This window comes from Salmo salar, chromosome 20, assembly GCF_965601325.2.
Source record: "Salmo salar chromosome 20, fSalSal1, whole genome shotgun sequence".
Lineage (NCBI taxonomy): Eukaryota > Metazoa > Chordata > Actinopteri > Salmoniformes > Salmonidae > Salmo > Salmo salar.
The window spans coordinates 3,299,867-3,371,955 of record NC_138310.1 but is presented as its reverse complement, the minus strand read 5'-3'; the positions used below and the strand labels follow the sequence as shown (position 1 = coordinate 3,371,955).

At 43.8% G+C, this 72,089-nt stretch overlaps 4 protein-coding genes across 5 annotated transcripts in view; 3 read left to right on the top strand and 1 right to left on the bottom strand.

Annotated features, from left to right (window-relative positions):
* The first annotated feature begins 11,935 nt into the window (after window positions 1-11,935).
* On the top strand, window positions 11,936-37,383 carry nipsnap1 (nipsnap homolog 1 (C. elegans)). Its single transcript, XM_014159993.3, has 10 exons — window positions 11,936-12,088; window positions 13,482-13,600; window positions 14,242-14,287; window positions 14,475-14,569; window positions 14,809-14,879; window positions 16,673-16,813; window positions 35,914-35,945; window positions 36,144-36,238; window positions 36,482-36,565; window positions 37,038-37,383. Exons 1-10 carry the CDS (start codon window positions 12,015-12,017, stop codon window positions 37,100-37,102), a joined length of 822 nt encoding a protein of 273 aa, XP_014015468.1. The 5' UTR covers window positions 11,936-12,014; the 3' UTR covers window positions 37,103-37,383.
* Window positions 37,384-38,153: 770 nt separating this feature from the next.
* Window positions 38,154-62,027, top strand: gats (opposite strand transcription unit to Stag3). 2 transcript variants are annotated; one of them, XM_014159990.3, is made up of 9 exons: window positions 38,154-38,447; window positions 42,852-42,922; window positions 44,913-45,106; window positions 46,326-46,461; window positions 46,741-46,864; window positions 47,080-47,190; window positions 53,480-53,604; window positions 53,710-53,804; window positions 60,793-61,008. In XM_014159990.3, exons 1-9 carry the CDS (start codon window positions 38,335-38,337, stop codon window positions 60,859-60,861), a joined length of 1,038 nt encoding a protein of 345 aa, XP_014015465.1. In that variant the 5' UTR covers window positions 38,154-38,334; the 3' UTR covers window positions 60,862-61,008.
* Window positions 62,028-67,964: 5,937 nt separating this feature from the next.
* Window positions 67,965-70,890, top strand: LOC123729312 (uncharacterized). Its single transcript, XM_045704191.2, has 2 exons — window positions 67,965-68,104; window positions 69,441-70,890. The coding sequence occupies exons 1-2, from the start codon at window positions 67,988-67,990 to the stop codon at window positions 69,852-69,854; spliced, it is 531 nt and encodes a 176-aa protein (XP_045560147.2). The 5' UTR covers window positions 67,965-67,987; the 3' UTR covers window positions 69,855-70,890.
* Window positions 70,891-71,032: 142 nt separating this feature from the next.
* Window positions 71,033-72,089, bottom strand: part of spring1 (SREBF pathway regulator in golgi 1) — a 3,576-nt gene continuing 2,519 nt past the window's right edge. The window contains exon 5 of the mRNA XM_014159995.3: window positions 71,033-72,089. This exon is cut by the window's right edge and continues 253 nt beyond it. The gene's annotated coding sequence lies outside the window, so the exon portion shown is untranslated.

Below are 72,089 nucleotides of genomic sequence, written 5' to 3'. Positions count from 1 at the left end.
AGGGAGACATAAGACTCCAGCTTCAAACATTTTTGCAATTCGTTCCAGTCATTGGCAGCAGAGAACTGGAAGGAAAGGCGGTCAAAGGAAGAGTTGGCTTTGGGGATGACCAGTGCAATATACCTGCTGGAGCGCGTGCTATGGGTGGGTGTTGCTATGGTGACCAGTGAGCTGAGATAAGGGGGAACTTTACCTAGCAAAGACTTATAGATGGCCTGGAGCCAGTGGGTTTGGCGATGGATATGTAGTGAGGGCCAGCCAACGAGAGCAAACAGGTCGCAGCGATGGGTAGTATATGTGGCTTTGGTGATAAGACGGATGGCACTGTGATAGACTACATCCAGTTTGCTGAATAGAGTGTTGGGGGCTATTTTGTAAATGACATCGCCGAAGTCAAGGATCGGTAGGATAGTCAGTTTTATGAGGGTATGTTTGGCAGCATGAGTGAAGGAGGCTTTGTTGTGAAATAGGAAGCCAATTCTAGATTTAATTTTGGATTGGAGATGCTTAATGTGAGTCTGGAAGGAGGGTTTACAGTCTAACCAGACACCTAGGTATTTGTAGTTGTCCACATATTCTAGCTCAAAACCGTCCAGAGTAGTGATGCTAGTCGGACAGGAGGGTGCGGGCAGCAATCGGTTGAAGAGCACGCACTAAGTTTTACTAGCATTTAAAAACAGTTGGAGGCCACGAAAGGAGTGTTGTATGGCGTTGAAGCTCATTTGGAGGTTTGTTAGCAGTGTCCAAAGAAGGGCCAGATGTATACAGAATGGTGTCGTCTGCGTAGAGGTGGATCAGAGAACCACCAGCAGCAAGAGCGAAATCATTGATATATACAGAGAAAAGAGTCGGCCCAAGAATTGAACCCTGTGGCATCCCCATAGAGACTGCCAGAGGTACGGACAACAGGCCCTCCGATTTGACACACTGAACTCTATCTGAGAAGTAGTTGGTGAACCAGTCAAGGCAGTCATTTGAGAAGCCAAGGCTATTGAGTCTGCCGATAAGAATGCGGTGATTGACAGAGTCGAAAGCCTTGGCCAGGTCGATGAAGACGGCTGCACAGTAATGTCTTTTATCAATGACGATTATGATATCGTTTAGGACCTTGAGCGTGGCTGAGGTGCACCCATGACCATCTCGGAAACCAGATTGCATAGTGGAGAAGGTATGGTAGGATTCAAAATGGTCGGTGGTCTGTTTGTTAACTTGGCTATCGAAGATTTTAGAAAGGCAGGGCAGGATGGATATAGGTCTATAACAGTTTGGGTCTAGAGTGTCTCCCCCTTTGAAGAGGGGGATGACCGCGGCAGCTTTCCAATCTTTAGGGATCTCAGACGATACGAAAGAGAGGTTGAATAGGCTAGTAATTGGTTGCAACAATTTCGGCTGATAATTTTCGTAAGAGAGGGTCCAGATTGTCTAGCCCAGCTGATTTGTAGGGATCCAGATTTTGCAGTTCTTTCAGAACATCAGCTGTCTGGATTTGGGTGAAGGAGAAGCGGGAGGGGGGGGATGGGGGCAAGTTGCTGCAGGGGATGCTGAGATGTTGGCCAGCGTAGGGTTAGCCAGGTGGACAGCATGGCCAGTCGTGGAAAAATGCTTATTGAAATGATCGATTATCGTAGATTTATCGGTGGTGACAGTGTTTCCTATCCTCAGTGTAGTGGGCAGCTGGGAGGAGGTGCTCTTATTCTCCATGGACTTTCAGTGTCCCAAAACGTTTGGAAATTAGTGCTACAGGAAGCAAATTTCTGTTTTAAAAAGCTAGCCTTAGCTTTCCTAACTGACTGAGTATATTGGTTCCTGACTTCCCTGAAAAGTTGCATTCGATGCTAATGCAGAACGGGCAGTCAAGGCTGGGGTGAACCAAGGTCTATATCTGTTCTTAGTTCTACATTTTTTTGAATGGGGCATGCATATTTAAGATGGAGAGGAAAGCACTTTTGAAGAGCAACCAGGCATCCTCTACTGATGGGATGAGGTCAATATCCTTCCAGGATACCCAGGCCAGGTCGATTAGAAAGGCCTGCTCGCTGAAGTGTTTTCGGGAGCGATTGACAGTGATGAGAGGTGGTTGTTTGACCGCGGACCCAGTACGCACACCGGCAATGATCACTGAGATCCTAGTTGAAGACAGCAGAGGTTTATTTAGAGGGCAGGTTGGTCAGAATTATATCTATGAGGGTTCCCATGGTTACGGATTTAGGGTTGTACCTTGTAGGTTTCTTGATGATTTGTGTGAGATTGAGGGCATCTAGCTTAGATTGTGTTAAGCATGTCCCAGTTTAGGTCACCTAACAGTACAAACTCTGGAGATAGATGGGGGGCGATCAATTCACATATGGTGTCCAGGGCACAACTGGGGGCCGAGGGGGGTCTATAACAAGTGGCAATGGTGAGAGACTTGTTTCTGTAAAGGTGGATTTTTAAAAGAAGAAGCTCGAAGTGTTTGGGCACAGACCTAGATCGTATGACAGAACTCTGCAGGCTATCTCTGCAGTAGATTGCAACTTCACCCCCTTTGGCAGTTCTATCTTGTCGGAAAATGTTATAGTTAGAGATTGAAATTTCAGGATATTTGGTGGCCTTCCTAAGCCATGATTCAGACACGGCTAGGACATCCGGGTTGGCGGAGTGTGCTAGGGCAGTGAATAAAACAACTTAGGCTTCTAATGTTAACATGCATGAAACCAATGCTTTTACGGTTACAGAAGTCAACAGATGAAAGCGCCTGGGGAATGGGAGTGATGCTGGGGGCTGCAGGGCCTGGGTTAACCTCCACATCACCAGAGGAACAGAGGAGGAGTAGGATAAGGGTACGGCTAAAGGCTAAAAGAACTGGTCGTCTCGTGCATAGTGTCAAGGCATAATGTACAGACAAGGGTATGGTAGGATGTGAGTACAGTGGAGGTAAGCCTAGGCATTCAGTGACAATGAGAGAGGTGTTGCCTCTAGAGGCACCATTTAAGCGAGGTGCGGTCACCGCATGTGTGGGGGTGAAACGTAAGGGCTAGCTAAGGCATATTGAGCAGGGCTGGAGGCTCTACAGTGAAATAAGACAAAAATTACTAACCAAAACAGCAATAGACAAGGCATATTGACATTAGGGAGAGGCATGTGTAGCCAAGTAATCATAGGGTCCATTGAGTGGCTAGGCGAGCTGGAGGCACGGCGGATCAGACAGCTAGCAGGCCGCGGCTAGCAGCAGGCTAGCAGATGGGCCTCAGGGGAACGTCACAATGGAGAGTCTGTTGAAACCCCCTCGGACGGTTACGTCGGCAGACCAGTTGTGATGGATCGGCGAGGCTCCGTGTCGGCAGCAAAGGGTCCAGGCCAATTGGTAGAAGAGGTATTGAAGCCCAGGAATTATCTGATGGAATTCTTCGGCTAGGCGGGAGAAGGGCCTAGCACAAGGCTAGTTCTAGGCTAACTGGTGCTTGCTTTAGGACAGAAACCCCCTCGGACATTTACATTGGTAGACCAGTCATGATGGATCGGCGGGGCTCCGTGTCGGCAGCAAAGGGTCCAGGCCAATTGGTAAAATAGGTAATTGAAGCCCAGGGATTGCTTGATGGAATCTATTCGGCTAGCTGGGAGATGGGCCTATTTTGAGGTTAGCTCCAGGCTAACTGGTGCTTGCTTTGGGACAGAGACGTTAGACAGGAATAGCCACTCGGATAGCAGCTAACTAGCTGCGATGATCCGGAGTGAAGGTTCAGAGCTAGCGGTAGGAATACGGAGATGTGGTAGAGAAAAGCAGTCCGATATGCTCTGGGTAGATATCGCGCTGTGCAGGCTGGCAGGAGTTGCCTGGGCTGAGGCTGGCAGTCCGGCTTAATGGTGATGTCCGCTAGCAGTGGCTAACTGACTACTAGCTAGTAAGCTGGCTAGCTTCTGAAGGGGGTTCCGGTTCAAAAGTGTAAAAATATCAGATCCATACCACATTGAGTGAAGCGGGTTGCAGGGAAGTATGTTCAGTCTGTAGATGGAAAATTAGATTTCAAAAAATAATACAAATATATACAAAATATACTGCTCAAAAAAATAAAGGGAACACTTAAACAACACATCCTAGATCTGAATGAAAGAAATAATCTTATTAAATACTTTTTTCTTTACATAGTTGAATGTGCTGACAACAAAATCACACAAAAATAATCAATGGAAATCCAATTTATCAACCCATGGAGGTCTGGATTTGGAGTCACACTCAAAATTAAAGTGGAAAACCACACTACAGGCTGATCCAACTTTGATGTAATGTCCTTAAAACAAGTCAAAATGAGGCTCAGTAGTGTGTGTGGCCTCCACGTGCCTGTATGACCTCCCTACAACGCCTGGGCATGCTCCTGATGAGGTGGCGGATGGTCTCCTGAGGGATCTCCTCCCAGACCTGGACTAAAGCATCCGCCAACTCCTGGACAGTCTGTGGTGCAACGTGGCGTTGGTGGATGGAGCGAGACATGATGTCCCAGATGTGCTCAATTGGATTCAGGTCTGGGGAACGGGCGGGCCAGTCCATAGCATCAATGCCTTCCTCTTGCAGGAACTGCTGACACACTCCAGCCACATGAGGTCTAGCATTGTCTTGCATTAGGAGGAACCCAGGGCCAACCGCACCAGCATATGGTCTCACAAGGGGTCTGAGGATCTCATCTCGTTGCCTAATGGCAGTCAGGCTACCTCTGGCGAGCACATGGAGGGCTGTGTAGCCCCCCAAAGAAATGCCACCCCACACCATGACTGACCCACCGCCAAACCGGTCATGCTGGAGGATGTTGCAGGCAGCAGAACGTTCTCCACGGCGTCTACAGACTCTGTCACGTCTGTCGCATGTGCTCAGCGTGAACCTGCTTTCATCTGTGAAGAGCACAGGGCGCCAGTGGCGAATTTGCCAATCTTGGTGTTCTCTGGCAAATGCCAAACGTCCTGCACGGTGTTGGGCTGTAAGCACAACCCCCACCTGTGGACGTCGGGCCCTCATACCACCCTCATGGAGTCTGTTTCTGACCGTTTGAGCAGACACATGCACATTTGTGGCCTGCTGGAGTTCATTTTGCAGGGCTCTGGCAGTGCTCCTTCTGCTCCTCCTTGCACAAAGGCAGAGGTAGCAGTCCTGCTGCTGGGTTGTTGCCCTCCTACGGCCTCCTCCACGTCTCCTGATGTACTGGCCTGTCTCCTGGTAGCGCCTCCATGCTCTGGATACTACGCTGACAAACACAGCAAACCTTCTTGCCACAGCTCGCATTGATGTGCCATCCTGGATGAGCTGCACTACCTGAGCCACTTGTGTGGGTTGTAGACTCCGTCTCATGCTACCACTAGAGTGAAAGCACCGCCAGCATTCAAAAGTGACCAAAACATCAGCCAGGAAGCATAGGAACTGAGAAGTGGTCTGTGGTCCCCACCTGCAGAACCACTCCTTTATTGGGGGTGTCTTGCTAATTGCCTATAATTTCCACCTGTTGTCTATTCCATTTGCACAACAGCATGTGACATTAATTGTCAATCAGTGTTGCTTCCTAAGTGGACAGTTTGATTTCACAGAAGTGTGATTGACTTGGAGTTACATTGTGTTGTTTAAGTGTTCCCTTTATTTTTTTGAGCAGTGTACAAGGGACGGGACAAGACAATCAAAACAGACATCCCCACTGCTACGCCATCTTGGTGTATTCTCAGTCATGTGAAATCCATAGATTAGGAACTAAGGAATTTCTTTCAATTGACTGATCTCCTTATATGAACTGTACCTCAGTAAAATCTTTGAAATTGTTGAATATTGCATTCATATTTTTGTTCAGTGTACTTACAGTCTTTGCCTGCCCGTGAACGGTCTAGGTGTTTAGAAAGTTGATTCTTGTTGGCTGGCCTATATGTCCTTTCAACCTGCCGGAGAGACAACCCTACCAAATGGTCCAAGTAGCCTATGGCAATATCTACACCTACAGTTGAAGTCAGACGTTTACATACACCTTAGCCAAATACATTTAAACTCAGTTTCACATTTCCTGACATTTAATCCTAGTAAAAATTCCCTGTCTTAGGTCAGTTAGGATCACCACTTTATTTTAAGAATGTGAAATGTCAGAATAATAGTAGAGAGAATTATTTATTTCAGCTTTTATTTCTTTCATCACATTCCCAGTGGGTCAGAAGTTTACATACACTCAATTAGTATTTGGTAGCATTGCCTTTAAATTGCTTAACTTGGGTCAAACATTTCGGGTAGCCTTCAACAAGCTTCCCACAATAAGCTGGATGAATTTTGGCCCATTCCTCCTAACAGAGCTGGTGTAACTGAGTCAGGTTTGTAGGCCTCCTTGCTCGCACACGCTTTTTCAGTTCTGCCCACAAATGTTCCATAGGATTGAGTCAGGGCTTTGTGATGGCCACTCCAATATCTTGACTTTGTTGTCCTTAAGCCATTTTGCCACAACTTTGGAAGCATGCTTGGGGTCATTGTCCATTTGGAAGACCCATTTGCGCTCAAGCTTTAACTTCTTGACTGATGTCTTGAGATGTTGCTTCAATATATCCACATAATTGTCCTTCCTCATGATGCCATCTATTTTGTGAAGTGCACCAGTCACTCCTGCAGCAAAGCAACCCCACAACATGATGCTGCCACCCCCGTGCTTCACGGTTGGGATGGTGTTCTTCAGCTTGCAAGCCTCCCCCTTTTTCCTCCAAACATAACAATGGTCATTATGGCCAAACAGTTCAATTTGTGTTTCATCAGACCAGAGGACATTTCTCCAAAAAGTACGATCTTTGTCCCCAAGTGCAGTTGCAAACCGTAGTCTGGCTTTTTTATGGCGGTTTTGGAGCAGTGGCTTCTTCCTTGCTGAGCGGCCTTTCAGGTTATGTCGATATAGGACTCGTTGTACTGTGAATATAGATACTTCTGTACCTGTTTCCTCCAGCATCTTCACAAGGTCCTTTGCTGTTGTTCTGAGATTGATTTCCACTTTTCGCAACAATGTACGTTCATCTCTAGGAGACATGCGTCTCCTTCCTGAGCGGTATGACTGCTGCGTGGTCCCATGGTGTTTATACTTGCATACTATTGTTTGTACAGATGAACATGGTACCTTCAGGCATTTGTAAATTGCTCTCAAGGATGAACCAGACTTGTGGAGGTCTACCATTTTTTTCTGAGGTCTTGGCTGATTTCTTTAGATTTTCCCATGATGTCAAGCAAAGAGGCAGAGTTTGAAGGTAGGCCTTGAAATACATCCACAGGTACACCTCAAATTGACTCAAATGATGTCAATTAGCCTATCAGAAGCTTCTAAAGCCATGACATCATTTTCTGGAATTTTCCAAGCTGTTTAAAAGCACAGTCAACTTAGTGTACGTAAACTTCTGACCCACTGGAATATTCATACAGTGAATTATAAGTGAAATAATCTGTCTGTAAACAATTTTGGGAAAAATGACTTGTGTCATGCACAAAGTAGATGTCCTAACCGACTTGCCTAAACTATAGTTTGTTAACAAGAAATTTGTGGAGTTGTTGAAAACAAGTTTTAATGATTCCAACCTAAGTGTATGTAAACTTCTGACTTCAACTGTACTTTGAGGAATCTCCAGGTTTGCATGAATATCCAAATGCAGAAGAATATTACAGCTGTTATTTGGACAGATACAGCTCACTAGTCCTAACTACAAGCTAACTAGCAAGTTTTATGAAATACACATAGCTAGTTAGATACAAACAAGACTTAGCGACATACTGGTGATGAAGTGCTTCGAACACAGATAAATGTATCAAGCAACTGGAGCCCACAGCTTTCCATCATCGCGGCGTAATAGCCTGAAACCATGAGGTTCTTCTAACCTGGTTCCTGGGCGTTGATGAAACTTAATTTGCTGTTCTTTTTCTCCTACTATTGTTCAGAGAAAACGGTACCCAACAGCTTTTCGGCATCTTAAAAACAGGGTTACCTCGTTGGCAGATAATTGTGATGTACAGTGCATTCTGAAAGTATTCAGACCCTTTCCCTTTTTCCACATTTTGTTACGTTACAGCCTTATTCTAAAATGTGTTAAATAAAACATGTTCCTCATCAATCTACATACAATACCCCATAATGACAAAGTGTAAACAAGATTTTATAAATCACATTCAGATAAGTCTTCAGTCCGATTGCTATGAGACTCGAAATTGAGCTCAGGTGCATCCTTTTTCCATTCATCATGCTTGAGATGTTTCTACAACTTGGAGTACACCTGTGGTAAATTCAATTGAATGGACATGATTTGGAAAGGCACACACCTGTCTCTATAAGGTCCCACAGTTGACAGTGCATGTCAAAGCAAAAACCAAGCCATGAGGTCGAAGGAATTGTCCGTTGAGCTCCGAGACAGGATTGTGTCGAGGCACAGATCTAGGGGAGGGTAACAAAAAATGTCACCCGTCCAAACGGAGCAATCGGGGGAGAAGGGCTTTGGTCAGGGAGGTGACCAAGAACCCAAAGGTCCCTCTGACAGAGCTCCAGAGTTCCTCTATGGAGATGGGAGAAACTTCCAGAAGGATAACCATCTCTGCAGCACTCCACCTGCCACCATCACTTCGGTGAAGCATGGTGGTGGCGGCATCATGCTGTGAGGATGTTTTTCAGCGGCAGGGACTGGGAGACTAGTCAGGATCGAGGGGAAGATGAACGGAGCAAAGTACAGAGAGATCCTTGATGAAAACCTGTTCCAGAGCGGGGCTAGAGCGAAGTTTCAAAAAGTGAATGGATCTTGTAACGGAAAGCAAGTCGGAAAGCAAGTGCAGGTGGTGAGTTTGAAAATAAACGGAACGTCAAACAATATAACAAACACGAGTAGCATATAGACATGAAACACATAAACAATACTGACTGGGGAAAGAACCTAAGGGAGTGCCAGTTATAGAGGAGGTAATAAGTGATGTAATGGAGTCCAGGTGTGTCTGATGATGACGTGCAGGTGAGCGTAATGATTGATGCCAGGACCGGTGGTTAGTTTACCGGTGACATCGAACGCTGGAGGAGAGGAGCAGGAGTAGACATGACAGGTATGATTACTATCCAAATGCACTGTAAATTCCACAAAACAGCCTATCTGTTCATGCTAAAAAAATCTTTTGGATTTTTTCTTTTCTTTTAGGTATGTTGTAGTTTGTTGATTCAGACGACGTGGAAGTATGTTAAAAACGACCTACCAAGCATATACAAAATGTTTATAGAATGATACAACATTTTATTTTAATACTAATACAGCCATTGTTGGGTTATGAGTAAAGTAGACAATTTAACATAGAAGTAACAAGAGTACCCTACGGCTGTACCCTACTCGGGGGCGTGATCACGTTAAGCCCTGCCTCGCCGTGTGTATCTATAAGGCAAAACAGACGGGGTTGGCATAGATTGTTGACAACATGTAAACTATATTTTGTCTCCAATGTTTATTGAAAACATAAAAACATTTTCACATTGGGTACTAGTCTCTCAAATCCATTGTTACAGTTGTTGGTTAGTGTTAAAGTTGCGACAGTTCGTTTCTGGTATCAGAACAAAATAGTCAGCACATAGTAACTTCTGATTTAGCTGTATTTTAATTAATGCAAACACGTGTATGGTAAATATGCCGTTCGTATACGGTCTCTCTGTGACACCTCGCAGGGCAGACAGAAGAAGAGGGCGTCACATTCTATTGTTCTCTCTTTTATACTCTGACAGAGATAGTTCCCGCTCAATGCTGGCCTGTCAGAGAGAGGAGGAGCGTGGTTTAAACTTGCTCCTCCTATCGTCGGCGTGCAGGCTGGTCCCAGCGTCGTGATGCACTTCCTGTTGCTGGTTGTAGTTCTTCTTGTCTTCAACAGTTGATTTACCCGTATTTTATATACTTAATATTGTAGCATAGCTTCCCCGGTATATTATAAAGGTTATGCATACAAATAGCCAGTTCAACCCTAACATTAGCAAGCTAGCGAATTTGAGACATATTAACATTGACATGATATCAGTCAAAACACCTAAAAAAAAAAAAATGAAACCTTTATTTAACTAGGCAAGTCAGTTAAGAACACATTATTATTTACAATGACGGCCTACCCTGGCCAAACCCTAAACCGGACGACGCTGGGCCAATTGTGTGCCGCCTTATTGGACTCCCAATCACAGCCGGTTGACTATTGTCCAAAATAATGAAAAAACTGAGCAAAGTAGTGTACAGTGCTGAGAATGTTCTTTCTTATCTTGTAGGAGTATGGTTTGTTAATAAAGAGCAGCTGATTGGATTACCAATTTTGAAGAATCCATTTGAGATATCCAAACTGGTGGAGAGAGAACTGGGTAAAGTGAAGGCTGTGAGGATCAAGAGAGGAGGGCTTGTTTAGATTTTTTTGTACTTCTGAGGATCAGCAGGAATGTGTGTTGCGTCTTATCCGATTTGAGAAGTTTGACGTGTCGTGTGTGTCTCTTTGGAACAGGACACCCCTCAAGGGGGTAATATCTGGTGTCTCGTGGGAAGTGGATGTTACAGAGATGAAAAATATGAATGGAGTGTTTGATGCACATCGGATTAATTGTGTTGTGAATGAAGAAAAAGTGAAGGGTATATGTTCTTTCGTTTTTGATATGGAGTCTCCCTACTCAAGTGCAGTTGGGGTATATTAACTACAGAGTCAGAGCATTTATCCCAAGACCAATGCAGTGTGATCACTGTAAAGCTTTTGGACATGTTTCAAGTGTTTGCAGAAAGTTGAAGCCAAGTTGTGGAAAATATAATTTCATGTGTTAAAAGTGATGAATATGTGACATGTTGTAATTGTGGTGGGAACCATGAAGACACGTCTTTGGAATGCCCGACAAGGCTGAAAGAGAATGAGGTGGCCAAAGTCAGGGTTGTCCAGAGCATTTCATATGCAGCGGCTGTTAAAACGGTTGAGGGTTTGAATGGTGCTTCTGAAGAGTCCATGTGGTGGATAGGCCTTCACTGCAGGCTGCAGGGGTTGCCTTTCACCAGCAGGACCCAGATATGTTATAAAGGTTAAATAAAAATAAATACATAAAATATAGGTTAAAGGTTAAGAAGGTGAACTTTGTGGCCTTTATAGCTATGGTGATTAATGGCACTGCCAAGGTGGAGGAAGTTCAGGAAAATAGATATTGTGTATGCGCCTCCTGGCTGAGCGGTTCCTGGCTGGGACTGAAAGACTTCTCGGCAGAGGAGTTGCATGGAGTATTGTCAAAAGCCTTACCACCCTCTCAGACTCTTGATATGGAGATTTGAAAGAAGACATTAGTGGGAGTTTTGTTTTTGTCAATGTGCTATTTTCATTTGGGTGGATTAAGTTTGTTTTCCCTATCACATATGAATTGTATTTTTACCTTGTTTTTTTTAACCCTGTCCAGTTGGTGGGGGCAATACAGATTTTTGGTTTGTAGTCCGCCATAAATCCCACACAAGAACAGGATGAAACGAGTCACTTACGATTCCCCACATGGCAGTTTATTGTCATTGTTGGTAGCTATCTGGCCAGCCAGAATCATAACTCACAGACTTCTGCCCCATTGAAGTGTGCGCATCGTTTTTGTGAAGTTGTCAGCTAACTTATGACAACAGGCAGAACTCTGATATAAAGTAGTTTTTTTCCCAAACTGTCGCTATTCCACGTATCTCCACATATATCATTCGATTCGTAACAACCCAACCATTACGAAACTTATATTCTATCAAATAAACCTCACGTAGCAAACTAACAATACATTCTTGTTGTTGACCAAATTCGATACTCATTGACTTCCATACAAAAAAAATCCTCACTTCGTGGGTTTATTTTCGTGGACAGATTTTGGGCAGAGTAAAATCTCTCGCTGCGCCTTTTCCTCTCTGACTACAGCTAACAGTCAGATACGTATCCTTAGTTAAATATTAAACTGTTGATTCTGTTTAGCTCTCGTCATAACGTCACTACATAGGCCGTATATATAAAGCTTCACACAAACGAGGCAAAGGTTTCCATTCAGTGTCTGTGGAAGATGGCGGCGACGTGTTCAATATTGCCCAAGGGCCAACTACTGTACAGGAATGCTGTCAAGCTGCAGGTCGCAAGGTAAAGTGAAACCGTTGGAGGTTTTAAATGCTAACATTTACTCGCATCTTTGTTCAACAGAGAATGTACTTATCCTAATCTTACAAAGCGCAATTAAATACTTTGAGAATGTGAACCCTAATTATGTGAACTAGGTCGCTTTGAAACGTAGACTAATTACAATAGGGACGATATATCCAACAATAACTGCCTGCTAAATGTGTACGTTATGTGCAATTGTTGGTCACAAAAGGAGGGAGGATACATCCTGATTAATGATGAAAATGTTGCACTAACTGAGTCTACTAGCCTACTTTAATAATTTGCTGGGCACCTGAACTTTGACCCATTTCAAATGGGATCACCTTTGTGGTGTTATCTCTTTTCCAATGCTGACACAATGTAACTAAACCCTTTGACAACATGGCAACAAACAACAACTACTCTATCCTTTCCTTGACTGCAAATTCAAGTCAGCATGCAATTTTCCATATTCTATATTTTAAGCAATAAGACCCGATAAAGTGTGGTATATGGCCAATATACCATGGCTAAGGGCTGTTCTTTCCACGACGAAACGTGGAGTGCCTGGATACAGCCCTTAGCCGTGGTATATTGGCCATATATCACAACCTCCCGAGGTGCCTTATTGCAATTATAAACTGTTTACCAACGTAATTAGAGCAGTAAAATTGTTTTGTCATACCCGTGGGATATGGTCTGATATATCACAGTTGTCAGCCAATCAGCATTCAGGGCTTGAACCACCCAGTTTATAATGTCTGTTATAATGTCTGTTATAAATGCTATATTGGCCATATACCACACCACCTCTGGCTTAATTGCTTAAATATACCACGGCTGTCAGCCAATCAGCATTCAGTGCTTGAACCACCCAGTTTATAATCCCACTTTTAAGTGATCCACTGCTAGCCTACACTCAGCCTTTAACTGCTTTGCCAGCTTTTGCATTTCCATTCAATCCATCTGATTTGAGTCAGTGACACCAGAGCAGATGATCTGTAGGCCTGTCAGATTGCTTGGTCAATAACTTGATTCAACCAAGTTCTTCTGAGCCACTACTAATGGACAAATCCATGACACTCTTGGATTTAAAATGGTAACACATCTTCACAAGTCATATTGGAAATCTTCTATGCAATATCCAAGGTCCTTGTAAATAACACATGAGTAATGCTGTTCTCATTCAACTGACCAGACTAACATAAATGGCTATTGATCACACTCATCATAGCGTGATAACTGCAGTGCCACCAGTGGACTCATTTAGATTTCATGGCCTATACTGATCAGACATGTTTCTATTGTATATCAATGCCAAGTTGCCTGATCCTGCAAAAACTCTAAATTCTTTTGATTTTTTAAATTCTCAACAACAACAAAAATGGTGTAGGAGGTTTTCAGACAAAGGATGGTTCCAGTCTATGTTTGTGCACGAGGTGGAGGCCAGGAAAGATGCCCACTCCAACCTGCTGTCGAAGAGTGAGACCAGCGACCTCTACAAAATACAGTGTATGTAATAATATATTATATCCTAGCTGCATCAACACATCTATATACTCTTCTGCAGCAGTGCTTGAGGTTCAATAATAAACTAAATGTGAGACAAATATAGAAAATGATGTTGAATTGGATTCATTTGCTTTGTACACGGCATAGCCTCTGTGTGACATTTTATCGATCCGTCTCTTTGGAAAACAGTGAAAGGATCATCAGAATTTAAGGCATATTATTGCACCAAGGGACCTACAGGAAGATGCATGCAGATCTGGGGCTAAATAAAGTGAGAATGTGTAATTACATGGTATCATTACAATGCTATCATGTGTTTTGTTGTGACAAAAATGTCATTAGAAATGTCTAGTTCTCATCACATAATTTAACTTTGGATAGTTTGTCCTTTGACTTGTCTATAACTTTAGCCTGACCATTATAACCAGCAGGGAAATTGGGTTAGAAAGACCATTACAACCAGCAGGGAAATTGGGTAGGAAGACGATGATCCAAAAATAGTTTATTTGCAGAAGGAATAACGCATTAGTCTAATAATATAACTGATGCTGCTGAGTATGTTATATGATATTTTCCTTTTTTTAGCCTAATGTCCACCCACCAATATTCAGACTAGCTTATTCTGTCCCCTTCTCTCTCAGTTCACAATGTCAAGCCAGAGTGTCTGGAGGCATACAACAATCTAGAGTGAGTTCATCTTTCATTTTTAGTTTTGCTCATATGTGCTGTAAATACTAACTGACAGACTCCTCTTTTGGTCATTCACAGTAGATGTTTACTAGATATCTGTGAGTAGGACTGCACAATCGATGAAAATGCAGACATATACAGTATCTGTGATATTGTGTCTTTATACTTTTCCCCATGAATTCAGGGCTGAGGTGCAGAGCAAACTCCACTTAGACCAGGACTATCCCTGTGATGTTGTGGGGAGCTGGAATACTTGGTATGGGGACCAAGACCAAGCTGGTAAGTGGCAGAGACGTTGGTGCATAACAACATTGTCACGAAACCCTAATCGACTGTTATCTAATATGATCTGTTGATGTAATCTAATGTTCTCTGTTAACCCTGATCTAATGTTATCACAAACCTTTTCCTGAAGATAGGCCTCTTGTACAATGATGTCACTCACCAGAAGCATCTAGCTGACGGAGGTAAACAGTTTGGCCAATACATCACTGACCTCTGCTGTCTGTTTGTTGCAGTGCACATTTGGCGGTATACAGGAGGCTACCCAGCATTGACTGAATGCTTGACCAAATTGAACAACAATAAGGTAAGGTAAACTACATGTTTTTAGCATTTTAAAAGCAATTAGAAATGATGTTCTGGACAAATCAGTACTACAACAGATCATTCAAAATGTATATCAAGTTATGTCAAATATTTGTAAATCTGATATTGTTATATACAGTTGAAGTCGGAAGTTTACATACACTTAGGTTGGAGTCATTAAAACTCGTTTTTCAACCACTCCACACATTTATTGTTAACAAACTATTGTTTTGGCAAGTCGGTTAGGACATCTACTTTGTGCATGACACAAGTCATTTTTCCAACAATTGTTTACAGACAGATTATTTCACTTATAATTAACTGTATCATAATTCCAGTGGGTCAGAAGTTTACATACACTAAGTTGACTGTGCCTTTAAACAGCTTGGAAAATTCCAGAAAATGATGTCATGGCTTTAGAAGCTTTTGATAGGCTAAGTGACATCATTTGAGTCAATTTGAGGTGTACCTGTGGATGTATTTCAAGGCCTACTTTCAAACTCACTGCCTCTTTGCTTAACATCATGGGAAAATCTAAAGAAATCAGCCAAGACCTCAGAAAAGAAATTGTAGACCTCCACAAGTCTAGTTCATCCTTGGGAGCAATTTCCAAATGCCTGAAGATACCACATTCATCTGTACAAACAATAGAACGCAAGTATAAACACCATGGGACCACGCAGCCATCATACCGCTCGGGAAGGAAAGACGTTCTGTCTCCTAGAAATAAACGTACTTTGGTGCGAAAAGTGCAAATCCATCCCAGTACAACAGCAAAGGACCTTGTGAAGATGCTGGAGGAAACAGGTACCAAAGTATCTATAAAACGATTCCTATATCGACATGACCTGAAAGGCCGCTCAGCAAGGAAGAAGCCACTGCTCCAAAACCGCCATAAAAAAAGCCAGACTACAGTTTGCAACTGCACATGGTGACAAAGATTGTACTTTTTGGAGAAATATCCTCTGGTCTGATGAAACAAAAATGGAACTGTTCAGCCATAATGTCCATTGTTATGTTTGGAGGAAAAAGTGGAGTCTTGCAAGCCGAAGAACACCATCCCAACCGTGAAGCACGGGGGTGGCAGCATCATGTTGTGGGGGTGCTTTTGTTGCAGGAGGGACTGGTGCACTTCACAAAAAGGATGACATCATGAGGAAGGACAATTATGTGGATATATTGAACCAACATCTCAAGACATCAGTCAAGAAGTTAAAGCTTATTCGCAAATGGGTCTTCCAAATGGACAATGACCCCAAGCATACTTCCAAAGTTGTGGCAAAATGGCTTAAGGACAACAAAGTCAAGATATTGGAGTGGCCATCACAAAGCCCTGGCCTCAATCCTATAGAAAATTTGTTGGCAGAACGGAAAAAGCGTGTGCGAGCAAGGAGGCCTACACACCTGACTCGTTACACCAGCTCTGTCAGGAGCAATTCACCCAACTTATTGTGGGAAGCTTGTGGAAGGCTACCCGAAACGTTTGACCCAAGTTAAACAATTTAAAGGCAATGCTACCAAATATGAATTGAGAGTATGTCAACTTTTTGGTGATCCTAACTGAACTGAGACAGGGAATTTTTACTAGGATTAAATGTCAGGAATTGTGAAAAACTGAGTTGAAATGTATTTGGCTAAGGTGTATGTAAACTTCCGACTTCAACTGTATAAATATCAGAGTTTCCTCATTGTTTTGGGGGGAAAGCATGGCTCTACTACTCGCTGACGTGAAACAACTATTCTTCTTTAGTTTACTAATTCATGAATTTCAAACAACATGAAACTCTTTTAAAGGAGTATCTGCACTTCAGGAAGGAGAGGAGTAAAATGCTGGTCTCACGGCGGAACCAGCTTCTTCTAGAGTTCAGTTTCTGGAACGAGCCAACACCCAGAAATGGACCCAACATATACGAGATGCGCTCATACAAACTCAAGGTAAGACACTGATTGGGACGAGAAACATGCAAACTTAAAGGGATACTTCAGGATTTTAGCAATGAGGCCTGTTATCTACTTCCCCAGAGTCCAATGAACTTGTGGATACCATTTTTATATATCTGCATTCAGTTTTAAGGAAGTCGCTAACTTACGTTAGCGCAATTGCCAACTAGCGGTAACGCAATGACTGGACGTCTATGGGAACAGCTAGCATGCAGACTTCCAGTCATTGCTCTAATGCTAGTTAGCATTGGTTTGCAAAACTACCTCTTAACTTCCTTCGTACTAGACGCAGATACATAAAATAGGTTCCCACAAGCTAATCTGACACTGGGGAGGTAGATACAGGGCTTCATTGCCAAAATCCTGAACTATCCCTTTAAGATAAGTCTTGCGATGACCTAGACATACGAATTGCACTCATAGAAACTCAAGGTAAGATACTGCTGTGAGGACACCCAGAGATATACAAACAGTGGACCTACAGAACACAATGGACATCATGTACCTAAGATAAGATAAAAGTCTACTCTCAAACACAACCAACATGTCTGGCTTGACTGTATCTAATGAGTATGTAGGCCTAGTGTTAAAGTTGCGTCAATTCGATTCTGGTATCAACAAAATAGTCAGCACATAGTAACTTCTGATTTATTTGTACTTTAATTAATGCAAACACGTGTATGGTAAATGAGTTGTTCGTATATATACGGTCTCGCTGTTACACCTCGCAGGGCAGACAGAGAAGAGAGCATCACATCCTATTGTTCTCTCTTATATACTCTGACAGTGATAGTTCCCGCTCAATGCTGGCCTGTCAGAGGGAGGAGGAGCGTGGTTTAAACTTGCTCCTCCTATCGTCGCCGTGCAGGCTGGTCCCAGCCTCGTGACGCACTTCCTGTCGCCGGTTGTAGTTCTTGTCTTCAGCAGTTGACTTATCCGTAGTTTATATACTTAACCTCTATGGGCTAGGTGGGACGCTAGCGTGCCACCCGTGGTGCACTCCATCAACAGCAGGTGCATTTCAAGAGCGGCAAATTTGAATCCAAATAAATGTCAAAATTCAAATTTTTCAAACATACAACTATTTTACACCCTTTGAAAGATAAACATCTCCTTAATCTAACCACGTTTTACGATTTCAAAAAGGTTTTACGGCGAAAGCATACATTTAGAGTATGTTAGGACAGTACATTTACAAGAGTTGTGTGTAATGTTTTGTCAATTCAAAGACCGGGTCACCAAAACCATAAAACCAGCTAAAATGATGCACTAACCTTTTACAATCTCCATCAGATGACACTCCTAGGACATTATGTTAGACAATGCATGCATTTTTAGTTCTATCAAGTTCATATTTATATCCAAAAACAGCGTTTTACTATGGCATTGATGTTGAGGAAATCGTTTCCCTCCAATAACCGGCAGTCAAGTCAGCGTCACAAATTAAATAATTAAAATTAGAAAACATTGGTAAAATATTATATTGTCATTTAAAGAATTATAGATTTACATCTCTTGAACGCAATCAACTTGCCAGATTTAAAAATAACCTTACTGGGAAATCACACTTTGCAATAATCTGAGCACTGCGCCCAGAAAAATACGCGTTGCGATACAGACTAGACGTCATGTTGGGGAGATCTAAAATCGAAAATACTATGTAAATAATCCATTACCTTTGATTCTCTTCATCAGATGTCACTTCCAGGTATCACAGGTCCATAACGAATGTAGTTTTGTTCAAAAAAGCTCATCATTTATGTCCAAAAATCTCCGTCTTGTTAGCACATGATCTAAGCCAGCCGGACTTCTCGTCATGAACGAGGGGAAAAAATATATTTCCGTTCGTTCAAACATGTCAAACGTTGTATAGCATAAATCATTAGGGCCTTTTTTAACCAGAACGTGAATAATATTCAAGGTGGACGAATGCATACTCTTTTATAACGTATTGGAACGAGGGTACCCAACATGAACTCGCGCGCCAGGTGTCTAATGGGACATCATCGTTCCATGGCTCTTGTTCGGTCAGATCTCCCTCCAGAAGACTCAAAACACTTTGTAAAGGCTGGTGACATCTAGTGGAAGCAATAGGAAGTGCCAAAATATTCCTCAGCCCCTGTGTTTTTCAATGGGATAGGTTTAAAGGTAATACAACACATCAGGTATCCACTTCCTGTCAGAAAATGTCTCAGGGTTTCGCCTGCCAAATGAGTTCTGTTATACTCACAGACACCATTCAAACAGTTTTAGAAACTTTAGAGTGTTGTCTATCCATATATAATAAGTATATGCATATTCTAGTTACTGGGTAGGATTAGTAACCAGATTAAATCGGGTACATTTTTTTTATCCAGACGTGCAAATGCTGCCCCCTAGCCCTAACAGGTTAATAATGTAGCATAGCTTCCCCGGTTGTCATAGTCCGTGTATGTAGGTGGCAGGGAAGTCAGGCGCAGGAGAAAACAGAGTGGTTTAAAAATGGAATATTTATTTCCAAAACCAACGTAGAAAAGAATCCGGGTAAAACAATAACCCGTCGCACACCGATTATAGAAACAACACGTACATAACAAACAAACAATCACCGACAGAGAAATGAGGGGAATCAGAGGGTTAAATACACAACATATAATTACTGGGATATGAAACAGGTGTGTAAAGAGACCAGACAAAACCAATGGAAAATGAAAAACTGATCAATGGTGGCTAGAAGGCCGGTGACGTCGACCGCCGAACACCACCCGAACAAGGAGGGGCATCAACTTCAGTAGAAGTCGTGACAGTACCCCCTCCCTGACGCGCGGCTCCAGCAGTGCGTCGACACCGGCCTCGGGGACGACCCGGAGGGCGAGGCGCCGGGCGATCCGGATGGAGACGATGGAACTCGCTCAGCATGGAAGGATCTAACACGTCCTCCACCGGAACCCAGCACCTCCGGACCGTACCCCTCCCAGTCCACGAGGTACTGAAGACCCCTCGCCCGACGTCTCGAATCCAGGATGGATCGAACGGAGTACGCCGGGGCCCCCTCAATGTCCAGAGGGGGCGGAGGAACCTCCCGCACCTCGGCCTCCTGGAGCGGGCCAGCCACCACCGGCCTGAGGAGAGACACATGGAACGAGGGGTTAATGCAGTAATTGGGGGGAAGCTTTAACCTATAACATACCTCGTTCAATCTCCTCAGGACTTTAAACGGCCCCACAAACCGCGGACTCAACTTCCGGCAGGGCAGGCGGAGGGGCAGGTTTCGGGTCGAGAGCCAGACCCTGTCCCCCGGTGCAAACACCGGGGCCTCACTGCGGCGACGGTCTGCACCAGCTTTTTGACATCGTACGGCGCGCTGAAGGCGGACGTGAGCTGCGTCCCAGGTCTCCTCCGCGCGCCGGAACCAGTGGTCCACCGCAGGAGCCTCGGTCTGGCTCTGATGCCAAGGGGCCAGAACCGGCTGATAACCTAACACACACTGAAACGGAGTGAGGTTAGTGGAGGAGTGGCGGAGCGAGTTCTGAGCCATTTCTGCCCAGGGCACAAACTCCGCCCACTCCCCCGGCCGATCCTGGCAATAAGACCTCAGAAACCTACCCACATCCTGATTAACTCTCTCCACCTGCCCGTTACTTTCGGGGTGAAAACCCGAGGTAAGGCTAACCGAGACCCCCAGACGTTCCATGAACGCCTTCCAAACCCTTGACGTGAACTGGGGGCGCTCGATCAGACACTATATCCTCAGGCACCCCGTAGTGCCGAAAGACGTGTGTAAACAGAGCCTCCGCCGTCTGTAGGGCCGTAGGGAGACCGGGCAAAGGGAGGAGACGACAGGACTTAGAAAAGCGATCCACAACGACCAGGATCGTGGTGTTACCTTGTGATGGTGGAAGATCGGTTATAAAATCCACCGACAAGTGCGACCACGGCCGCTGTGGAACGGGTAAGGGTTGTAACTTACCCCTGGGTAGGTGTCTAGGAGCCTTGCACTGGGCGCACACCGAGCAGGAGGAAACATAAACCCTCACGTCCTTAGCTAAGGTGGGCCACCAGTATTTCCCACTAAGACAGCGCATTGTCCGACCAATCCCAGGATGACCAGAGGAGGGTGACGTGTGAGCCCAATAGATCAATCGGTCGCGGACAGCGGACGGAACGTACAGACGCCCAGCTGGACACTGAGGGGGAACGGGCTCTGCACGTGATGCCCGCTCAATGTCCGCGTCCAGCTCCCAGACCACTGGTGCCACCAAACAAGAGGCTGGGATGATGGGAGTGGGATCCATGGACCGCTCCTCTGAGTCATACAGCTGGGACAGTGCGTCTGCCTTGACGTTCTGGGAACCTGGTCTATAAGAGAGGGTAAACACAAAACGGGTGAAAAACATGGCCCACCTTGCCTGGCAAGGATTCAGTCTCCTCGCCTCCCGGATGTACTCCAGATTGCGGTGGTCAGTCCAGATGAGAAAAGGGTGTTTAGCCCCCTCAAGCCAGTGTCTCCACATCGTCAGAGCCTTGACGACAGCCAACAGCTCCCTGTCCCCCACATCATAGTTTTGCTCCGCCGGGCTGAGCTTCTTCGAGAAGAAGGCACAGGGGCGGAGCTTAGGTGGCGTACCTGAACGCTGAGAGAGCACAGCTCCTATCCCAGCCTCAGATGCGTCCACCTCCACTATGAATTGCAGAGAGGGATCCGGATGAGCCAACACAGGAGCTGAGGTAAACAGAGCCTTCAGTTTCCTAAACGCCCTATCCGCCCCAGCTGACCACTGCAAGCGCACCGGACCCCCCTTCAGCAGTGATGTAATGGGAGCAGCTATCTGACCAAAACCCCGGATAAATCTCCGGTAGTAATTGGCAAACCCTAAAAATCGCTGCACCTTCTTTACCGTGGTGGGAGTCGGCCAATTACGCACGGCTGTAATACGGTCACTCTCCATCTCCACTCCTGACATAGATAGGCGATATCCTAAGAAAGAGACGGACTGTTTAAAGAACAAGCATTTCTCAGCCTTGACATACAGGTCATGCTGCAACAGGCGACCAAGCACTTTGCGCACCAGGGACACATGCTCGGCGCGTGTAGCGGAGTAAATCAGAATGTCATCGATATACACCACTACATCCTGCCCGTGCAGGTCCCTGAAAATCTCATCGACAAAAGATTGGAAGACTGATGGAGCTTTTTTTAACCCATACGGCATGACAAGGTACTCATAATGCCCTGAGGTGGTACTAAATGCTGTCTTCCACTCATCTCCATCTCGGATACGCACCAGGTTATACGCACTCCTGAGATCCAGTTTTGTGAAGAAGCACGCGCCGTACATTAATTCAATCACCGGGGCGATCAGAGGTAGCGGGTAACTGTACCCCACTGTAATTTTATTAAGACCTCGATAATCAATGCACGGTCGCAGACCCCCATCCTTCTTCTTCACAAAAAAGAAACTCGAGGAGACGGGTGAGATGGAGGGCCTAATGTATCCCTGACGCAGGGATTCGGAAACATATGTCTCCATAGCCACCGTCTCCGCTTGCGACAGGGGATACACGTGACTCTTGGGAAGTGCAGCGTCTGCCATGAGATTTATCGCACAATCCCCCTGTCGATGAGGTGGTAATTGAGTCGCCTTCTTTTTACAGAAGGCGAGAGCCAAATCGGCATATTCAGGGGGAAATGTGCACGGTGGAGACGTGGTCTGGACTTTCCACCGTAGTAGCACCAACGGAAACCCCTACACACCTACCTGAGCACTCTCGCGACCACCCCGTAAGAGCCCTCTGTGGCCAAGAAAAAGTGGGGTTATGACTAGTTAACCAGGGAAGACCCAGCACCACCGGATACGCAGGAGTGTCGATAAGGAAAATACTAATTTTCTCCTTGTGACCCCCCTGCGTAACCATAGTCAATGGAGCCGTGGCCTCCCTAATCAACCCTGACCCTAATGGTCGACTATCTAAGGTGTGAATGGGAAAAGGTACTTTCACCGGTACAATAGGGATCCCTAAACTATGAGCCAACGTTTGATCAATAAAGTTCCCAGCCGCACCTGAATCTACTAGTGCCTTATGCTGGGAATGAGGGGAAAAAAAATCAGGAAAAGTGACAGACACAAATATATGAGCAACAGAGGGCTCTGGATGAGAATGGTGCCTACTCACCTGGGGTGGTGCCAGAGCGCCCTGCCTGTTACCTCGATTCCCAGAAGAACCTGCCCGGCACCGACCAGCAGTGTGTCCTCTGCGGTCACTGACGGTATGCGAGCGGGAACTCCCTCCGGTCTCCCTGTCCACCCTCTCTCCTGGCTCCATGGTTATAGGAGAGGGGGTGCAGGAGGATGAAACCACCAGACCCCGATCTGGACGTCCACGAGCAGCCAGCCCGTTGTCCAACTGGATGGACAGATCCACCAGCTGGTCGAAGGTTTGGGTGGTGTCTCTACAGGCCAGCTCCCGACGGACGTCCTCCCGCAGACTGCAGCGATAATGATCTATCAGGGCCCCGTGATTCCATCCTGCACCGGCTGCCAGGGTCCTGAACTCCAATGCAAAATCCTGGGCGCTCCTCGTCTCCTGCCTCAGATGGTAGAGGCGCTCACCCGCCGCTCTGCCCTCAGGTGGATGGTCGAAGACTGCCCGGAAACGGCGGATGAACTCCTCATATCGGTCCAACGCCGTATCTCCTCCTTCAACCATAGCGCTGGCCCATTCCAGGGCTCTCCCGGTGAGGCACGAGACGAGGGCGAAAATCTTCTCTCGGTCTGATGGGACTGGGTGGACCGTGGCCAGAGAAAGTTCTAATTGGAGCAGGAAACCCCGGCAGTTGGCAGTACTTCCGTCGTAACCCCGAGGCATGGCTAGACGGATACCACCCGGTTCAGGTTGACAAGGGGTGTTTTGGATCGACCCCGGTTGGGCTGGTGGAGGCGCTGGCTGAATCTCCCGTCTCTCTAAGCGGTCCATCAGCTGAACAGCGCGATCCATAGCAGCGCATAGATGTAATAGTCTTTCTGCATTCTTCTGGATGCGCTCCTCCACCTCCCTGTCCGGGATCTCTTCTCCTGCTGACTTAAAAAAATTGGTCGGTGATTCTGTCATAGTCCGTGTATGTAGGTGGCAGGGAAGTCAGGCGCAGGAGAAAACAGAGTGGTTTAAAAATGGAATATTTATTTCCAAAACCAACGTAGAAAAGAATCCGGGTAAAACAATAACCCGTCGCACACCGATTATAGAAACAACACGTACATAACAAACAAACAATCACCGACAGAGAAATGAGGGGAATCAGAGGGTTAAATACACAACATATAATTACTGGGATATGAAACAGGTGTGTAAAGAGACCAGACAAAACCAATGGAAAATGAAAAACTGATCAATGGTGGCTAGAAGGCCGGTGACGTCGACCGCCGAACACCACCCGAACAGGGAGGGGCATCAACTTCAGTAGAAGTCGTGACACCGGTATCTTATATAGGTTATGCAAACAAATATCCAGTTTAACCCTAACACTAGGTCACACTGCATTGTGTACAGAACTGTATGTTTTGATTGCAGCACCTGCATGTCTAGGAGTATGGTATGTAAATGGGATGCTGTTGCATTCTGTTGGTGAAGGACACGGGTGGTTATGAAGTTAAATGTTTCCTGTGTTCATTCTTCAGTGTAATTATCTCCAGTAGCTAGCTTTCCATCTAATTGGCGAAAGATTTTCATGCGAATATTCTAGAATCCGCATAAAGAAAATATGTGCATTTTTCCACCAGTGGCATGTTTCCAGCAAATGGACTTGTTGAAGGTAACAATCATTATGTGATGATGTAGTGCACACAAAATGTACTTTTTCGCTTAAATGTTCATGTTTTTATTTTGTTTTATTTTACCTTTATTTAACTAGGCAAGTCAGTTAAGAACAAATTCTTATTTTCAGTGATGGCCTAGGAACAGTGGGTTAATTGCCTTGTTCAGGGGCAGAACGTCAGATTTTTACCTTGTCAGCTCGGGGATTCGATCTTGCAACCTTTCGGTTACTAGTCCAATGCTCTAACCACTGTACCGAATAAAAATCTATGTGTTCAATGTGTTTCCATTGCATTTTCAACTCTACCGATTAGTTTTATCACAGAAGCGGTTGCATTAAATAGCAAATGTGCCTACTCTGGTCTTGCAACCTGCGCAATAGCTAACAGCTCGCCGATATAGTGCATGTAGGCTGTGTGAGTTGTCTAGTCTACATCAGTGGAGGCAGCAGAGGGGCGGAAGGCTCATAATAATGGCTGGAATGGAGAAAATAGTGTTATTTGTCACATGTGCCGAATACAACAGGTGTAGACCTTACAGTGAAATGCTTACTTACATAACCAACAGTGCAGTTTTAAGAAAGAAAAAAAAATGAAAAATACAGATAAAGACTACAAATATATGTTATAATTATATAAGAAAAAAATGGAAATAAGACATTTTTTTTCAATATCAATATTACAAATAATTGACTAGCAACAGTAGCGAGGCTATACACATGGGATTCCGGTACAGAGTCAATGTGCGGGGGCACTGGTTAGCCGAGGTAATTGAGGTAACTCGCATAGCCTACCCGCACTGAACTAAAGGGTAGAGCTGCCGCTTTCAAGGAGCGGGACTCTAACGGAGAATAAGAGCACCTCCTCCCAGCTGCCCACTGCACTGAGGATAGGAAACTCTGTCACCACCGACAAATCCACTATAATTGACAATGGCTGGCCATGCTTTCCACCTGGCTACCCCTACCCCGGTCAATAGCACTGCACCCCCCAAGCCTTCCCCATTTCTCCTTCTCCCAAATCCAGTCAGCTGATGTTCTGAAAGAGCTGCAAAATCTGGACCCCTACAAATCAGCCGGGCTAGACAATCTGGACCCTTTCTTTCTAAAATTATCTGCAGAAATTGTTGCAACCCCTATTACTAGCCTGTTCAACCTCTCTTTTGTGTCGTCTGAGATTCCCAAAGATTGGAAAGCAGCTGCGGTCATCCACCTCTTCAAAGGGGGGGACACTCTTGACACAAACTGCAACAGACCTATATCTATCCTACCCTGCCTTTCTAAAGTCTTCAAAAGCCAAGTCAACAAACAGATTACCGACCATTTCGAATCCCACCGCACCTTCTCCGCTATGCAATCTGGTTTCAGAGCTAGTCATGGGTGCACCTCAGCCACACTCAAGGTCCTAAACGATATCTTGACTGCCATCGATAAGAAACAATACTGTGCAGCCGTATTCATTGACCTGGCCAAGGCTTTCGACTCTGTCAATCACCACATCCTCATCGGCAGACTCAATAGCCTTGGTTTCTCAAATGATTGCCTCGCCTGGTTCACCAACTACTTCTCCGATAGAGTTCAGTGTGTCAAATCGGAGGGCGTGTTGTCCGGGCCTCTGGCAGTTTCTATGGGGGTACCACAGGGTTCAATTCTTGGGCTGACTCTTTTCTCTGTATACATCAATGATGTCGCTCTTGCTGCTGGTGAGTCTCTGATCCACCTCTACGCAGATGACACCATTCTGTATACTTCTGGCCCTTCTTTGGACACTGTGTTAACTACCCTCCAGACGAGCTTCAATGCCATACAACTCTCCTTCCGTGGCCTCCAACTGCTCTTAAATACAAGTAAAACTAAATGCATGCTCTTCAACCGATCGCTGCCTGCACCTGCCCGTCCAGCATCACTACTCTGGACAGTTCTGACTTAGAATATGTGGACAACTACAAATATCTAGGTGTCTGGTTAGACTGTAAACTCTCCTTCCAGACTCACATCTAACATCTCCAATCCAAAGTTAAATCTAGAATAGGCTTCCTATTTCGCAACAAAGCATCTTTCACTCATGCTGCCAAACATACCCTCGTAAAACTGACCATCCTACCGATCCTCGACTTCGGCGATGTCATTTACAAAATAGCCTCCAATACCCTACTCAATAAATTGGATGCAGTCTATCACAGTGCCATCCGTTTTGTCACCATAGCCCCATATACTACCCACCACTGCGACCTGTATGCTCTCGTTGGCTGGCCCTCGCTTCATACTCGTCGCCATACCCACTGGCTCCAGGTCATCTACAAGACCCTGCTAGGTAAAGTTCCCCCTTATCTCAGCTCGCTGGTCACCATAGCAGCACCCACCTGTAGCACGCGCTCCAGCAGGTATATCTCGCCAATTCCTCCTTCGGCCACCTCCCCTTCCAGTTCTCTGCTGCCAATGACTGGAACGAACTACAAAAATCTCTAAAACTGGAAACACTTATCTCCCTCATTAGCTTTAAGCACCAGCTGTCAGAGCAGCTCACAGATTACCGCACCTGTACATAGCCCATCTATAATTTAGCACAAACAACTACCTCTTCCCCTACTGTATTTATTTATTTTGCTCCTTTGCACCCCATTATTTCTATTGTAACAGCTGTCTATGGAAAGAGTAGACCAAGGTGCAGCGGAGTTAGTGTTCATCTTGAGTTTTAATAAACGTAAGAACACCATACAACAAAACAACAAAACCGACAGCCAAACAGTACTGTCAGGTGCAAGACACTAAACAGAAACAATCACCCACAAAAACCCAAAGGAAAACCAGGCTACTTATGTGTGACTCCCAATCAGCAACAACGAACTACAGCTGTGCCTGATTGGGAGCCACACATGGCCCAAAACAAAGAAATACAAAAACATAGAAAAATGAACATAGAACGCCCACCCAATGTAACACCCTGGCCTAACCAAAATAAAGAACAAAAACCCCTCTCTATGGCCAGGGCGTTACATCTATTTCTACTTTGCACTTTCTTCCACTGCAAATCTACTATTCCAGTGTTTTACTTGCTATATTGTAGAGGTCGACCGATTATGATTTTTCAACGCCGATACCGATTATTGGAGGGCCAAACTAGGCCGCTACCGATTAATCTGCCGATTGTTTTTACATTTATTTATTTATTTGTAATAATGACAATTACAACAATACTGAATGAACACTTATTTTAAATTAATATAATACATCAATAAAATCAATTTAGCCTCAAATAAATAATGAAACATGTTAAATTTGATTTAAATAATGCTGAAACAAAGTGTTGGAGAAGAAAGTAAAAGTGCAATATGTGCCATGTAAAAAAGCTAACGTTTAGGTTCCTTGCTCAGAACATATGAAAGCTGGTGGTTCCTTTTAACATGAGTCTTCAATATTCCCAGGTAAGATGTTTTAGGTTGTAGTTATTATAGGAATTATAGGACTATTTCTCTCTATACGATTTGTATTTCATATACCTTTGACTATTGGTTGTTCTTATAGGCACTTTAGTATTGCCAGTGTAACAGTATAGTTTCCGTCCCTCTCCTCGCTCCTACCTGGGCTCGAACCAGGAACACATCGACAACAGCCACCCTCGACGCAGCGTTACCCATGTAGAGCAAGTGACGTTTGAAAAGCTATTAGCTCACACCCCACTAACTAGCTAGCCATTTCACATCGGTTACACCAGCCTCATCTTGGGAATTGATAGGCTTGAAGTCATAAACAGCGCAATGCATTGCGAAGGGCTGCTGGCAAAATGCACGAAAGTGCTGTTTGAATGAATGCTTACGAGCCTGCTGGTGCCTACCATCGATCAGTCAGACTGCTCTATCAAATCATAGACTTAATTATAACATAATAACACACAGAAACACGAGCCTTAGGTCATTAATATGGTTGAATCCGGAAACTATCATCTCGAAAACAAAACGTTATTCCTGTTACATTGCACAACCTTCAGTGTTATGTCATAATTACGTAAAATTCTGACAAATTACCCAAAGTGTTGCATATACCCTGACTGCGTGCAATGAACGCAAAATGACACAATTTCACCTGGTTTCACCAATTGCCTGCTAACCTGGATTTCATTTAGCTAAATATGCAGGTTTAAAAATATATACTTCTGTGTATTGATTTTAAGAAAGGCATTGATGTTTATGGTTAGGTACAGTCGTGCAACGATTGTGCTTTTTTCGCAAATGCGCTTTTGTTAAATCATCCCCATTTGGCGATGTTGGCTGTCTTTGTTAGGAAGAATAGTCTTCACAGTTTTCACAGTTTTCACAGTTCGTAACGAGCCAGGCGGCCCAAACTGCTGCATATACCCTGACTGTTTTCAAGAGAAGTGACACATTTTCCCTAGTTAAATGAAATTAATGTTAGCAGGCAATATTAACTAAATATGCAGGTTTAAAAATATATACTTGTGTATTGATTTTAAGAAAGGCATTGATGTTTATGGTTGGAGCAACGTGTACCTAAGCGATTATATGCAACGCAGGACAGGCTAGATAAACTAGTAATATCATCAACCATGTGTAGTTATAACTAGTGATTATGATTGATTGATTGTTTTTTATAAGATAAGTTTAATGCTAGCTAGCAACTTACCTTGGCTTCTTACTGCATTCGCGTAACCTTGTGGATTGCAATGTAAAGCAGGTGGTTAGAGCGTTGGAGTAGTTAACCGTAAGGTTGCAAGATTGAATCCCTGACAAGGTAAAAATCTGTCTTTCTGCCCCTGAACAAGGCAGTTAACCCACCGTTCCTAGGCCGTCATTGAAAATAAGAATGTGTTCTTAACTGACTTGCCTAGTTAAATAAAGGTCTAAAAAAAATACCGATTTCCGATTGTTATGAAAGCTTTAAATCGGCCCTAATTAATCGGCCATTCCGATTAATCGGTCGACCTTTACTATATTGTATTTACTTCGCCACCATGGCCTTCTTTGCCTTTACCTCCCTTATCTCACCTCGTTTGCTCACTTTGTGTATAGACTTATTTTTCTACTATATTATTGACTGTATGTTTGTTTTACTCCATGTGTAACTCTGTGTTGTCGTATGTGTCAAACTGCTTTGCTTTATCTTGGCCAGGTCGCAATTGTAAATGAGAACTTGTTCTCAACTTGCCTACCTGGTTAAATAAAGGTGAAATAAAATAAATTAAAACCTGGGAGCTTATAAGAAATCCCGCTATGCCCTCCTATGAACCATCAAACAGGCAAAGCGTCAATACAGGACTAAGATCAAATCGTCGGATGTGGCAGGGCTTGCAAACTATTAGACTACAAAGGGAAGCACAGCCAAGAGCTGCCCAGTGACACGAGCCTACCAGACGAGCTAAATAACTTCAATGCTTGCTTCGAGGCAAGTAACACTGAAACATGCATGAGAGCATCAGCTGTTCCAAACGACTGTGTGATCAAGCTCTCCGCAGCCGATGCGAGTAAGACCTTTAAACAGGTCAACATTCACAAGGCCGCAGGGTCAGATGGATTACCAGGACGTCTACCCCGAGCATGCACTGACCAACTGGCAAGTGTCTTCACTTATCACGTTTGATGGTAAGAACCAGGTGCAGACAATGTCGAAGTAACAAAAGTTTATTACTCGAACAGGGGCAGGCGAAAGGACAGGTCAAGGGCAGAAAGGTGGGGCAAAGGTATAGGACGGCAGACAGGCTCAGGGTCAGGGCAGGCAGACGTCGGTAATCCAGAGTAGAAGACAAAGGTACAGGACGGCAGGCAGGCTCAGGGTCAGGGCAGACAGAAAGGACAAAACCGGGAAAACTAGAAAACAGGAAAATAGACAAGGCAGGAGCAAGGGGAAAAACGCTGGTAGGTTTGAGTAACAAAACGAACTGGCAACAGACAAACAGAGAACACAGGTATAAATACACAGGGGATAATGGGGAAGATGGGCGACACCTGGAGGGGGGTGGAGACAAGCACAAAGACGGGTGAAACAAATCAAGGTGTGACAACACCCACCCCTCTATGGATGCCACCTGGCGTCCTACCGGGGCGCATACATGGTTGAACGGGGTGCCAGCGCTGGAACTCAAGAGATGAGGCCTGGGTCCAGGATGTCCCTTGTGGAGACCCAACACCCATCCTCCAGGCCATAACCCTCCCAGTCAACCAGGTAATGGAATCCCCTGCCCCGAGGTCGAAACTTCAGGAGACGTCTCACCATGTATGCTGGTCGGCAGTCGATGAAACGGGGGAGAGGGGTGTGCCTGGAAACAGGAGACAAGGGGCAGTCAGACATGGTTTTAACTCTAGGCACAGAAAAGGTAGGAAAAATACGGAGGGTACGGGGGAACAGAGGACGAACAGCAGAGGGGCTAATGATCTTGGAGCAGGGGGGAAAGGTCTCGGCTTCCGGGGGTGTAGCCGCGACAATATAGCGATGTGCCAGTGCCTCAGGCCTGACCTTCTTGGATACCAGTCAGTGCTGCGGAAGCAAAGTTGCCCGAGCCTTACTGAACCCCTCCCGGAGGTCCTGGTTCTCTGCGTAGCTGGCAGAGAGTTCCAGGGCAATTTCCAAGCCCCAGGAAGACATCCCAGGGCAGGCAGAGCTGACTTCAGGCAATGAGTGTGGCAGGACAGGCTCCAGCCCACGATGGCACCAGTAGCCTAGTCAATGGAGTGATTGTGTCGTTGGAGCCAAGAGAATACCAATACCACGGGAACCTGCGGAGACTCAACCAGCAGGAATTGGATCGTCTCGCTGTGGTTTCCCCGACACTCGTAGGTTGAAGTGGGTGGTCTGGTGGGTGACCTGGCCTATAGAGCGCCTGTCCAGCGCTCTAATACCCATGGGAATCGAGAGGGGTTGAGTGGGGATGCCCAGCTCGGATGCCAGGGTAACGTCCATGAGACTCACATCGGCCCCCGAGTTGATGAGTACCTGGAGAGACTTGGACTGGTCGCCCCAGCGCAGGATGGCACAGAGATGTGGGCGAGCAAGGGGAGACAGAAAATTATCTTTAAGGCCCACCAGAGTACTCGCTCCAACAAATGAGCTAGGTCTGTTGAAGGGACAGGTAGACACATAATGACCGGCAGTACAGCAATACAGACAACTCTGGGTCTCAAGTCTGCATACGCATTCGGCTGGAGACAGCCTAGCCCTGCCGAGCTGCATTGGCTCGGGAAGAGGTGAATCGGCAGTCTCGGGAGGCTCTTGGAGGGACTCGGGTAAGCTCGGATCCTCTCGGGGACGTAGACGCCGGGGACTTCCGGATTTCATCAGATGCAAGGTGGGATCCTTGAGTGAGCGATTGGGACTGCAATCGGACCTCTTCTCCCTCCTACGTTCCTGTAGCCGATCATCGATCCGGATGGTTAAAGCAATGAGTGAGTCGAGATCCGTTTGTAGTTCTCGGGCTGCCAGCTCATCCTTTACCTCCTCCGATAATCCATGCAGGAATGTGTCGAACAGCGCTTCCAGGTTCCATGTACCCTCCGCTGCTAGCGTGCGAAACTCCACCGCATAGCCTGCCAAACTGAGGGTGTCCTTCCGAAGCTTGAGTAACTTCCAGGCAGCCTCTCTCCCGGACACCGGAGCCTCAAACTTTTCTCACCTCCGCCACGAATACCTCCAGACTGAGACAGAAGGCGGATTGTTGCTCCCACACCACCGTGGCCCAGGCGAGTGCCCTCTCAAACATTAGCGTAATAATGTACACTATCTTTGAGTGGTCTGAGGGTAACGAAGAAGGCTGCAGCTCGAAAATGAGGGAGCATTGGGAGAGAAAAGCCCAGCAGGTTCTGGTATCTCCATCGTAGCGCTTCGGGGAGGTAAGCGGGGTTCCCGGGAAACCGGGGTGATTGCGCTGCTACCAGCTGGGTTACTGACTGGCTGAGAGGTTACCGTCATGGTAGGCTGCCTGGTAGGCAACCCACGGAATTGCTCCCACAATGCGTCCAATGCTAGGTCGTGACATTCGGCCACGTCCTGGAACCCTTCCATCAGAACATGAAGCAACTCCTCGTGTCTACTATTCATTGACTACAGCTCAGTGTTCAAGACCATAGTGCCCTCAAAACTCATCACTAAGCTAAGGACCCTGGAACTAAACACCTTCCTCTGCAACTGGACCCTGGACCCAATCACATCCCTTTTCCCTTGGTTTAAAAGTATCCCCAATCAGTTCTCTCTGGAGATCTCTCTTTTGTTTTTTCACCTACATGTCACTTTGTCCGTTATCCTGTGAGTATTGTATTGTTATAGTGTATGACTGTTTGTTGGTGGGAAAAGGGGATAACCAGCCAAGTCGCCCATGGGCCTACTTTACCCGTAGGAAAACATTGTCTAAATACCCTAGTTAGAACTGGGCGGACCACCCACTGTATTTTTGGTTAGTTAGCTAGCTGTTCTTAAAGCAGGCTAGACTAGCTTAGGGGTTTGTTTGGATATTTATTATTTATTTCCTTGGGTCCAGCTAGATTTAAGTTGTCTGTGGTTTTTCATTCTCACTGTTACTTTTTCACTGGTGTGATTTGCATGAGATATGTAACTGGTCTTGTTTCCATCCCCCTAGACTGCAGGGCAAAAGGGGTTCGTAACAGTGATCAAGACAAAGGAGATGATTGTGGACTACAGGAAAAGGAGGACTGAGCATGCCCCCATTCTCATCAACGAGGCTGTAGTGGAGCAGGTTGAGAGCTTCAAGTTCCTTATCCCAGAAACCCTAGACCTACTTCAATTTGCATACCGCCCAAACAGATCCACAGATGATGCAATCTCTGTTGCACTCCACACTGCCCTTTCCCACCTGGAGAAAAGGAACACTTACGTGAGAATGATGTTCATTGATTACAGCTCAGCGTTCAACACCATAGTACCCTCAAAGCTCATCACTAAGCTAAGGATCCTGGACTAAACACCTCCCTCTGCAAGTGGATCCTGGACTTCCTGACGGGCCACACATCTGCCACGCTGATCCTCAATACTGGAGCTCCCCAGGGGTGCGTGCTCAGTCCCCTCCTGTATTCCCTGTTCACCCACGACTGCATAGCCAGGCACGACTCCAACACCATCGTTAAGTTTGCAGATGACACAAAAGTGGTAGGCCTGATCACCGACAACGACGAGACAGCCTATAGGGAGGAGGTCAGAGACCTGGCCGGGCGGTGCCAGAATAGCAACCTATCCCTCAAACGTAACCAAGAGTAAGGAGATGATTGTGGACTACAGGAAAAGGAGGACCGAGCACGCCCCCATTCTCATCGACAGGGCTGTAGTGGAGCAGGTTGAGAGCTTCAAGGTCCTTGGTGTCCACACCAACAACAAACTAGAATGGTCCAAACACACCAAGACAGTTGTGAAGAGGGCACAACAAAGCCTATGCTAACTTACAGGCGTGGCCAAAAGTTTTGAGAAAGACACAATTATTAATTTCCACAAAGTTTGCTGCTTCAGTGTCTTTAGATATTTTTGTCAGATGTTACTATGGAATACTGAAGTATAATTACAAGCATTTCATAACTGTCAAAGGTACAGGTACATGAAGGTACATGAAGGTACATGAAGTTGATGCAAAGAGTCAATATTTGCAGTGTTGACCCTTCTTTTTCAAGACTTCTGCAATCCGCCCTGGCATGCTGTCAATTAACTTCTGGGTCACATCCTGACTGATGGCAGCCCATTCTTGCATAATCAATGCTTGGAGTTTGTCAGAATTTGTGGGGTTTTGTTTGTCCACCCGCCTCTTGAGGATTGACCACAAGTTCTCAATAGGATTAAGGTCTGGGGAGTTTCCTGGCCATGGACCCAAAATATCGATGTTTTGTTCCCCGAGCCACTTAGTTATCACTTTTGCCTTATGGAAAGGTGCTCCATTATGCTGGAAAAGGCATTGTTCATCACCAAACTGTTCCTGGATGGTTGGGAGAAGTTGCTCTCGAAGGATGTGTTGGTACCATTCTTTATTCATGGCTGTGTTCTTAGGCAAAATTGTGAGTGAGCCCACTCCCTTGGCTGAGAAGCAACCCCACACATGAATGGTCTCAGGATGCTTTACTGTTGGCATGACACAGGACTGATGGTAGCGCCCACCTTGTCTTCTCCGAACAAGCTTTTTTCCGGATGCCCCAAACAATCGGAAAGGGGATTCACCAGAGAAAATGACTTTAGCCCAGTCCTCAGCAGTCCAATCCCTGTACCTTTTGCAGAATCTCAGTCTGTCCCTGATGTTTTTCCTGGAGAGAAGTGGCTTCTTTGCTGCCCTTCTTGACACCAGGCCATCCTCCAAAAGTCTTTGCCTCACTGTGCGTGCAGATGCACTCACACCTGCCTGCTGCCATTCCTGAGCAAGCTCTGTACAGGTGGTGCCCCGATCCCACAGCTGAATCAACTTTAGGGGACGGTCCTGGCGCTTGCTGGACTTTCTTGGGCGCCCTGAAGCCTTCTTCACAGCAATTGAACCGCTCTCCTTGAAGTTCTTGATGATCCGATAAATGGTTGGTTTAGTTGCAATCTTACTGGCAGCAATATCCTTGCCTGTGAAGCCCTTTATGCGCAAAGCAATGATGACAGCACGTTTTTCCTTGCAGGTAACCATGGTTGACAGAGGAAGAACAATGATTCTAAACACCACCCTCCTTTTGAAGCTTCCAGTCTGTTATTCGAACTCAATCAGCATGGCAGAGTGATCTCCAGCCTTGTCCTCGTCAACACTAACACCTGTGTTAACGAGAGAATCACTGACATGATGTCAGCTGGTCCTTATTTCGCTCTAGACATTAACACGTGCCTGTCCTCCCCAATTAAGATGCCACCAACATCCTGTGGTCTACATGAGATTATTATGGAAAATAGCGAGAATATTTTTATTTGTCAAAAGGCAGTCAAACATCGATCATCATGTCACCAAAGTAAGACCCTCGATATTTGTTAGAAAGCAGTGTCAAGCTCATCACCGTACACTTTCACCACCCTGTAGCCTAATAAACTGCATGGTTTTCAAAGTCATGGTGGGAGGACCACACATCATATCATTGCGTGAATCCAAGTTTACTTCAATATGATGGTTATTATATCAATATTTGTGCATCAAAGCGTTTCCACCGCCATTTCCCGCATAATTAATTTTACCGACACAAATGTCGAACTAACACATTATCTGTCGACATTTACACAAACTTCCTGTTTCCATCATATATGTCGTGATCATTTCTTTCATACAATATGACTTTACTTGCATAAAAACTGGATGGAAACATGGTTAAAGACATTGTTTTTCTTTTTCTCCACGAACTTTTAGCCTGGAACGATGATTGAATGGGGGAATCATTGGTAAGACTTCTCATGAGACTGCAATATGTACATTGTTTGAGAGAAATGTGCATGTACCATATGCATGTAAGTTGCATGTCATTTTGTAAATAATTTTTGCAGAAATAAAGCTGGTATACAATAAGTAATATCAGTAAATGTTTCAGTAGAATGTCAAATATGTCCAATATTGACTGTATTCATTACCTATCTTGATAGGGCGAGGGCGATCAAACATCGACAGGAGAACGATGAGGCAGTTGGAGGGTTCTTCTCTCAGATAGGAGACCTGTATGAAGTTCATCATCTGTGGGGTGAGTCGGCTGATGATACCCGTGTGCATAACATTGACACTCTTTTATCAAATGAAGCCAAACAATGCTGTGTTTTTGGAATTATCCCAATGAGTTTGTGACAGACAGTTTACTACTATCAATACACACACTATGGTGCAACACGTTGGATTATTGTTTATACTGTAGGTCAAGGTCTTTTGTACCTGCCCCTATTTGTATATCATGAATACATGCATACTAAATCATTTGTTCCATCTACAGCCTATAAAGACCTTCAATCCAGAGAAGAGACAAGAAACTCTGCCTGGCAAAAGGAGGGATGGGATTCTAGTGTCTATTATACAGGTAGGAGACGAATACACACAAAACAAACACATAGACATCAATCAAAACCTCTCTGGCAATGCATTGTGCTTTTTGGCTTCAGAATAATCATGTTTTTCAATTGCATCAAACTCTCAGTATTTCACTATGTTTGTAAGTCTAAATTAATTGTCTTGTGGGTTGTCGGATCAGACTCACTGAAGTACATCCATGAATACTGATAATTTCAAATAATTTAATGAAAACCCTGTATTACTCCGTCTTGACACAAAATATAGGCTGCTGTCTTTTTATCAGTGTTTCCCAACAGTACCCTGGACAAACTCATCCAGGGCTTGATGATTAGTTGACAAGTTGAATCAGGTGTGCTTGTCTGGGGCTGCAATAAAAATGTGTACTGTTGAGGGTACTCACGGATTGGAGTTGAGAAACACGGTTGTAGATGTTTGATGTTGAGCTCTAACCGCTCTCTCTGTCACATCTTCTCTCCTAGTGCCTTTGATCAGGAGCATGGAGTCTAGGATTATGATTCCTACAAAGAGTTCACCTCTGCAATAACCAGATTCAGTCAAGTTCCCTTTCTGGAAGACCTAAGCGAGAACAGATTATGGGCATTTTTCCATCGTGTCTGTCTCTGTCTTTTTCTCTTTTGTTGTAGGTGCAGAAAACGTAGGCCTACATGTAAAGCTTGAATCTATGAACTGTGGTAGATGAAACCTTTTGATGAAAACTAATGTTTTGGTGCACTGGCAAGCCCTCAGTTTGAAGACTGCATTCAAAATAGAATCCAGTTTCCATTTTTGCTACCATGGTGAATAGGGGAGAGATTTTATTTCACCTAAATTGATAGATAAATTATATTTCAGGTGAATTATGTGCCAAACAAGGGAAAGGAAATCTTCAATGACTTCAATAAGGTATGAAGTAGCTATGAAACTGTGAATTAAATAGCTATGATAGGGAAATGAACTTGTTGCTACTGTATTATGATTATGCATCTTGAGTGTGTGAACATACAGGAGTAAGAAATGCCTACTCAGTGGACATGTAGAAGCATATGCCATATCTCAGGTATAAGAAACCTATAGGTCAATGTAAGCAAATGTGAGCCTCTTCCCTTGTCAACCATCTGAAGAAGTAAATCAATAGACATTGGTAGATGCATCTTTGAACTGAGAAACATGAACACTGGATTATTAAATGTTATGCAATCTTTTTCTATGTCTCATTGATTGTGTTTTATCTTATTGTGATAGTGTCATGTTAATCTATTGAATTAAAAAAATGTTATATTATTTGATCTGGAAATGTATTAAATATATGGAAACATGTTTTTGCAGTTGTGGTATTGCAGACCCCAATTACAAACACTGTTCTAGAATTGTTACATTTTTGTGTATAGGTGTGATAATTAGGCTATGGGTATCAGATATTGTTATATCAGAATATGTTATTATACACTCCCCTTCGTATTTATTTGGACAGTGAAGCTAAAACTTTTAATTTGGACAAATTCACTTGTGTAGCTTTAAGAGCAGGGGGCGTGTTATTATATGATGCCTTTTATTTGAATATACAGTAGCGGAGTCAGATTGCGTCTGATGTTTTTCTCTTTATCTGTGACTGACTAATGCAAGACATACAGTTAAATAACTAAGCAGCGAGCGTCTAGTCCTCAGGAATGAAAATAACACACTCAAAACGTTAATTTAGGAACCTTTTATTGGATCGTTCCTGCAAATAGTCAAGCATTCATTCAAACCAACTAGGGGATTGCGCTATTCAGAACCATGGATTTGCACATTCTGGATCACAGACTGCGAGTGACCAGCATTTGCAAAAATGGTCTGGTCAATTTCACTCACCCCCTCATCAAACTAATTTTCCTGCGGAACAGAGCAAGGTAAGGTTGTTTGCATGACGAGATTATTTTAGCTAATTTAAAACCGTCAGCGATCCTAAAACCTGCAACAACAAAAAAATAGGCAGTTCGCACGCGCTGATAGCAGACATGCTTGCTAGCTAACGTTTGTTAATCCTGTCTCGCATTCATCTGCTATGTAAATGTTATGATATACTGTAGTTAGCGACGCTATCCCATTCAATTAAGGCCGTAATTGTGCATGTCATGCTATGTCAATGTAGCCAGCTGCACCCCTAAACAATGATTAAAACGTGGACCAAAGGTAACCAGACAATTTCATGTGGTGCACTGTTTATTGTACTTGCCGTCAATGAATGAGCACACCAGTCCAAAATGTAGTGTTTAATTTTTCTATACTAATATCAGTCTTTCATTTGCTGAAACAGTAACTCAGTAAATGTTTAGCTAGTATTTGAAGAGTGATCATTAGAAAACCTAAAGTATGTTTAGTTGTTATAGGCCTATTGGTAACTATGCCAACAAACAAAACACGTATTCATATATATATATTATATATATATATATATATCTCTATTAGTCAACCACACGTCACTTTCACTGTTTTCTATTCAGGTACTTGTCTGTTCTTACAAGATATGATGATGATGAAAGCACTTTCCTTTCAATGGGACCTGATCACTTCCCCAAGACTTGTCTTGTCATGGCAAAGGCAACTCTGGAAATTAATCTTTAAAGAGACTGAATATAAAGCTTTTAAAGTGTCTGGAACGGATGGTGGCTGCAGTGGCAATTTTTAGTTAATCCCTGGAAATCCTGCCTTTGTTATGTAATTGTTTATGACTCGGCCTGTCCTGCATATGCATCAGCCGGAAGAAAGGATTATACATCTGGCAGATACTATACAGGCTAGCAGTATATTTAGTAGTAGCCTATATAATGGTAGGCCTATGAATTCAGAGGTGGAAAGGAGGCTTAACATACATAGTAGGCCTACATAGTTTGGGAAGAAATGCCATCCATGCCAAGTTGGAGAAGGCTGTTTTTAAAAGGTGTTTTTTATAGCCTAGACCCCACTGTGTTCTGCGAGGTCTAAGCAGCTCTACCGGCTGTCTTCAAGGACTTGCTTATCATAAAAGTTTCACAGATCAATCCAGTAACATCAGTCTACCAGCTCAGGCACCAAACTCCTCTGACAAGCGTCACTGATGATAGAGTTGGCCTTGACCCCCCCCCCCCCCCCACACACACACACACACACTTCCTTTAGACGTGTAGAGACATGTACACACTGGATATATTGCTCAATGATAGCTTCTAAAGTTGTTAGTCACCTAAAGAGTTCCTCAGCTTCTCCCTCCAGTGAGTCATTAGTAGGTTATTCTTTGTACCTGCTGGCCTATGGGTACACTTCATGACAGGTCAGCTACTAGGGTTCAATCCAAAGAAAAGTCAGAATGAAGTAGAATTGCCCTGTCATGCAGTAACAGCTTAGGGACTTAGGCTGTTAGCCTACATGGGTTTTGTCTCTCTTTGTTGCTTTGTAGTTATGTCATATTCTGTTGTGTCCTGGTTGTTTTCCTGTTTTGGGGTGAGGATCAGGCCATGTGGAAAAATAATGGTTTAGACTGAATTGTTTTGAGTTACCACGAATGCATTTGGGGAACATAACAATAACAACAACAACCCTAATATAAACAATATGTTATTTATTTATTTTAGACTGTTTCACAATATAATTGGTTTTAGACTACAGATCTCCCTCTTGTAGGGCTCTGCGATAAATTATAATATAGGGCACAAAATCACTCAAACGCAAACAACCATAGAAGGAATTTTAAGGATAGGCTACCTAACCAGTCAGCACAGCACAGTATAGTAGCAAGCAGATCTTGTAGGCTGTTTTCTTGTTATAGCTCTGTCTGACAGTTTCTTCAGTAGCACAATTCTCATTCCGCAACAATCTATTGTAGAATATCTGTATGGGTGTATTATTGAATCTAGCCTACTCTAGTGTTCAACAATTAACCAGCTGGTAATGGTAACTTTATTGATCATCTCTCTCTCTCTCACCAAGTTTCTGTTTCATCTTGTCACTGTTATTCTTCTGCTGAAATGAGCACTGTCAGCCTACATGAGAAGGATTATCTCTCTCCCAGCTGAATTTGGTGTCTGCTACAGTGTTAATATGTAAGGTGGTGGTGGTGGTCAGGGATGCACACTCATACTGTATAATGTTAGCCAGTAGCCTATGTTGCTGCCTGTCCCCTTACCTCTGAAGCTTGCTAACGAAAGAGCATGGGTCGCAACTCTGAGCCAAAACTAATGGGGATTTTTTTTCTTCTCCATTTGCCTTCTACAGTAGGCAGTCAAGGGCCCTGGGTTAGCAGCAGGGGGGAGAGCTGGGTAAACTTCATCCATTGTTCATTCGAAGACGCTCTGTGAAAGTGGAACGCCCATTAGGTCAGCCTCTAGCCAACCGCAAGTTTAGACACATACACCGTGTTCATCCAGAGTTGGTGGGAGATGGTTCATAACACAGAACGCCATCACGGCTCACAACCCTCACCTTTCCTCTGATGGAACGCCAGTTCTCTCCTCTGTATTGGTAAAGAACATTTTGAGTGCCATTTTTTTCCAAGTCTCTCTCTTTCACACACTCACTTGCTCTCTTGCCCTCACACCACAAAATAAATAAATTGTTTATCACCGATCATAAATGTGCTGACTGTGCCTTTGTTGCATCATGGAGACACATGAGAATGGAATGAATGTTTACTATTCTCATCTGAGGCTGGGATAAAGAATTAGAATGTTAAACATCCGTGTCAGTGCTGCAGATGTTTTGTAGAAGCTTTTATAGAACATGTAGAATGACTAGCACAGAAACGGGGAAACTATCCTAACCCAGCAACAGCATCACGTGGATAGGAAGTTAAATGCCCAGCGCCAAACCATTTAAAGAATGTACCTGCATCAATTAGGCTACACTCTCCCTTTGGTAATAAAAAAAAAAAATAATCATTAATGAGCCATTAAATGTTTGCAGTTTTTCCAACAGTAGCCTTAACGAAGCAGACTGAGGGTTGCTACCTGTTAGCACCATCCTCTCCCCCTTCTTCTTGCAGGCTTTACAATAACAAGTCGGAAATCTAGCACTAAATTCCGAGGTTGAGAATGAAGCAAACTTTCACTGGCCTTGTTCATGCTCTGACGGGCGCTGGGCTATCTAGCAGTATGTAGCTGTAGAGCCGGACAGCGTGAGAGGTCAACAGGAAGGGCTGACTGTGAGGTGACAGTAGACAATGGTCTGCTGAGTTAGCTCGCTGCCTCGCTCGCTCTACAGACGGCTGCGTCTGCGTCTGAAATGGCACCCTATTCCCTACTGTATGATGTGCAGTACACTACTCTGTAGGAAATGGGGTGCCATTTCGGATGCACGCCTCTCTCTGGATTGATTGCCCTGTCTCATGAAACCAGCGGATTACGTTTTGCTGAGTAGGACCCCGTACAGGATTCTAGTGTTATACAGATGGGGGGGGGGGGGGAGGGTGGAGCGACGTTTTCTAATGACAGCAGAGAGGGATGTTGCTGTCTGTTGCTGAGGCAGAATAACACTAAAGAGGAAGGTGTTGCACTGTTTAATCATCCAGAAGTTTGGTCTGACTCTAACTCTGTGTTCGTGACAACAACCATAGGAGTTGACTATACAAGTCTACAGAACCAACTGATCTGGGGCCAGGCTATGTCCTCCTCGGTTTTGCAGCAACCTTGCAAGGGAGAAGAGGTGTGGTCTTGAATGAGCCACATACTGTATGTTTATGCTGAATGAACTTCCTGTTCTTTCACTCCTCTCCTGCAAAACTTCTACTTTGTATTATGCATAGTCCTCGTGAACCGCTCCCTCCTGCTGGCCAGGGGGCAGTCTGCCACAAAGACATTGTGGACGGAGTGTCTCCAAAACTCCTCTGTCTCTGAGACCAAAGTATTTTGGGTTCAGGCCTGAAATAATGAAGCCAGTCGGAGTCTCCCGCTTACCCCAATGTACCCAGTGTTCCCCAATGCTAGGCAGCACAGCATTGGGCCTAATGAATGGGGCCCTCGAAAGAAGAACCATCCTGCCGTCCCATCTCAGAGTGGCCGGGTTTGGCTCTGCTCTCTCTAGGATTAAAAAACACAGTGGGTGATTGAAGCAAAGCAGAGCCTTGTTCGATTGGGTGCACACATTGTGAGCAGACCAGGCATGCTGGGGGAATATTGGCACAGTGAAGACTAGAGTTTGGTGCTTGGCCAGAGGGCACTAGGTTTAAATCACCCCTAACACACACACACCATCGCCATACTACACAGTAACACTCGTATTGGCAAGCTGTTTTAGTTTGTTCTGAAAATGGGGATCTAATCTTCTCTCTCCTTTTCTCTCAGATGCAAGTTCTTCAGTCTGACAGAGACCCCGGAGAACTACACTGTTGTCCTGGATGAAGAGGGATTTAAAGGTAAATGACTCCTCCTCTGTATCAACCAGAGATGCACCTCTTAACAAACCTCCACCCCCAGCCTATTCTCAATCACACTCCCTTAACATCCTGAAGTCAACAACTTCAACGTCACGTGTTTTTTTTGTTTTTTTTTATGGCCGATACTCTTTTTCTTGTGAGGTATTTTATTCCCAATGTCTGTATCTCACAGATGTAGTTGTCATTACAGGCACATATTGCCTCCAGGCCTTCTCTCTCTTTCTGTCTATTTTAAGAGGTGAAAGCTGGTGCAGAGAAGCCACAAGGGGCTGCTTCTGACAAATGATTCCAACCAGAACAGTTCCCCTTTTGTAGGGGAATAGATAAATAGAGAGAAGCAGAGCAGAGCCTTGCAACACAATTAGACCCAACCAAATCATGAGAAAACAAAAAGATAATTACTTAACTATTTGCACATCATTACAACACTATATAGACATGTCATTTGAAATGTCGTTATGCTTTTGGATCTTTTGTAAGTGTAATGTTTACTGTTGATTTTTGAGAGAGGGTTCAGAGTCCTGGCACTCTTGTGAATAAATACCATTAGTTTCCCAGCCTGAAAGTGTTGTTTTTCTTCATCCCCTGAAGTAATTGAAGTTCACTTCACACATTTTTCATTCAAACCAGACTCATCCCTGAGAACACTGAATTGTTGCATGACAGTGCTCTTCTTATGTGGAATGAAATAGGCTCTATAGCAACTAATATAGAAACGCATTGCTACATGAGATTAAATAACATAGCAACAAAATACACTGAACAAAAATATGAAGTGTTGGTCCCATATTTCATGAGCTGAAATAAAAGATACCAGAAATGTTCCAAACACACAAAAAGCTTAATTCTGTCATTGTGTGCACAAATGTGTTTACATCCCTGTTAGTGAGCATTTCTCCTTTGCCAAGATAACCCATCTACCTGACAGGTGTGACATATAAAGATCAGTACACAATTCCTGGAAGCTGAAAATGTTCCAGTTCTTCCACGGCCTGCATACTCACCAGACATGTCACCAATTGAGCATGTTTGGGATGCTCTGGATCGACATGTTCAACAGCGTGTTCCAGTTCCCGACAATATCCAGCAACTTCGCACAGCCATTGAAGAGGAGTGGCACAACATTCCACAGGTCACAATCAACAGTCTGATCAACTCTAAGCGAAGGAGATTTGTTACGCTTCATGAGGCAAATGTTGGTCACACCAGATACTGACTCGCATCCCTACTTTTTTTTTTTTTTGGTATCTGTGACCAACAGATGCATATCTGTATTCCCAGTCATGTGAAATCCATAGATTAGGGCTTAATGAATTTATTCAACTTGACTGATCTCCTTATATGACCTGTAACTCAGTAAAATCTTTGAAATTGTTGCAGGTTGCCTTTATTTCAATTTATTTTGGTAAACAAACAAGGATTTGTTAAATCCAGTACAATGCATCTGCTAGTGTATTTCACTGTATTTCAAAAAGTGATTGTGCACATATCCCAGTATACAACCCAATATCCTAGTGCACTTTCCTCCCAGTTCCCGTATACTTCCTGTATAAATCAAATATTACATTAAAAGTTTGAGCTCACACCTGTTTCCCAAGTAGCTCTCTGGGGGCACTTCATTCTACTTCCAACATACTGTAGGGACCATAGTGGGGATGTATGGGATGGTGGAGAGTGGATGTTGCCATTATTCCCCCCCCCCCCCCCCCGAAGGAAGTGGATGCAGTGGGGTGGGGTCCAATCAGAGGAAATTACTTAAAATAGCTGTGTAGACATAAGGTCAGGTTTGGAAAGTAACAACTTTGCATTGGGCCTGTATGTACAATTGCTTTTAGAAAGAAGGCCCAACTTGCTGTGCATTTTCTGTTCAATACAGTATAGACCACTAGTGGATAGTCTTTGTTTGAGTGAAGTGGTGTGTGTTCGGACATTACCTAAACCCCCCTCACCACCCCTCTCCCCCCTGCAGAGCTGCAGCCCTCGGAGCATCTACTGGTCGAAAGTTCTGTGTGGCTGCCACTCAACGTGGTCTCCAACGGCAACTCCTCCAGCAGCTCGCAGGCGGTGGGCGTGACCAAAATCGCTAAGTCTGTCATCGCCCCATTGGCCCAGCAGCACGTGTCAGTCTTCATGCTCTCAACCTATCAGACGGACTTCATCCTTGTGAGTCCCGTCTCTGTGACCCCTCCAGTTATTACCTGCTGGGGCTTATTGGGTTGTCTGATGTGATTCTTTATCATTGTTTTTCAATGTAATAGGTCTACATTTCTCTCTGAACATTCTGTAACGTTACTCCCTCCTAAACGGGCCCCTGGTGTCTAACCATTACAACAGTTGCTAAGCGATAGCCATAGGCGTCATGCCCATAGGGGGCACAAGGGCACAGATTTGTCCTAATTTTTCAGATTTTAAATGAATTACTGAACTTCCTTTTTATGCCCACGTTTTATCATTATTTATAAAAAGGAGGAGGGGGCACACTGACTGGACCAAGTAAAGTGTACCCCCCCATTTTCCCAAGTAAGTGGTTCCTTCCAAGGTGCGCCACAGAGGAAAGACGCACAGCGTTTGATCTGCCTATAGCTGCCCGTGATGGGCAGGACTCTCAGGAGGTATGCTGTAAATTCATTTGATCAAGCTATGTAGCCTACTGATTCCTTCTTGATGAGTAAATCTTTTTTATTATTGGTTCTCTCTAATACCTCATAACTAGCTACCAAGCCATTTTAGGCTATTAATCAAGTTGGAGTAGCTTGTCTAATTATCTTAGCTGGCTTGCCTGCTGGCAAGGTTACTAGACTTTAGAAAAGCAAGCAATAACTAAATACTGATTAAGACTCACATTCCTTTCAATATTTTACCCAGATTTGAGCAGAGATGCAGAGAAGCATATTTGGTTCCTTTTAACAAAAGAACCATCAGTCAGGAGGATACAGACAGCTCAAGAGGTATGCTTAAATATGCAGAAAAATAAACAGACTTTTGACATAGAATTAAGCATAATGATTGTGGCTCTATTGCAGGAATAAGCTGTTTCAGGTGTTTGAAAAAATGCAAAATTCTCGAACTCAAACCTGCCATCCTCACTTACTTTGTGTCCCCTCGTATCCGTGACAAAAAAGAGGATATTTCACAACGGTGGGAGCAATGGGTCAAAACAATGGGTCAAAGCATTGCATGTTACGGAAGACAGCGATGATAAGTTGTGATGAAGTAGGTATAGCTTTGCAAAGCAGTTCCATTTGTCCCACTCCAAACTTAAAATAAATGTTATCCCAAGTACAAATAGGCCACTAGTCTATTTGAAGTGACTACAATGTAGCTTTTTTTTCTTCTCTCAATGTCACTGACTGTCAGCCCATATGTTGTCCGCTTACTGTAGGTGAGGGAGAAGGACCTGGCTGTAGTTATTAACACTCTGGAGGAAGAGTTCAACATCTACAGAGAGGTGGGGGGAGAGTACTCGGCTGTTCTCAGCCAAGATGTCTGCAATGGCTTCCAGAAGAACGGCAAAGAAGGTACGTCGCAGCAGAGAGAGGGGAGGGGGGGTGAGACTGAATGTATTGGAGGGAGTCACAGAAAGGGACAGACATCGAGAAAAGATAATATCACTCTGTTGTTTTTTGAGGGAACTATGGGTAACAGAATAGCCATGTTTTACAATAAAATCCCCCCACATGATAAAGTGAAGACATGCTTGTACTCTATAACACTACTTTTCACTTTTCCAGTGCTATAGGCTAATTCAGGTTGGGTTCAGGTTCTAAACTATTATTCTCCTTCTGTTTCATATCCAGCCCCCCAGCTGACAGTGCACCCTTTGCTGATACCTCAGAACCAGTTCTGTGTGATGAGTCTGGACCCAGACACTCTGCCTGCCATCGCAACAACACTCATCGACGTGCTCTTCTACTCCAACAGGTGAGCTCTGCGCAAAACCCTTGTCCCTTTTATCAGAGTTGTTGCCTTACCAGTTCAAGTCAAGATGGCTGCAGTGTGAAATCCCTAGTTAATGCCGGGTTTATCCTTACTTAGGGTAATGGTTCTGACATATTTTTGTAAAAAAAGCTTTTTTTTAAGACGGCACACAAGTGTTGCTATTCTGATTCTATGGTGTAAATTATTTTCTCCCCCAGTCCTAAAGAGGGTGCTCTTCCCAGCCAGGACCTGGACTGTATCAAGTTCTTTTCCTTCTCTCTGATCGATGGCTACGTCTCTCTGGTCATGGACACAGAGGCACAAAGACAGTAAGACTCATCTCCTCTCACCTCTCTTACATCTGAGCTGCCTTAAAGTTTCACTTTGTGGGTGGTCAATGGTGGCCTAGCGGTTAGAGCGTTGGGCCAGTAACCAAAAGCTTGCTAGTTAGAATCCTTGAGTCAAGACGGTAAAAAATCCGTCTGTGCCCTTGAGCAAGGCACTTAACCCTAATTGCTCCAGGGTCCCCATTGGTAATGGCTGACCCTGGCTGTGACCCCACTCTCTGAGGGTCTTAGGGGGAGTTTGGTTTTGCATATCCTATCCTATCTCCATTTCACACATGCGTATAATACACACAAGAAATAGGACATATAAGCACCCACCTAATTATTATTTTTAGTATTTTTTTCTTTGCAGTCAAACTGCTGACGTGTTCATGTCATGTGACATGCACACATCATTGTAATAGTATTTGGAAGATAAATACACAACGCTGCGTTTGAGAGGACAAAAACTTTGAGTACTAATGGTCAATAGCGAATTGTAAATAGGAGTTGGGTTTCAGTTCAACATCTGTTCAGAATCTGTGGAATGTCACTCCTGAACTCAGAGCAACGTGTTCTACATGGGCCACGTTTTCATTGGTATGTACATTGAGTCTGGAGTGGGATACTTGTTATTTGGCCATAGGCCAAGTTGTCCTGTAAGGACTTCTGATTGGTCAACCCCGGGCTAGGGTGGGGGGTTATAAGTGGCATCCTGTCCTTTGTTCTGAAGGGGGGAAATGCTGACGACAGGGGGTGACTGAACATCTGCCTCCCAGCAAAACATCTTGATTTGTCCTCTCTGAATAAACCTATTTTTCTCCCCCTGATTTGCTTTGGAGTTTGTGTTATTGAAGAATAGACATAAATTGCTAACATCATGTAGACGTTGTTTACACGTGACACTTACATGTTACGTGTCAGTTTACTATTTCATATCTGACAATGAACATGTACATGAAATGTCCTAATGTCCATGAAAAAATCTTATAAGACAACCCTATGCTTAGCATGACTGTAATATAGTACATTTAGCTAAAATAGGTCTATCACAAAGAACAGTAACAACTTATTTTATGGTATATAAGAAAAAAGATTAGGCTAGTTAATATGCAGCCGGCACTCCTGTATCTAGGCCTAAAGTGCCATCGCAAAGTATTCAGACCCTTTTTGTTATTATTCCACATTTTGTTACGTTACAGCCTTATTCTAAAATGGATTACTTAAAAAAAAAAAAATGGAGGAACATGTTTCATTTGATCCATTTTAGAATAAGGCTGTAATGTAACAATGTGGGAAAAGGGAAGGGGTCTGAATACTTTCCGAATACACTGTATTTCAAAAATAAATATGGACAGTGCCCAGTGCTGAAAGTTGAGTAGGCCAATTTACTAAAAGCTTTGTTGGAGCCCTATTTAAGAAATAAGTAGGGTAGTCTTACCTGTTTGACAGACCCAATTATGCAATATTGGTCGTTATTTCCTCCAATAGGGACAGTCTCCCCAGATCTTTCCAAAGGTCCCCCGTAACCCCAGTTTACCTGACAGTGCAGCAGCTTTTCTCCAGTTTACCTGACAGTGCAGCAGCTTTTCTCCAGTTTACCTGACAGTGCAGCAGCTTTTCTCCAGTTTACCTGACAGTGCAGCAGCTTTTCTCCAGTTTACCCGACAGTGCAGCAGCCTTTCTCCAGTTTACCCGACAGTGCAGTAGCTTTTCTCCAGTTTACCCGACAGTGCAGCAGCCTTTCTCCAGTTTACCCGACAGTGCAGCAGCTTTTCTCCAGTTTACCCGACAGTGCAGCAGCCTTTCTCCAGTTACCCGACAGTGCAGCAGCTTTTCTCCAGTTTACCCGACAGTGCAGCAGCTTTTCTCCAGTTTACCCGACAGTGCAGCAGCTTTTCTCCAGTTTACCCGACAGTGCAGCAGCTTTTCTCCAGTTTACCCGACAGTGCAGCAGCTTTTCTCCAGTTTACCCGACAGTGCAGCAGCTTTTCTCCAGTTTACCCGACAGTGCAGCAGCTTTTCTCCAGTTTACCCGACAGTGCAGCAGCTTTTCTCCAGTTTACCCGACAGTGCAGCAGCTTTTCTCCAGTTTACCCGACAGTGCAGCAGCTTTTCTCCAGTTTACCCGACAGTGCAGCAGCTTTTCTCCAGTTTACCCGACAGTGCAGCAGCTTTTCTCCAGTTTACCCGACAGTGCAGCAGCTTTTCTCCAGTTTACCCGACAGTGCAGCAGCTTTTCTCCAGTTTACCCGACAGTGCAGCAGCTTTTCTCCAGTTTACCCGACAGTGCAGCAGCTTTTCTCCAGTTTACCCGACAGTGCAGCAGCTTTTCTCCAGTTTACCCGACAGTGCAGCAGCTTTTCTCCAGTTTACCCGACAGTGCAGCAGCTTTTCTCCAGTTTACCCGACAGTGCAGCAGCTTTTCTCCAGTTTACCCGACAGTGCAGCAGCTTTTCTCCAGTTTACCCGACAGTGCAGCAGCTTTTCTCCAGTTTACCCGACAGTGCAGCAGCCTTTCTCCAGTTTACCCGACAGTGCAGCAGCTTTTCTCCAGTTTATCCGACAGTGCAGCAGCTTTTCTCCAGTTTATCCGACAGTGCAGCAGCTTTGTCTGTATTCCGCCGTATCTAGTGTTTTATGAAATTGCAACTGTCAGCTTCTGGATTCCTATGTGATAAGGTCGAGTCTCTAGATTCCCTCGCTGAGCTCTTACGTATCTGGGGGAATAATGGTTCTCGTGGGCGATTTTAAACTGGGACTGGTTATCGGCAAACTCCAACGCCATAAAAGGGCTATGCAATACATTGAATTTCACCCAGTTGATAAGGGCAGCTACAAGGCTGAACCCTAAAGACCTCTCTAAATTGACGGTAATTGATATTTTCCTAACTAATAACCTGCGTAAGTACCCGGACATCTGTATCTACCCAAACAATGTGTGTGTGTGCAAGGCACAATAAAATCCCCAAATTACCCCCTCGGGTAATAAAGGGAATGTCAAGCAGTTTTGTGAACAGGCTTTCCTGAATGAACTTTCCGCATGTGACTGGGAAAAGATTTATACTCCTTCCAGACATTGAGATGGCGTACTCCTAAACTCGGCAAAAAAAGAAACATCCTCTCACTGTCAACTGTGTTTATTTTCAGCAAACTTAACATGTGTAAATATTTGTATAAACATAAGATTCAACAACTGAGACACAAGCTGAACAAGTTCCACAGACATGTGACTAACAGAAATTGAATAATGTGTCCCTGAACAAAGGTGAGGTCAAAATCAAAAGTAACAGTAACAGTCAGTATCTGGTGTGGCCACCAGCTGCATTAAGTACTGCAGTGCATCTCCTCCTCATGGGCTGCACCAGATTTGCCAGTTCTTGTAGTGAGATGTTACCCCACTCTTCCACCAAGGCACCTGCAAGTTCACTGACATTTCTGTGGGGAATGGCCCTAGCCCTCACCCTTCGATCCAACAGGTCCCAGACGTGCTCAATGGGATTGAGATCAGGGCTCTTCGCTGGCCATGGCAGAACATTGACATTCCTGTCTTGCAGGAAATTACGCACAGAACGAGTATGGCTGGTGGCATTGTCATGCTGGAGGGTCATGTCAGGATGAGCCTGCAGGAAGGGTACCACATGAGGGAGGAGGATGTCTTCCCTGTAACGCACAGGGTTGAGATTGCCTGCAATGACAACAAGCTCAGTCCGATGACGCTGTGACACACCTCCCCAGACCATGATGGACCCTCCACCTCCAAATTGATCCCACTCCAGAGTACAGGCCTCAGTGTAACGCTCATTCCTTTGACAATAAACACGAATCCGACCATCACCCCTGGTGAGACAAAACCGTGACTCCTCAGTGAAGAGCACTTTTTGCCAGTCCTGTCTGGTCCAGCGACGGTGGGTTTGTGCCCGTAGGCGATGATGTTGCTGGTGATGTCTGGTGAGGACCTGCCTTACAACAGGCCTAGAAGCCCTCAGTCTCTCTCAGCCTATTGCGGACAGTCTGAGCACTGATGGAGGGATTGTGCGTTCCTGGTGTAACTCGGGCAGTTGTTGTTGCCATCCTGTACCAGTCACGCAGGTGTGATGTTCAGATGTACTGATCCTGTGCAGGTGTTGTTACACGTGGTCTGCCACTGCCAGGACGATCAGCAGTCCGTCCTGTCTCCCTGTAGCGCTGTCTTAGGCGTCTCACAGTACGGACATTGCAATTTATTGCCCTGGCCACATCTGCAGTCCTCATGCCTCCTTGCAGCATGCTTAAGGCACGTTCACGCAGATGAGCAGGGACCCTGGGCATCTTTCTTTTGGTGTTTTTCAGAGTCAGTAGAAAGGCCTCTCTAGTGGCTTAAGTTTTCATAACTGTGACCTTTAATTGCCTACCGTCTGTAAGCTGTTAGTGTCTTAACAACCGTTCCACAGGTGTGCGTTCATTAATTGTTTATGGTTCATTGAACAAGCATGGGAAACAGTGTTTTTAAACTCTTTACAATGAAGATCAGCGAAGTTGATTAGTAAAAATTCAAATATCTTTGAAAGACAGGGTCATGAAAAAGGGATATTTATTTTTTTGGCTGAGTTTATTTCCATAAGCTGTTGTGAACTACAAATAACTTGACATTAAACTGTATTTTTGGAAGGTCACCGGTCACCATTCAAGTCATAGGCAACAATAAACATATACATTCACACGGTATTGGGGACCTATTTCATTTTTTCCCCCATTTTCTTTTTTTTTTTTTTACATTTTCTTTTTACTGGTCCAGTTTTCCGATTTCCGTCTTAAACTCTCCTTCACCCTGGTGTGAAGGAGCGCAATGGCAGAGCAGACCGTTTACAGGCTATTACATGCCAATGGAGTTACCTTTACTCATATATTTTTCACAACATCTAAACAGATTGGCTTCCCTTCTCCAAAACTCTCCCTACTGAACTAAGAACTGAACGAACAAACTATACAGCACAAAGCCCACCTCATGATCTCCTGTCCTGCCTTCTAGTCCACACTGCTTTCATCACCCATCAGCTAGGAGTGTTCCTTTGCGGAAGGTCTGTGGTCACAATTCAAGTGCTAAGAAATCAAATGCATCATCATTTTTATCCAGGCCTATTATTTTCCCATTTCAATCTTATATGACAACACTATGCTTGACATGACTTCTATCAGAAATTTTGCACGGAAACCTCCTCGGCCCTAAAAGTCCTCGCTTCCGGTCTTAAAAGTACTCGCTTTGTGAGAGAAGCAGACATGAAAGAGAACTTTAGCCTACCGATGTCAACTAGATTTTCCATGCATTCGTCATTCTATTGATTTATAACATTATTATGGTGAGCAAGGCTTCAAATTGTATTCTAGAGTAACAAGTAGGCTAATGACGAGAAGCTGCATGTATCCAATTTTTGTTGACTAACAAATAGCCTACCAAATGGCAGAAATTATCAGCAGAAACATATCAAAAGAACAATAGAAATGAAATGTTTCAAGTTTTGTCACATGCACAAGTACAGTGAAATGCCTTCTTGCAAGCACTAAACCTAACAATGCAGTAATCAATAACAATGTAATACAAAAAAATAACATGAGGCCTAGTGCTTATTTGACTCTATGCACCTTGCTTTATTTGAAAGGATTTGACGATGGTTAGTTTAAGACTTAGAGGAAAACAGTGCAACGGGTCATGATAGGCCTACACAGTTGAAGACGTCACGCACGGGCCCCAAGGGCTATAAGCAAAGCAGCGAAGTTGATGGATACCTTAGAGACAGTGGATTGATGCATGTTGTATATATTACTATTGTTATTCAAAATTTGCCTGCAGTGCCATATAAGACATGTCAAACTCAGAGGGCTGAGTGTCTCCGGGTTTACGCTCTTCCCTTGTACTTGATTGTTGAATTAAGGTCACTGGTTAGTAAGGAACTCTCCTCACCTGGTTGTATAGGTCTTAATTGAAAGGAAAAAACAAAAACCAGCAGACACTAGGCCCTCCATTGAATGAGTTTGAAACCCCTGATGAAAGAAGACACTTCTTTTGAGCCTAAAATAAAGAAAATAGAATAAAAAAAATATGTAGACCCTCCCGCAGTTGAGACTTTACGGTATTATAATGGCACTATGGTTCCAGGCTATTTTTTTTTAAGAGTCAGGCGTCACACAGACTTTAGTCAGGCGTTCAATGGTAGGCGATAGCCAGATGGTGGTGCTGTTGCTCCTCCTGAATTCTGGCCTGTGATACTTGGTAGCAGCAATGATCAACACTGTGTGTCTGTGTGTATTCTAGGTTCCCTGCTGATCTTCTCTTCACAAGTTCCTCCAGGGAGCTGTGGAGGATGGTGCGCATTGGGGGACAGCCTCTGGGTTTCGGTAAACCAACTTTTAATCCATCATCTGAAAGACCCACTATAAGTATGTTAGGATCATGCCCAACTCTAGCCTGGGTAGACTGATACTTATACTGATATCACAAATACTTCATTGTTGATCTCTCTCCATCTCTCTTCTCTTCTCCAGACGAGTGTGGCATTGTTGCCCAGATATCCCAGCCCTTAGCCGACAACAACATCTCAGCCTATTATATCAGCACCTTCAGCTTCGACCATGCCCTGGTGAGCAAGCCTTTAGCTGCTGATGTGACACCCACTGGCACCCAGCTTTACTCTACAGAACATGGAGTATCGAACTTTAGAAGAGGGCATGTTCTGATTCTGACCAACAGAGGGCACTGTTCACCCCTGGATAAAGGGTAACGTGTAGTTAAATGACTGGTAGTTATTTTATCCAAGACTACAGTAGCAGGTGTTTGCAACAGGGCTTATAAACATCACAAGAACGTCAGTAGCGCTATCAGATGACAGAATTAATGTTTGATTTGTCAGAGGATGCTAAATCAACCGCTTCCTGTGGACTTTCCAGCTTTTTGTTGGTCTGACGTATCTTCTGCACTATCTGCATAGTTGACACCTGAATGACACCGATAGTTTGACGTGAGATACCTGACTAAGAGATAAGCTGTCAGTCAGAATGCTTCTCATGCTGAAGACAATCAGATTATAAATGGAAAACCATCCACGTCGCGGAACCTGACATATTGCTCCCGGACAAGCTAAACACCTTCTTCGCCCACTTTGATGATAACACAGTGCCACCGACGCGGGCCTCTCCCAAGGACTGTAAGCTCTAGTTCTCCGTGGCCGACGTGAGTAAGAAGTTTAAGCGTGTTAACCCCCTCAAGGCTGCCTGCCCAGACGGCATCCCTAGCCGAGTCCTCGGCTAGGGAGCATGTGCAGACCTGCTGGCTGGAGTGTTTACGGACATATTCAATCTCTCCCTATCACAATCTGCTCTCTCCACTTGGTTCAAGATGTCCACCATTGTTTCTGTACCCAAGAAAGCAAAAGTTACTGACCTAAATGACTATCGCCCCGTAGCACTCACTTCTGTCATGAAGTGCTTTGAGAGGCTAGTTAAGGATCATATCACCTTAGCTGACACCCACTGCAATTTGCATACCCCCCCCCCCCCCCCCCCAATAGATCCATGGATGATGCAATCGCCATCGCACTGCACACTGCCCTATCCTATCTGGACGAGGAATACCTATGTAAGAATGCTGTTCATTGACTACAGCTCAGCCTTCAACATAGGGCTGTGGCGGTCATGACATTTTGTCGGCCGGGGATTGTCAAGCAAATAACTGCCGGTGTCAAGGTAATTGACTGTTAATTACGTGAACACATTTGGCCTACAAGCCACAGATGCAGACCTTTGGAACATCTACATTTTAAAAAGTATAATAAATCAATTTAATATACGCCATCACAATAAATCCATTATTTATTTTGGGTCATAGAAACATGATATGAAGGGACAGAATATTCAGAAGGCCAGAATAGCATACTCTTGAGTTGTCCGTATGTTAGGCCCCAATATGGCTATGGGCTACACTAGTTCATTTAGCAGACAAGATATGCCTAAAATTCTGTGGTATTATTTTATAGTATGAACAATACAATTGAGCTGAATAAAATAGAAAGGATATTTTTTCAAATGATTTCCAAGGAAGTGCGCACATGCCGCTATTCTGTGTTGAGCGGTTAACAAATAAACAGGTCCTCCTATATGCAAAATCTAGAGTTGTCTTTGCAACTTTAGTTGTGATACAAATGTTGGGTTATATGTTTAGATTTTTAATACATTCTAAGGCTGCATGATGCGACTAATGATGATTTTGAAAAAAGTTGCATGGAAGGCATGAGCTCTGCTTAGTTTTTTGTGCAGGCTGCACACACTTCATCAGTCTTTCATGCACAATTTAACAAGCACTTGATAATCTTCTAACCAGGCTTCCAGTGTAATGCCATCTAATAAATCTATGCCTTTTGCAGCCAAAGTGGCTGTTGTGCCCTTGGGCTCAATATATTAATTTGAATTCCCTTTTCCCAGCTGCCGTGCTCCGAAGCACCTCTCCCTCACATGGCTCGCTCAGATATCTAAATTCTTATTAGCCAATTTCCGTCACGTGATCGGGTCCTTCTCACAGGCATCTCAGCTACAAAAGTAGGCTACAAGTGAATACCGACATATCGGGACTGCGCGAGTCCCTGTTATTGAATTCTGAGACGCATATTGAAGATGTTAGAAGAACTGTCCACATTTAACCTTCAACAAGATGAGTAGGCCTAATGAACATTAAAAGCACTAGCCTATGTCAATCTACTCTCCCCCATTAGTACAAAAGTTGACCTATTCTAAAAGTTGTCCATCTGTGCAATTACTAAATATTCCAAACATACTCTGGAACAGTTGTGGGATGTGATGGATCCCAAATTAATACAACCACTCGCATTAAATAAAACACTTTTAAAAGCAATGAGGCTGATGCAACATGTTTATCTTAAAATGTTGATAAACTATTAGACTATTTCTTCACATTTATAAGCGCAGCAATGCGCACACAGCAGATAAGCGCAAATATTCAAAAATGCAATTAACTAATGACCATCAGCAGCATCAGAGCTTGAAGAAGCCTAGTTACCATGACTAAACGGTCATGTGGAATTTGACTGCGGTCATGACTGGTGACCACCGGTGTGGCGGTAATACTGTCACCGTAACAGCCCCACTTCAACACCATAGTACCCTCCAAGCTCATCATTAAGCTTGGGACCCCCGGTCTGAACCCTGCCCTGTGCAACTGGGTCTTGGACTTCCTGATGGGCTGCCCCCCAGGTGGTTTAGGTCGGCAAAAACACCTCCACTACGCTGATCCTCAACACAGGGGCCCCACAAGGATGTGTGCTCAGCGCCCTTCTGTACTCCCTGTTCATCCATGACTGCGTGGCCACACACGCCTCCAACTCAATCATCACGTTTGTATATGACACAACAGCGGTAGCCTGATTACCAACAACGACGAGACACCTCCTCCCTGTAGGCTGAGGGCTTTGGCGGAGTGGTGCCAGGAAAATAACCTCTCCCTCAACGCCAACAAAATGAGGAGCTGATCTTGGACTTCAGGAGACCGCAGAGGAAGCACGCCCCCATCCAAATCGAAGGGCCACAGTAGAGAAGGGGAAAAGCTTCAAGTTCCTTGGTGTACACATCGCTGACAATCTAAAATGGTCCATCCACGCAGACCGCGTGGTGAAGAAAGCGCAACAGCGCCTCTTCAACCTCAGAAGGCTGAAGAAATTTGTCTTGGCCCCTAAGACTCTCACAAACTTTTACAGATACACCATTGAGAGTGTCCTGTTTGACTGTATCACCACCTGGTACAGCAACTGCACCGTCGTAACTGCAGGGCTCTCCTGCGGGGTAAACACGCCTGCCCTCCAGGACATCTCAAGCACCCGGTGTCACAGGAAGGCCAAGAAGATCATCAAGAACCTCAGCCACCCGAGCCACGGTCTGTTCACCCCGCTATCATCCAGAAGGAGAGGTCAGTACAGCTGCATCAAAGCTGTGACCGAGAGACGGAAAAACAGCTTCCAGCTTAAATAGTCATCACTAGCCAGCCTCCACCCAGTACCCTGCCCTGAACTTAGTCACTGTCACTAACAGCCTGATTACTCAACTCTGCACCTTAGAGGCTACTGCCTATGTACATAGACATGAGACACTGGTCACTTTAATAATGGAACACTGCTCACTTTAATAATGTTTACATACTGTTTTACCCATTTCATATATACAGTTGAAGTCGGAAGTTTACATACACTTAGGTTGAAGTCATTAACTCGTTTTTCAACCACTCCACAAATGTCTTGTTAACAAACTATAGTTTTGGCATGTCGGTTAGGACATCTACTTTGTGCATGACACAGGTAATTTTTCCAACAATTGTTTACAGACAGATTATTTCACTTATAACTAACTGTATCACAATTCCAGTGGGTCAGAAGTTTACATACACTAAGTTGACTGTGCCTTTAAACAGCTTGGAAAATTCCAGAAAATTATGTCATGGCTTTAGAAGCTTCTGATAGGCTAATTGACATCATTTGAGTCAATTGGAGGTGTACCTGTGGATGTATTTCAAGGCCTACCTTCAAACTCAGTGCCTCTTTGCTTGACATCATGGGAAAATCTAAAGTAATCAGCCCCCCCAAAAAATTGTGGACCTCCACAAGTCTGGTTCATCATTGGGAGCAATTTCCAAATGCCTGAAGGTACCACATTCATCTGTACAAACAATAGTATGCAAGTATCAACACCATGGGACCACGCAGCCGTCATACCGCTCAGGAAGGAGACACGTTCTGTCTCCTAGAGATTAATGTACTTTGGTGCAAAAAGTGCAAATCAAATCCAGAACAACAGCAAAGGACCTTGTGAAGATGCTGGAGGAAACAGGTACAAAAGTATCTATGTCCATAGTAAAATGAGTCCTATATCGACATAACCTGAAAGGCCGCTTAGCAAGGAAGAAGCCACTGCTCCAAAACCGCCATTAAAAAAGCCAGACTACGGTTTTCAACTTCACATGGGGACAAAGATCGTACTTTTTTTGGAGAAATGTCCTCTGGTCTGATGAAACAAAAATGGAACTGTTCGGCCATAATGACCATCGCTATGTTTGGAGGAAGAAGGGGGAGGCTTGCAAGCTGAAGAACACCATCCCAACTGTGAAGCATGGGGGTGGCAGCATCATGTTGTGGGGGTGCTTTTGCTGCAGGATAGACTGGTGCACTTCACAAAATAGATGGCATCATGAGGTGAGAAAATTACGTTGAAGCAACATCTCAAGACATCAGTCAGGAAGTTAAAGCTTGGTCGCAAATGGGTCTTCCAAATGGACAATGACCCCAAGCATACTTCCAAAGTTGTGGCAAAATGGCTTAAGAACAACAAAGTCAAGGTATTGGAGTGGCCATCACAAAGCCCTGACCTCAATCCCATAGAAAGTTTGTGGGCAGACCTGAAAAAGCGTGTGCGAGCAAGGAGGCCTACAAACCTGACTCAGTTACACCAGCTCTGTCAGAAGGAATGGGACAAAATTCACCGAAGTTATTGTGGGAAGCTTGTGGAAGGCTACCTGAAATGTTTGACCCAAGTTAAGCAATTTAAAGGCAATGCTACCAAATACTAATTGAGTTTATGTAAACTTCTGACCCACTGGGAATGTGATGAAATAAAAGCTGAAATAAGTAATTCTCTCTACTATTATTCTGACATTTCACATTCTTAAAATAAAGTGGTGATCCAAACTGACCTAAGACAGGGAATTTTTACTAGGATTAAATGTCAGGAATTGTGAAAAACTGAGTTTAAATGTATTTGGCCAAGGTGTATGTAAACTTCTGACTTCAACTGTATATTGTGTATTCTAGTCAAGGCCATCCTATTCAACTATTGCTGTACATATACTATTCTATCCTACCTATTAGTCAGATATTCTATCCACATAGTGTCCATTTTAATGTATTTTATCCCGTCATATATACTTATACTCCGACATTGCTTGTCCTAATATTTCTTAGTTCCATTCTTTTACTTTTAAATTTGCTTGTATTGTTGCGTATTTAAGTGATAATGCCTGAGAAGCCGGTGTCTGGAGGATATATTGGCACGGGGGTTGTTAGGCCCGAGACTTTGTCCCGGGCCTGCAAACCGTGCCAATATATCCTCCAGACACCGACTTCTCGGGCATTATCACTTTTACACAACTGGTTACCAATTTATTCAAATAATGATTGACATTGTATTTAAATGTTATTTTGATTAATTTATTCATATCGTTTCATTCTTCTCAGTAGATATAGTCCTGACACAAATCTAGGTTTGCTACACAAGCGGACTGGTCATTCATTCTTTCTGTTCGGTTCAAGAGACGCGACCCAGTCGTTCATGCTAAATGTTCCATTGCCATACTGGCTGGCAACGTTCTTATCCCTTGGTTGCTAGCTAGCCAACTACGGCTAACTTAGTCACGTCAAAAAGCCAGAATAACAGCAAAATAGGGACATTTGTTTTAAGGTGTTTTCTAGTGACATTTATTTGGATACATCCATATGCGCCCGAGTGGATTATTAATCGATTATAAATGCCTTTTTTTTGTAACTTTTTTTGCGTGAACTGGTGCACGCATGTTTTGGGGCAGGGCTAGTTGAGAGGAAGTGATAGCCAGCCTGCCTTACTGTGTGTTTGTGTGTGTGTGTGTGTGTGTGTCAGTCAGTCAATCACTCAGTTGGGTCTGTACTCCGACTGAGTGATTGACTGACACACACACACACGGCAGGTAGGTTGCAGATAGCCTAGTGGTTAGATCGTTGGACTAGTAACCGAAAGGTTGCAAGATTGAATCCCCGAGCTGACAAGGTCAAAATCTGTTCTGCCCCTGAACAAGGCAGTTAACCCACTGTTCCTAGGCTGTCATTGAAAATAAGAATTTGTTCTTAACTGACTTGCCTAGTTAAATAAAGGTTACATAAATAAATAAATGAGCTAATGAGGCACGATTTCACCTGGCATAGAAAATGTGCTCACACTGTCGTTCAGAGGAGCTAACCAACTACACAGCTAACAATCACTTAAAACTAAAACTGGAAAGACTGCAAACTAGCTGCATTTCATTTCATTTGACCTTTTTTTTTTTTTAATTACATTTCTTTGTACATATCCATAAAAATTATGGCAGCTGATTCATGTCGGAGAGACAGACAGCAAGGTTTATACAAATCTCCGCTGTTGAAAACTAAAATGTTAGTCTAAAAGAAATGTGAGAATGACAAGATGCTTTTTCTAGTGGAGATCAAGTTTATGAAGTGCCTAGCTGGACTGATGAGACAGTGGATTGCGCAGACAAATGGAACAGATAAATGGGCATTTCAACATCATAGATTTAGCCGGTGGTAACTTGTGGAATAGACAACGGCTGAAATGCAGTTTTAACCAATCAGCATTCAGGATCAGACCTGTTGTATAATGTTAGATATTACTGCACTGTCGGAGCTAGGAACACAAGCATTTCGCTACACCCGCAATAACATCTGCTAAATATGTGTATGTGACCAATACAATTTGATTTAAGATGCTGATGCAGTAGGAATTGGAACCATATTCCATTCTGTTCTCTTCTCCTGTGTTCTACTGTAGGTACCTGAAGAGGACATAGTGAGTGTGACTGAGATGCTCCAGCAGCACAGGAAAGAGCCAGCCTGCTGATGGCGACCTGACGGCTTGGTCCATACTACACCCCTCTCCGTGTCCTGGGGCAGTACAGGGCTGAAGAGAGATGCGAACTCTGTGCCTAGACTAGCACTGCAGCGTGAGCAGTATTAACCATAAACTTTGTTGCCATGACCACCAAAAGCGCTTCAAGGAAGGGGTGTCTGAAGAGAGCCTCTTGTCTTCCCAGAATCACCTGGGAGACGCACTGATTGGACGCTGCCAGGACCCCCGACCAATGGGACAAGGGGATTGGTGAACTGAAATACAGTTGTGATGATGGTAACACTGTACTTAAGGCCTGCAGGTATAATGCATTATGATGCGGTTATGTTTTCATTAGAAGACTTGTTACAGGCATATATAACCCCCTCATGTCTTGTTATCGTCTCATAAAGATACTGACTAAATAACAGCCATCAAGTCATAGCCCAAACCTTGTAATAATGCATTATAAAGGCTTGTACATGTTTAACATTTAATAATGCATAATACCTGCAGTTTATAAAATGTAACCGTGATGGATTTTCTTATGCTACTTACCTGCTTGCCGCAGGGCACAAACATGTTACTAGTACTATAAACAACACGACTGTCTTCCAGTGATGTTTATATCGTAATGCTGTGTCAGAACACCACCCTTTGTGTCAAAGGTCAAGTTATTTCATGGTTGAGTGAATTATGTGAAGCACAACTACGCATTGGTAAAAAATGATTCTCCATTGGTGCTTTTTATTCGCCATATCTTCACAAATTGTACTTGTAGTAAGGCACGTAAATGGGTTAATCGCACCCCAATAACTGAAGACGCTCAGTGATGTGTCAGCACAAGTCTTATTTTGGACAATCACATTAGAGGGAAAAAAAGACATACCAAAAAAAAGATAAAGTTTGAGGTATATTGGTGGAAATTAGTGTTAATTGTTAAACATATCAGAATTATATTTTCTTGAAAAACATACGCTGGCAATACTAGGGAAAAAATAACATCCCATGATTATCCAGGTTAAAGAGTAGCTTTATTCAGTGCCGTGGTGCAGCTTCAACATCAATATTTTTTTAAGGGTCAACATTTCTGTACTTTGTCTTATTCTTCAATTTTCTTTTTCAATTTGCACAATTAAGACATTTATTATTAAATAATGTATTGGTTCTGGACTTCATTATGGATACATTGTCACTTCATTTTTTTCCAGTTAACATTTGATTGTTAATTTACTTTTGTATGGATGAATTTACACTAAAATAGCTTAGATATGGGTTTGAGACATTACACATACTTTGACAAACTAAGTTATGCAATGTCTTCATGACAACCGTTGTGTTTCTTCAGTCTTGTTGAGTAGACTTGTAATCTATATTAGATGAGTGGGAGTGCATTTAAATGGGAGAAAGTTCCACACAAACATGACATTTTTATAGAAATTCTAAGAAAATGTGACATTATTTCCTTTATTGGTTGTGGTTGAGACACCACTCGTATATTAGAGTTGATCAAGCCATCATAAGTGTCTCCTTCGCTCACCAGCACAGAAGAGCTCTAACAGACTTACAATATGTTTGGTAAATATTTTTACTGTACTCTTACAACAACAGTTAACCATTTGTGACGTACTTGGATTGTTAAAAGAATAACCTACTATTGTTTGTGATTCAAGTTTTTGTATGCATGCGTAAAGTGTGTGTTATGTCGCTAAGTATACATAAACACTGTGTAGCAAACATTGTAATAACCATGTTGCCCTTCACCAGTTTTACTCAGCGTCTTTCTAGTGATGAAGTTGGAGACAGCACGTGCAGCACCCCACTCTGGAAATATGGACCAGTATCAGGAGACTTTAGACCAAACCATAAAGCTTTCCAGGCTGTCAGATCATGAAGCTGGCATCCTCCTGACTAGTTACGTAAGTAACAAGATTGAATGGAGGTGGTTCGGTCAATATCTTTGCCCGAAACCTGATGAATTGCATTAGCTCCCCAGGTTAATGACTGGGCTTTATCTCAGTGGGCTAACCAAGGATTGGGGGCCTGTAGGGAACCGGGGGTCACCGTGACAAACCGTAGTGATGGCCTCTTCTGGCGAATTAATTTCCCAAATTCCCCATGATTCGAAGTGATGACTTAACCATATGAGATCACGTGGGTTTTCTCAGAACTGCCCGTCGCAGTGTCACGGCAATTATTGTTTGAAGCTCAACTTTCTGCCAGTATTCCACAGGGTTAGACAGTGATGACTGTTAACCCACATGATTTCATATGCTTTTCTCAGAACTGTATTATTCATGGGAAAGCTGTAACTACACTGCTCAGCATAGTTCTGAACTATACTAGAAAACAGGTCAATTGCACAAGGAGAATGTCAGTGAATTGATTTGAATTACCCACCTCGTGTTTGCAGATGAAAACAAATGGCTTCCTGAATGGCCAGCAGGCCCCCAGCATGGATGGGGTTCCCTCAGCAACCATCGCTGGCTCCACCCTTAAGCAGAAGCTTCAGAACATCTCCAACAAAGCCATGATCTTCCACTGGCACATCGACATGGTAACCAAATACATGACTGACATGTTGGAGGTCTCAGATAATGACACTCAGATTCTTCTGGGCCTCCTGAGGGATTCCAGGAACCGTCTCAGGAAACTCTCTGGCTGCGTAGAGATGCTCCTGCAGATTCTGGACCCAAACACACCCACTACTACGTCCACTAAGCCCCAAGATATGCTCCATGATGACTATGAGAAAAAGATCTATGGCTGGGCTGTGCTAAACGGGCACAAGGAATTTCTGGCCATTGTGTTACAGGAAGTTGCTGTCTTTAAGGATAACACTGTGTGAGGATTATACAAAGTGGTTGTTTGTCACCCAAGGGTGATTTTAGGATATTTATTCCAAAATAATCAGGTATTTCATGTAACTGAACAATTGGGACAAAGGCCAACCGCCAATAATATAAATGTGAAAGAGAAGAGTTTGATTGCTGCACAGTATATATTTTATATCTATTTTTTAATTAATTTTTTGTTATTTTCGAAACAGTCCAGAACACGGTCTTGAATCAAATTCATTGGTTTGCTCTTACCGTTATCAAATTTTGTATTCATATTTAAGCTACTCAGTTCACTCTCTTTTTAAGCTATTTTGTCCCTACTGCTACTTGTCTATGGAGCCTCAATTATTCCTTTATGCCCCACACATGGCAGATACATTGAGGTCAATGAGGTAGTGGACAGTAAACCCAGTTTAGGGTTAGGGATCTATTTACCCACGAAGCTCAGGAATTTTGCTCATCAATTTTTTTTATGACAACATCCCTGGTTGAGGGTATCCTGGTCGAACGAGTCAAAATTGAAGGAGCATCTCCTCCTGACTGAGCTGATGCACAGGGATGATGGTAGTTGTGGTTATAGAGTGAAGTAGAACCACAGGAAGTAGTACGGGCACTTCCAGGACGATCAGGAAATCACACAGTGAAAGGTGGTGTCCCAAATGGCACTCTATGCTCTAGTGAACTACTTTTGACCAGAGCCCAAGTAGTTCACTAAATTAGGAATAGGGTGCCATTTGGGACGCAGTCACTGCCTCCCTAATCAATCACATCTCATGACTTCCTCCCTGCATCCTCACACAACACAGATAGCAGGCTGACGTCTGTCAGTTTCATTTTGATGCTGGATACTAAAGTGTTGCCTATGCCATAGATGGTCATTGTATACTACAAATGAATGCATCCGTGTACTGTAGGTTGTTTTTAACTGTACACTATATGGGTTTGTGTTTAAACTTGCCACTTTTGGTCTCTTAGCTACGTCAAGTAGTGGTGGCCTTTTTATAAACTGGACATTTGTGTTCAATTTACACACAAAATGTATGTGTTCAATTTGTCATGCGATTGATATGAACACCTCAAAAATAAGTATGAAATGGGTGATGTTCCCTTCAAGAACTGGAGCTGTAGGTAGTAAACACTGTAAATGTTATTCATATTTAATTAAAAAAACATGAATACTTTAATGAATGACTACTTTTACTGTATTTGTTTTGCCATTCATATTAAAAGCTCAGTGTAGCCAAAATTCAGTTTTTCCTTTGTTTTGTATGAAATGTGTACAACAGCTGATGAAACAAACACTGTACATGTGAAGCACGTGATCAGTGTTATTTCCCCAATAGTTGCTGGTTGAAAATCAACACAGAACTTTAAATTTAGCAGGTTCTGCATGGCTGGAGCTGTGGATTGCCTCAGGACATCACCAGGCAAAAATAATAAAGACTAACAAACATCTATGCCAATAACCGCTCGCTTTCAGGTTACATATTCCTACCATTGAGCTTCCCCGCTTCACTTCTATGGTAATGCACTGCTCAGGTCCTCTTCCCTGCTCCAATTCCAACTGTGGTGTCACACCCTGATCTGTTTCACCTGTCTTTGTGATTGTCTCCACCCCCTTCCAGGTGTCGCCCATCTTCCCCATTATCCCGTGTATTTATACCCGTGTTCTCTTTTTGTCTATTGCCAGTTAGTTTTGTTTGTAAAACTTACCAGTGTTTGTTTCCCTGCTCTTGTTTTCTAGTCCCTCCAGGTTTTGACCGTTCTACCTGCCCTGACCCTGAGACTGCCTGTTGTTTTGTACCTTACCCCACCGTTCTGGATTATTGACCCCTGCCTGCCCTGACCCTGAGACTGCCTGCCATTCTGGACCCTTTCTGGATTACTGACCCCTGCCTGCCTTGACCTGTTGTTTGCCTGCCCCTGTGATTGTAATAAACTGTTACTTCTACAGTGTCTGCATCTGGGTCTCACCTAAACGTGATATGTGGTTAATGCACTGCTCTGGTCCCCTTCCCTGCTCCACTCAGACAGCCTTAGCAAGATTATTTTTTTATTCCTTTTTGACCATTTAATGGGAAACTAAACTCAGCAAAAAAAGAAATGTCAACAGCTTTTATTTTCAGCAAACTTAAGATTCAACAACTGAGACATAAACTTAACAAGTTTTACAGACACGTGACTAACATAAATGGAATAATGTGTCCCTGAACAAAGGGGGGGGGGGGTCAAAATCAAAAGTAACAGCCAGTATCTGGTGTGGCCACCAGCTGCATTAAGTACTGCAGTGCATCTCCTCCTCATGGACGGCACCAGATTACCCCACTCTTCCACCAAGGCACCTGCAAGTTCCCGGACATTTCTGGGGGGAATGGCCCTAGCCCTCGCCCTCCGATCCAACAGGTCCCAGACGTGCTCAATGGGATTGAGATCCGGGCTCTTCGCTGGCCATGGCAGAACATTGACATTCCTGTCTTGCAGGAAATCACGCACAGACCGAGCAGTATGGCTGGTGGCATTGTCATGCTGGAGGGTCATATCAGGATGAGCCTGCAGGAAGGGTACCACATGAGAGAGGAGGATGTCTTCCCTGTAACGCACAGCGTTGAGATTGCCTGCAATGACCACAAGCTCAGTCCGATGATGCTGTGACACACCGCCTCAGACCATGACGGACCCTCCACCTCCAAATTGATCCCACTCCAGAGTACAGGCCTCAGTGTAACGCTCATTCCTTCGACGATAAACGCGAATCTGACCATCACCCCTGGTGAGACAAAACCGAGACTGGTCAGTGAAGAGCACTTTTCGCCAGTCCTGTCTGGTCCAGTGACGGTGGGTCACGGTGGGTCCCATAGGCGATGATGTTGCTGGTGATGTCTGGTGAGGACCTGCCTTACAACAGGCCTAGAAGCCCTCAGTCCAGCCTCTCTCAGCCTATTGCGGACAGTCTGAGCACTGATGGAGGGATTGTGCGTTCCTGGTGTAACTCAGGCAGTTGTTGTTGCCATCCTGTACCAGTCACGCAGGTGTGATGTTCGGATGTACTGATCCTGTGCAGGTGTTGTTACACGTGGTCTGCCACTGCCAGGACGATCAGCAGTCCGTCCTGTCTCCCTGTAGCGCTGTCTTGGGCGTCTCACAGTACGGACATTGCAATTTATTGCCCTGGCCACATCTGCAGTCCTCATGCCTCCTTGCAGCATGCCTAAGGCACGTTCACGCAGATGAGCAGGGACCCTGGGCATCTTTCTTTTGGTGTTTTTCAGAGTCCGTAGAAAGGCCTCTTTTTAGTGTCCTAAGTTTTCATAACTGTGACCTTAATTGCCTACCGTCTGTAAGCTGTTAGTGTCATAACGACCCTTCCAAAGGTGGATGTTCATTAATTGTTTATGGTTCATTGAACAAGCATGGGAAACAGTATTTAAACCCTTTACAATGAAGATCTGTTTAGTTATTTGGATTTTTACTTATTATCTTTGAAAGACAGGGTCCTGAAAAAGGGACGTTTCTTTTTTTGCTGAGTATATAACAGCAAGTAACTTACTTGTTACCCAGAACAATTTGATATATTGGGATAAAAACAGCTGGACTGGGCCTTTAATAGATGATTACACACAACATGACAAACATGGCATTGTGAATGTATTCTGGTTCAAAAAGCTCAATGCATACCTTCAGCCTGAGCCGAGCTTTCTGTAGTAGCAGTTGCATCAGTTTCTTGCACGTCAACTTCCTGAAGTTGAGAAATAGGTAGGTGTCATGGGAATAATACCTGGTGATTCAGTGGATATTTAGACATGTAACTCACCGGCCACGAAAAACAAACTGAAGATGAGTTTGGTTAAGCAAATAACCACATAAAAGGAAACATCTCAATTGATTTTTCTGATGGGTTTTCACCTTGTGTGATATCACATTGTAAGATATGAAGGAAGTTGATCATATCCGTATAACTTTTTTTCAACATATGACGAAGCAAAATGAATATAAGACTGTGACCACTGTCAGTGGGCTGAGCAACTCATTCTTGGCTAAACTATAAGCAAGGAAAAACTAAATATATGACATATGAAATGTTATATGTGAAGTTAACTGCAGGTAATATTATGCAACATCTGTGTCCACAACTACACTCAATTACAACATATTACAGCAAGAAAGGTTTTGCAAATTATACACAAAGACCTACTCGAAAACCATGTGTACTTTAATTCATGTCTTTCAGTATTGGAAAATACTATTGTAATTTTGCGTTGACTTCTTTCCCAGGACTTAAAGCATTGTGCATATTGGTGATGATGGTCACTCTGGAGGCTGACTCTTTTCGCCGAATGAAATCACCCTGGGGCTGCAGGGTCAAGGAGCTAACCACTCTCACCAAAACACTCATCAATGACAGCCTAACCAGCTATGTAAGTAGCTACATCTGTCTTAATATGCCATTTAACAGACGCTTTTATCCAAAGCAACTTACAGCGCATATATAAAAATGTTGTATGTGATCCCAGCAGGAATTGAACCCACAGCCTTTCTTGGAGTTGCTAGTTCTACCATTCTCTTACCAACTAAAGCCACACACCACCTGAACCAAACAGTCTTCAGTAGCTTTGTTTCCATTAACTTCCCCATGGATTTTTTTTGTCTATAAATGCGATAATTGCCTTCTAGGGTGCTTTGCCATTTCACTATTTTGTTTCGATAAAAACAGCTGGTCGTAATGACGTCACACCTATACAAAAACTTAACAATTGCGAAATACTTTTGAAGGTACGCAGGGACGTGATGTGTCGAATAAAAATGTGGTGGTTAAAGTGTTTCCATTACCCATTTAGACAAATTGCGCATTAATAAATTGGCGACAGCCTGTATGCCCTCCCACCTATCCGCGAAAGCCAGCATGGATAGAATGCAATAATATAATAATTCTCATTATTCTCATATAATAATTCTCATGTGCCAACGTATCGACAAGGTCCGTGCCATTGTGAAACTTACCCTCCTGTAGACCTGAAATAATTGGATGTTGAAACAACTTACCAGCCAACCAGAAAAGCAAGCCGATGCAGTAACCCCCCCCCCCCAAAAAAAAATAAAAAATAAAATGTGAAACAGTATTTTGCAAGCGTTAGTCATTTAGAATGACATGTGGAGTGAAGGTTGTGGTTACATGATGACAACACGTGCCCCATGTACCTTCAAAAGTATTCGGCAATCATAATTTATTAGAAAAACTGTTTCCATCGTCATTTGTCGCAATTAAGTTAGACAAAAGAAAAATCCACCTGTATAAAGAATTAAAATGTTGTCCATCTTTAGAAAATGTCTCCAATCTTCCGTTTCCATTACACGTGATTTTTGTTGTTGTTGCTTTTGTCGAATAAACCTGGGTCAATAGAAACCTGCCTACCGACTGACTTTAGTAACCGTGTTTACTTACATACTGTACCTGTACAATTACTACTGTCCTGTTCCCTTGGGTCCCATCATGTTCCTTTCAGTTCTTTACTTATTGATCCACGCAAATTCCAACGTCTTCCTTTCTGCCAATTTGGAGAAAGACAAGTCAGTTCATGGGTCAAAATACCAACTGTTGTTACTGGGATATTAATTGCCCTCTTTATTTAACTGAGACATTCTGTCCATGATAAGTAACAACTGAAAAACATTGACTTAAAACAGAATTCACTGAAGACATTCCATCATGTCAGAGTACATATTTATGGTCTATTTTCAAATCTCTTTTCCCAGATGGCAGCCAATGGACAGAACCAACCTTTTGCCCTGGGGTTTCCAGATCTGGACCTCAACAGTACCTCACCTTCCCCTCTGGAGAGAGCTCAGTGTGGGCTACACTTCATTGGCAAGGCCCTGGAAGAAGTCCTCAAGGACCAAGAGAGTGACCTGAACCCAGATCACATATCAATGCACAACAACCTGAATGACTCTGTTACCATGGTGTGGAGGCTATCTGCCTGTCTGAAGATAACCTTTGGGGGTGACTGCACCCAGAAGCCAGCCCACCCCGAGATGCCCAAGCCCCCCTTTCAGAGGAAGCGTTGGAGCATTACCCTGCTGGAGGAGTCACGGGACTTCCTGGTTTGGGTGGAGTCTGTGGATTCCAGAATAGTGAATAGTGGAGTAGTGGATTCCAGAATACCATAGATTCTATAATCACTGAGTTATATTTTATTTATTATAATATTAATGTATTTGATGAATTGAAGGTATTTATTCGTCTTAAATGCTATTTATTCCGATATATTTCATACAAATTTTATGGATGCATTCTTTTAGTACAAAGTTTCAGCATATTACCAGCACATGTCTGTCTACAGCAACAGCATTTCTGTTTTCTTATAAAGCTGATTTGTATTGGAAGTTCTGCAATAATAATAATACCATTGCCAAACAGTGTCATGATGACATAGTTCTAATAGTTTGTGTTAAATGAAACTGTTTGCATACTTAGTGGACAGGCCTACACTGTGTTCCCTTCCCATGTGACAGTCATTAATCAAATTGCCATGAATGAACATTTGTCAGGACCTTAATATATTTTCTAATTACAAGACAGATTCTGTTTTCACAGCTTTCAGGATGATTAATTGTTTAGCTCTGGCCATGTTCCCCAAGTGGATAATTTAAAGGCATGGAGAATTATTATATCTGCATAGGGCTACTGTGCATCCCAAATGGCACTCTATATAGGGGCGGCAGGTAGCCTAGTGTGGAGGCAGGTAGCCTAGTGTGGAGGCAGGTAGCCTAGTGTGGAGGCAGGTAGCCTAGTGTGGAGGCAGGTAGCCTAGTGTGGAGGCAGGTAGCCTAGTGTGGAGGCAGGTAGCCTAGTGGTTAAAGCATTGGGCCAGTAACCGAAAGGTTGCTAGGTCGAATCCCCTGACAAGGTAAAAATCTGTTGTCTGCCCCTGAACAAGGCAGTTAACCCAGTGTTCCTAGGCCATCATTGTAAATAAGAATTTGTTCTTAACTGACTTGCCTAGTTAAATAAAAATATACCTGCACCCTACATAGTGTATAAATTACAACCACTGAAAGCCCCTTCAAATCAAGCGAGATGCTTCAAGCTCAAACACTTCTGAAGTTGTGATACTGTCCAAGTTTCCTATCCTCCACTTTGTGAAAAACTAAAAGATGTTTAAAAAGTTTTCATTTTGTCATACTGTATATTAAAATATGCCAATTCTAGTTGATACAGCTCTGACCCCCGATAAACATTATCCAATATATAGAACACTTTCATACTGTGAAATACATACAAACTTATTTAATAAAATACCGAGAATTATTCTGAAAGAGTCTGCGCAATGTAAACCGTGAGCCGATTACTTTCAGTCACTTTATTAAATAACCAGTCAGTCAATATCCATACACGACTACACACAAAAGTAAAGACACATTCTTTATAGTTTGTTTTGATATTCAACAATAAGGACTAAACAACCGATATCAACCTTCAGTATATCGTCAGGCTTTAAATACAGACCTTTATAACATGGGTCGTGTTCATTTTGCACCAAACAAAAGAAAACAGACTAAAACATGTGAGACTCAAACACTTTTAAACATTTTCTGTTGCATGCCCTAATGAACATGACCATAATGTGGAACAATGGCAGCATGAGGTGAATCCTAACTGGTCTAATGAGCGAATGAGACCTGATGATCATCACTGATGAAGTTATGAAGCTATGCACTTATGAAGTGTAAATAATATAGCTATATCACATACAGTATTTGTCCATTGTTGTGAGGTTACGATAGTGTTCTTCGGAGCCATATGTAGAGACTGTTACTCACATTACTTTATCAAAAGGTTCAACATGGCGTCCGTTATTGTCAGTCAAATCCCCTCTATACAGGGTTTGGTGTTTTTGGTGGCTCCCGTTAAGCACCGTATGGTGTCAGACGTTTCAAGGCCATTATGTCGACACAAGATGAAGGGGAATCCCGTCTTCCCACGGAGCATCAAGGTGTGTCTCTTGGCTCATAGTTGGACCATTTCTTTACATTCTCGTAAGTCCCAGACAACCATTATTAGTTTCTATACAGTCTCGTATGTCCCAGAGGACCTTTATTAGTTTCTATACAGTCTCGTATGTCCCAGAGGACCTTTATTAGTTTCTATACAGTCTCATAGGTCCCAGAGGACCTTTATTAGTTTCTATACAGTCTCATAGGTCCCAGACAACCATTATTAGTTTCTATACAGTCTCGTATGTCCCAGAGGACCTTTATTAGTTTCTATACAGTCTCATAGGTCCCAGAGGACCTTTATTAGTTTCTATACAGTCTCGTAGGTCCCAGAGGACCTTTATTAGTTTCTATACAGTCTCGTATGTCCCAGAGGACCTTTATTAGTTTCTATACAGTCTCATAGGT

Bases quoted from the DNA above. Each gene is read 5' to 3' on its own strand.
- nipsnap1 (XM_014159993.3), top strand. From the start codon at position 12,015: ATGGCGGCGACGTGTTCAATATTGCCCAAGGGCCAACTACTGTACAGG. The intron at 36,239-36,481 runs GTGAGTCGGCTG...TTCCATCTACAG, and splicing joins TGAAGTTCATCATCTGTGGG to CCTATAAAGACCTTCAATCC. The intron at 36,566-37,037 runs GTAGGAGACGAA...CTTCTCTCCTAG, and splicing joins TTCTAGTGTCTATTATACAG to TGCCTTTGATCAGGAGCATG.
- LOC123729312 (XM_045704191.2), top strand. From the start codon at position 67,988: ATGATGGTCACTCTGGAGGCTGACTCTTTTCGCCGAATGAAATCACCC. The intron at 68,105-69,440 runs GTAAGTAGCTAC...CTCTTTTCCCAG, and splicing joins ATGACAGCCTAACCAGCTAT to ATGGCAGCCAATGGACAGAA.
- gats (XM_014159990.3), top strand. From the start codon at position 38,335: ATGGATTTGCACATTCTGGATCACAGACTGCGAGTGACCAGCATTTGC. The intron at 42,923-44,912 runs GTAAATGACTCC...TCCCCCCTGCAG, and splicing joins GGATGAAGAGGGATTTAAAG to AGCTGCAGCCCTCGGAGCAT. The intron at 46,865-47,079 runs GTGAGCTCTGCG...TTTCTCCCCCAG, and splicing joins GTGCTCTTCTACTCCAACAG to TCCTAAAGAGGGTGCTCTTC.